General features: G+C 31.4%; 1 protein-coding gene and 3 long non-coding RNA genes across 4 annotated transcripts; 2 read left to right on the forward strand and 2 right to left on the reverse strand.

The window, feature by feature from the left end:
- The first annotated feature begins 9102 nt into the window (after positions 1–9102).
- Positions 9103–9731, forward strand: LOC114179734. Its single transcript, XR_003603523.1, has 2 exons — positions 9103–9328; positions 9446–9731. It is a non-coding gene; the product is annotated as an uncharacterized LOC114179734 (long non-coding RNA).
- Positions 9732–17479: 7748 nt separating this feature from the next.
- LOC114179452 lies at positions 17480–18121 on the reverse strand. The gene is made up of 2 exons (XR_003603470.1): positions 17909–18121; positions 17480–17765 (listed from the first exon to the last, which is right to left on the reverse strand). It is a non-coding gene; the product is annotated as an uncharacterized LOC114179452 (long non-coding RNA).
- A 10825-nt stretch (positions 18122–28946) lies between these two features.
- On the reverse strand, positions 28947–29799 carry LOC114176876. The gene is made up of 2 exons (XM_028062060.1): positions 29414–29799; positions 28947–29291 (listed from the first exon to the last, which is right to left on the reverse strand). The coding sequence occupies exons 1-2, from the start codon at positions 29786–29788 to the stop codon at positions 29181–29183; spliced, it is 486 nt and encodes a 161-aa protein (XP_027917861.1). The 5' UTR covers positions 29789–29799; the 3' UTR covers positions 28947–29180.
- A 5677-nt stretch (positions 29800–35476) lies between these two features.
- LOC114179671 lies at positions 35477–36130 on the forward strand. Its single transcript, XR_003603513.1, has 2 exons — positions 35477–35746; positions 35874–36130. It is a non-coding gene; the product is annotated as an uncharacterized LOC114179671 (long non-coding RNA).
- The last annotated feature ends 35959 nt before the right edge of the window (positions 36131–72089 follow it).

Here is a 72089-nt window from a genome sequence, read left to right on the forward strand (position 1 = left end):
ATTTATATAATATATCCTTGTCTCAAAATGAGACAACTAACCTTAAATTTTTGTCCCATAACTCCTAAATTTGTGTTGTTAGATCGAGCACTTACTACTAGACGAAAAGGTATAACTATTAGTTAGGGCACAACTCTTTCTACATAAAAGTGTAAGAGTCAAAGTGTCATTATTCAATTGTGACTCGTCTCGCTTGACATCTACCACGGGATAATGATGTCACCTGAAAAAATCTCACTCACCAATTGTCCCACTTGGAATCCCACTCTTATATTGGGATCGCAAACACACACGCCCACAAGTAATTATAAGACGAAAGTAAAATAACAAGAACATAAAAGATTTACGTGATTCAATCAAAATGACCTACGTCCACAACGATTGCACTAGATGGTATTTTTGATTGATAAATTAGGTTTACAGTTACATGAGTATTTATAAAAAATAAAGCAAATAAATGAATCAAGCCCAACAAATCAAGGTTGTTGTATATGAGTTGAGGTAACCACTACAAAAAAAATGAAAATTTGTGACGGTTAAAATTACAAGTTTTAACGGTTAAAAATCGCTACAAATGAAATTTTAAACGATTTCAAAAACCGTCAGAATTACATATGTCAAAAACTGTTTGTAACAAAAAAATATTTAACCGTTGGTATTGTTGTCAGAAAAGAAAAAAATTATTAGCGGTTAAAAACCGCTAAAAAAATTACTTTTTCTTTATGATATTTCATCATATTTTGACAATTAAAAACCACCACAAAATATTTTTTTTTACAGCTAAAAATCATCACAAATTATTAATATATTTTGACTATTAAAAACTGCTAGAAATCATTAATGAACACCTTTATATATATATATATATATATATATATATATATATATATATATATATATATATATATATATATATATATATATATATATATATATATAACCTAAAATCAGTAGACATATCTCTACCATGTCATCCCATTTCTCTCCTTGATCGTATAAGCATCCAACCCAGAATTCCTAACATTAGACTTTAGAAGATTAAATATATAATTCATATAGAAACATTTACTGTGTTCTAAAGTTCAATCATAATTCACAAATTTATAATAACAAAATGGATAACATTTCGATCATAGTTCACAAACACTTTATCTCATAACCCGGACCATTTATATAAATTTATAATCATTATTAATATTGGAGATGGAACTTTTTTATTCCTACCATACTGACAACAAATTAATGATTGTCTGTGAGAATAAACTAGTAACTATTGATAATTCCTAAACGGTCTTTACTATACCTAACATAAAAGTTCAGATATTAGAAAGTTGTTTTGAACCCAAACTGAGCCATTCCATTTTCTGTTAGTCTTCTTTATATATATATATATATATATATATATATATATATATATATATATATATATATATATATATATAAATAATGTTTGTAGGCTTTTCATGTACTTTTGGCCACCATTATGAAGAAAACAATTCTAAGGACTTTGTGAGCATAAACCAACACCATATCAGAAAGTGATTCTTAATAACCTCACAAAAATTTCACATATTTTTGTTCTTCCATTCAAAGCTATATAATAAATTACACTACAAAATGCATATCCAACAATAGGCAAACAAGAGGGACCCCTGAAATAAATGCATTGTACCTCTTCAATATCATCATTATTGTAAATTCCATAATGGAAGACTTGACAAAATTTGCTAATGTTGCAACATCATAGTCCCGATCTTGATAATCATCCTTAACATTATCCCTATTTTTGTCATGCAACATTGTTGACTTCCTGTAACAATCAATTAATTATGTTAAGAATCATCAAACGAGCCCAATACACAACCACAAGATGATATACATCGAAGATACATCAAATTACATTCAATCCCGAGAATAATAAGAAAAGTATTCAGTATCAAGAATCAAGCATGTATTTCATTATGTGACATATCAGCAAACATACATTAAGAAAGGCATATTATACGGTAAACACTCAACTTTGTTTGGATAAATAAAATTATTTTAAATATATATAATAATAATAATAATAATAATAATAATAATAATAATAATAATAATAATAAGTGTTTAATAAAAATATATTATTTTAAAAAAATAATAAAATTATTTAATAAAAGTTTCTTTAATTTATGTTTTTAAGAGTCCAGTAAAATAAGGATTTCATGTTTTAAAATTAAAAATAAAAAATTAATATTATTTAGTATTTTTCATTTTTTTAATTAATAAAATTCAAAATTTAAAATTTAAAAATTAAAATGGTTTGCAAGATTGGAGGGAACGATTTTCTTCTTATCACAACTTCTCTCCTTCAACTCTTTCTCATGCCTTCATATTTTCATATTATGATCATCGCGGTCACAAAGCACACACTTCACTCTTTTAATTTCCTTTTTTAGACTAGGATGCGTTTACATTATGCACCATGCATTTCTTTTTATGCACCCCTTTCCTGTGTGAATAGTTTTTCTCATTGCACCTACATACTCACTTATGCACTCTAATTTTTTATTTTCAATTTTACCTTTTTTTGTCTAATTAAATCTCACATTTCAATCACATCATTTTCTAAAATAATAAAAATGTTTTAAATACAAATAAAAATAAAAAATAGTATTCAAAAATGATAAAAAATAAGAATAAAATTAAAATTAAAATTGAACAAATGTGTTCTTTATTTTCTCTTTTAGTGTCTAATCGATCGCTCGTGTCGAACGACACATTTCTTTTTATAAAAATACAAAATTATAAAAATGATTTTGGTGTCTAATCGACCGCTCGCGTCGCCTGATACATCTTTTTATCAAAATACAAAAATTATAAGAATAGTTTTGGTGTCTAATCAACGGCTTGTGTCACACGATACTGCTTTCTAAAAAATACAAAATACAAAAATGTTTTTTGTATCAACCCGGTCGCACGCGTTGCATGACAGTTATTTTCAAAAATGTCAAAAGACAACTTTCGAAAATTAAATATTTTAATCAAATTTTTATAAAGAACTACATAGCCCTTATTTCTCAATTTTAATCAAATCCTTGTCGGATCCTTTTTTACTCAAAAATAATTTTGTTCAATATTTTATTATTTTTGGAAAAAATAAATATTTTAAAATAAACACATCATATTTGCGAATTTAATTAAAGGTACTACCTTTAGGCGGACACTGTAGAATGCTAATAATTTCTCTACGCATAATCGATCCCTAGACCCTAAATTTGGTTTTCGCAAACTTTATTTTATCTTTATGATTTTTCATAGTAAATTATGGTGACGACTTCGAATCTTTATTTTGAATATAATTTATTTATAGTTCGTTGTTTCGCACGATTTAAGTTGCAACATATAATATGATGATTATGATTATAATGGTTGGTGCGACATTGTGTTTATGACGGTTAAGAAAACAATATTAGAATATAAATTTGGACTCCAAAGATTCCAACCACGACTTCTAAAAGCATGATGGCATTCAAGGAAACAAACAAAAGATTATGTGGTTAACCTTTAAAATTCATTTTGCTCAAGTACATGTTAAAAAATCAGACAATTACTTTTCAACATCTTCAAAGATCGTGAACCACAAATATTATGAAGACAATTACATGTGAAAGTACCTTCATGACAACACATGTTCAAAACTAGTATGTGATGTGTTTGGACAAGGTTTTATTTATACCATTTGGAATGGAAAACATGGCCTTTTCCCAAAACAATCTCTGGAACCGCAAAATCTGCCATCCCACAAATTGCTAAGGTATGTATTTATGGTTTCTTATATTTCACTATGAATAGTTTTACATGATAATTATGAAGTGACAACTATATTTTAATGAAAGGTAAATAGAATAAGTGACAACAATAGCTTACATTAGGACCCTTCAAGCCGCGATTGAGTAATGTGTTGTAGACTGAGTATAAACACTATATGGATCAATGTTTCCCTGCATGCATTGCACTCATGGATGCTGAATGGACCTAAAATTACAGGCAATTTTTAGCATCCTGAACGTGGAATTTGAAACCAAACCATGAGTCCACCAATATTCAAAAGTGCCAACATAATCATGATAATTTTTAGTAACAATATTACCATCCTGATAAACAGAGAAAAACAAAATCATTAGTGATTAATAAAAGTTCTAACTGATATTCTACTATTTGAATCACATTGAATTTCAACAAACTTCCATAAACGGTTGCATTCAGGAAAATAAAAATAATGAGGCTTTACCAAGAAAATTTTCAATAAAAGAATATTTGACCTGCTAAACTACTACTTCATTAAAATGTAAAACCCTGTTAAAACATCCATAACAGAGCCCGATTATTCATCATATGCACATAATTAAAAATAAAATATTATCTCACAAAACTGACAAACTTAAGTAGTATTTTTCCACATTACCCACTTAAACCTCGTACTTTAATCTCAAATATCAATATCAATATTCCTATTTTTAGTCCTTCTAAATTTAATTCCCATGAAATACATAAGGGAATAAAATTCTATGATGTAGTAGAGTTCTTTTCTCACTTGTATATTTTTAAATTATATGCAAAAAAAAAAAAAAAACACTACTCAACATGAAAGGAAGGAGTAAATATGACAAAAAAAAAACAAGTAATGGACAAGAACAAATACGTACTAACCTAAAAGAAATATCAGCAACGGCATATACATGTGGACTAAGCTCGCCAAATGGAGTTCCCTTATACTACTCCATCGTATGAATATTGTAACACCCTAGGGATATTACTTGATAACGTAAATATCATATAATTTCTTGAAATTAAAAATAATAAATCAAGTTCCCAAGCGCAGAAAATTTAAAACTTATATCGTTTTAGTTTAATTACATTGCTACATCTTTATTAGAAGTTCATAATAGAGAAAAGCATCATAAAAGTTTATTACAAAATGTCTGAAAATAAAATTAAGAGTAAATCTCTCATAGTCTGTCCCACTTCGTCTCTAGGCAACAACGTTCTCACCTGGATTCACATCTGTTCCCGCGTGACAAGTCACACGATCATCGCCAAACACAAACAAAAAGGGTGAGCTGAGAAAGAAAAATAACACAATAATTAAATGATAACAATTAATCTCTCACCCAATCTATCTTAACCAATTTTAGTTCACTCGACTTCTTTATATCGTTCCGCCCCGAATCTCATAACCTATATGAGAAAGATCCATTCAAAACCTTGGTCCTTAGGAATTTTCATGCTTCCACAAACCTACATGCTCGTGGTCCAACTCTACAGACCTCTCCACCCGTAGTCCATCTCTACGAACCTACCCGCTCGTAGTCCAGCATGCGTGAACACCTACTATGAATCTCACCGCTTATGGCAATCTCAAGTTTGAGCACGAAACATACGAATCTTCCTACTCGTATTCCCACAAGAGTACAATTGATACGGAACTCCTCGCCCGCATCAATCATGCATTTCAATCTCTGTTACGAATCCAGCATATCCCTGACCAAGCTATCAAGCTCATGCATGCAAATCCATCTACAACGGATCCCTGCCCTTGCACTATCGATTGGCGCTGCCCAAGAGCCGGACGAAATTATGCTCCAGACTGCCTGGCGGTCTTCCCCTACCGCTAAGCGCCATGTGCCCAAGGACCCCTCTATTTGTGGCTTATCGCTTGGCGGAACATCCCTGCCGCCAGGTGCCACACCAGTAAATCAAATTTCTAATGTTTAGGCACAACAACATGGTTTCTAGCACATCCAAGCATTTAAATCATACATCTAGAACACCAATTTCATATGATTACAGTTCCCACATCACAAAATTCATCATAACATTTTCCTATTCCTGGATTTATTAAATCCCATAATTCCCATCCCAAGCACAAGTTCCTTCAATTAGTTAAATGGCATTATCAAGATATTCTTCCTACCTGTTAAATACCTCCACGCACAATCTCTAAAATCTCTCAAGCATACAAGTGATAAGGTGATATTAACAGAACCTATTTTTCTACTTCCTTTTCATAGCTTAATTCAGTCAATTTTCATTTAAATTCCCAAACTCATAGAAAGACACACACCCAATTGAACACTTAGCCATCATACAATCATACCAATTTTCGTACTAAAACCATTCCCCAATTACTCAAATGTCAGTTTGCCATTGAGCAAGCCAAACAAACTACTGGTCAACATTCATTGCCTGATAGAAACACTTGTACCTCCAAGCGGTGCATTAGTTTTGTGGGAATTTCAGAATTCCTTGCACCTGATTACAATCCTAAACCTTCTAGTACACAATTCAATCATCTAGTTGCATATACTACTAAGACAAGAAAAGCTAAAGAAGATAAACTTATAATGAGCTAAGGTGGGACCAAAACCTAGTATCACTCTAATTTTTCTTCCAGATAATACACAATGCTCCTAGGGATGACAACAGGTCGGGTCGGGTACGAATAGTGTCTATCCGCAACTCGACCCGCAAAAAAAAAAATCCATCCACTACTCGTCCGTTTACCTATCGGGTACCCGCTTAAAAAATATCTACAGATTTTTTTAAAAGCTGCGGATACCCGTGGATACACGCATACCCACGAATATTTAAAAAATATGTATATTTTATAAATTTTTTAAATAAAATTATAAAAATAAAATAAAATAAAATTTTAATTTAATTTAATTTAAAATAAATTTAACTTAATAAAATATAATTTTAATTTTAATTTTAATTAAATTTAACTTAATAAAATATAATTTCAATTTTTTGCGGGTAAGAGATACCCGCGGATACGAATTGTATGATACCTACACCCGACCCGTTTATAAGTGGATATTAAAATACTCGTTATCCACGGATTATATATCTGCGAGTACTAACTAACCGCTTCAGATTTTGTCTGTGAATATCTGTGGGCACGAGTACTTTTATCATTATCAAATGCTCCTGTCTTGACACTCTCTTTTCCTTGCTTTGTCTAAAAAGAAAACTGAAGGCTAAAACCTTTTTTTTATCACAGTAGTTCAGTCATATTTTTTTTATAACAATTGATCATTAAACCTAAACTCCATAAAATCTTGAAAATAAAAACTTGATTTGGTAAATTTTTTACTAAAGGTGGAGGAGTTTTTTTTATCAACAATAATAAATATATATCAAAAGAATAGTTAAAAAGAATTTGCACTCATGCATGTGTAATGTATCCTAACTAGATATTCCCTATCCTTACATTTTTTGTCCCCAATATTCACCATCCACAAATATTACATAATTTTAACGTTAAAACTATGGTTTAAACTCTTCTATACTTTCTATAGATTGAAGGATTTGACATCATACCCGTTTTTATTGCTCCAAATGACAGTGAATTTGCTATTGACAAAATCATGAGCTTTCTCTACCAACGTTGTTATATATTTGGTGTGTACATATAAATCATGAATAATATATATAAATAATGACATTTGGGGTGTCATAAAATGAATAAAACTTATAACAAAATCCTAAATTTAAAGTGCAAACAACCGAATGATCCGTCTTATTATTGCAATTTTTTTTTCACAACACAACGAATCATAGACTAGTAATGGTACAATGAAACATCACCTGCACCGTCCATTTTGTCATAAAAAAAGAAGCTTAGTCATTGTAATTATGATTTTAAGATATCAAAAAAATTCTCCCTTCTTTTCTTCTTTAAATAATGTTTTACAAATTTTGAGAAATTACAATAACTTGTACAAGTCAAAGTCAGAGTTCACTCAAAGGATGATTCATACAATTATATGAATTATGGTAACAACAAAAGAAGATGCAAATTTAACGTTGCACGTTCCACTTAAATTCAAACAGGTTTGTGAAAAATGTTTGACACAAAGATAAATAACCACACAGAAGCTACACCAATCCTTTCAAGAATATTTATAAATAGAAGACAAGACATGAATAATATATAATAACTAGATTTTTCTTTATTTTTTTTAGCTTATCTTTAGAGTGAGATGTAAGGCATAACAGTAATAGTATATTAAACATATTAATAAAATATCCTAGCTAGTCTCAAAATGAGACTGTTAACTATAAATTTGTGGGTATATAGTCTTATAACGAGGCTGCTAAACCTGCATTATTTGCTTAGTGAAATAGCATACTTATATGGATATAAAAATTACAACGCGCATAATATTAATGTGAAACTTAAGTATATCAATACAAGTTTTACATATTAAATTATGACGTATTTTTATATTGGAAAAGTGATTGAAATGATTACCTATGCTCTTTTCCTCTTCCTCCCACAAAATATTAAACCCTTTTTCCCTTAAATTCAAATGTCATAATTAGTTGTCTCTCTAAAAAAAAGAGACGAAAACATTAAAATAGTTTATTCTTTGTTCTAACTGTCTCAACCTTGATGGACATAAGAATTGAAGAAGATGATCCGACCCACCTCAGAAGGAAAATAAAATGGTAAAGAAGATAAGCTTATAGTGTGAACGTTATGTAGTTGTTGAATAGTCAAAAAGAAGCCTAGCATTTAACTAAATGATGATGTACATTGGCACCCAAACCTAGTATTACTCCATTATTTTTTCAAGACCCATGTCTCCTTTTTCCTTCCTTTCTTACTTGTTAGAAAAATAGGATAAAATTGAAGGCTACAACTTTTTTTATCAGAATAGTTCCGTCATATTTTTATCACAAATATTCTGTCGCAAAATAAATTTTATGTGACAACAGTTCGGTCATATTTTGAATGTATTATATATTCGTGTTGTCTTCATCTTAAAATAAATATGATATTTATAAGATGAGTGATACTTCATTTTTCTCTTACATTTAAATTACAAATTCATAAATTATAATTATTAATATTATTATTATTATTAGAATATTTGATTATGAAAAATAATTGTAAAATAAATAGAGATAAAAAAAATGGGTATGAAAGAATATTTTTGGTTATAAGAGGGGAAGATGTGTGAGCAATCTTCCTCTAATGTTATAAGAAAAATAATTAAATTTGTGTTGAAATGTATATAAATATGAATGGTGCTAATGGCGTAAGTAGAGGGGTGTAAAAGAAGAGCTCGGAAAAGGCCGTTCCAGCACTTGCACGCTATGGGGAACCTTTTCTCTTGCCTTGATATCGGTTCTGTGCGAGGAAATGAAGGCGACAACAACAACTACGGAAAAGGGGACCAAAACATCACTCGTGAATCTTTCAACAACCACGGAAGTGGGTCCCAGAGTTTCAACAATGCCAGGATTAATAATCGTTCAAACAACTAGTATTAGCGAGGTAAGAACCACACACACCTTTAGTGTTTTAACAACAAATTTTTATGTATAAATGAGCCTCCTCATGAATAAGTATCTGTTTTTTAACAAAATCTCGTCATATATATGAATGATGCAGGCGCTGATGTGGTTTTACTGTTTCAAGCAACGTATGAAGGATGATGCTGACTTATCAGTGAAGGGAGTGCAGTGTTGTTATTGTTCCTTCTTTTCTGTCTTAGCGTGTGGTTTCAATATAAACGATCTTTTAACTTTTTTCTTGTGGAAGGGAGTGAAGATAGTGTATGCTTTCCTTCTTTTGTGTTCGTGGTTTCAATTATAAGTGTTGGGTTCTATTTGTACTTAGAATTATGTTCATCAATATGTTGTACTTCAATATAAGTTGTAGACTCCTTTTATGTTCATCAATATCTCCAGCAAAAAGAAAACCCTAAGAATTAAAAACAGGATAACCTATGCAATCAGATTTGTTTATCATTTTCTAAATTAAAAGACAAATATACGTTTATGATTAAAAATACGATAAGTAATGTTAATAATATGGAGAAATGTAAAATTATATTGTGAGATAAATTTTTTTTATTACTCTTTTGTTGAAGAAAGTTTGTAAATTAGAACTTTAAAAATAATTTTAAAATTTAAGAGGAGAAAAAATTTATAGTTGGTTTGTTAATTTGTTTGTTTTAATTGAATGAGATGGAAAAGAATATTTTAAGTTTAATAAATTAATGTAAAAAAATTTAAATAATAAAAATTTTAAAAATTGTATTTAATGTATAGATTATTTTTAAAATAAAGGAATATATAATTGATTAAAAATTTATTGCTGAAGAAAATACAAATTTGGTTGTAAAATTAGATTGTCAAAATAATTGATTTTATTCTTAAAATTGTATGACTTTTACTTAAAAAATTAAATTATTTTTGAAATAATGAATTCTAGTTGACTAATTATAAATAGGATATAAGGTTAAAAATTAATATTTGAAAATTTTCTAAGTTATTATTTTAAGTAGTATATGAAAAAAAAATAGTTTGTATTAATTTGTTCGTTTGTAGTTTATTTTTTTTTCCTATTGTATTTATGATTTACAGAATATGTAGAATTGAAATTTATAAAATATAGTGAACAGAAAATATATTTATTGAAAGAAAGTCATTACAGATACCCTAATCGATATAACTAAAAATAAAAAGAAATTGTCTACAACCAAAATGGATATTTAAATTTTGTACCCCATGGATTTGTATTTAACCAACGATTCATATGTTCCCTTATTTCATAGACATGCGATGAACGTGTATATCTTGTTTGGATGAACAATTCAATATATTGTCAAGTATCGGGACATTTCATAGACGAGTCTACACGTTGAACATTTTCTCAACGCTTGATTATTTGTGCAACATCATCATCTATTTTGATTTCAACTGTGTCATGGATAAGTTTGTTGTTATCTACCCTCACGAGGCAAAGGTAGTCGATATGAGTTACTATGGAATGGTTCTTACAATGTATTCTTAGTACAAAGTTTTTGTTAAATACGACAATTATTTGGAATATAAAATGGCGGTTATGACCACCATATTTTGTGTGTATGGTGGGTACGGGTACTGCCATATATCCTGCCGCCACAATGCATAATATGGTGCTAAATGCTATTATTTTTTGCACAAATAATATAGATCCTTTGCTGCACCCGATCAATCTGACCGGTTGTTGTATCTTGAGAGAGAAGCACATATAATTTTGTTTTACCTTGAGCAGTAAGAGTGTTTTCTTTTTAAGGATAACATTATGCGTGCCTCAATCCATGTTATTCTACTCTTTACCTCATTTATTTTTTTATTTATTATTTATTATTGTTATAAGAATTATTGGGTCTTTGATTAATATTATTTAATTTAGATTTATGTTAGTATTATTATTGTTCTAATAATTACTAATATAATAATTTTATTATTATTAATAATATTATTTATTTAATCGTTTTCTAACATGTATTCAAACTATTCCGCAACAACTGCATCAGTTACTATTTCATTTTGTTTTATTACCATGACATTAGTTTCTTTTATACAAGTTACTTTTTAATTTATTTCTTTAAGTTGTTCGAATTCAATCAATTGATGAAATTTTAAAAAAGTTTAAATTTAACATAATATATATATATATATATATATATATACACACACACACCAGTGCAGTAAGGACTTTTGGTTTCGATTGTTTTTGTTATTCTACCTCGATTTTAGAACTGAGACATATAGGGACGAGGTAAAAAGGAGATATGATTGGTTTCGGGTTGATCAATGTCGTCGGCGGTGACCTTAGCATATAAGGCGAGTTAAAATGTGAAATCTGCACTAGTGATATTTATTTATTTATTAAGTTCCCTACGTAACTTCTTTTCAAGAAAAAACTATCTTCACAACCTCGTTTTTTATTATGAAATAAATTAGGTAGGCAAATAAATACTCATCTCTTAAGTGTTCAAGTTGTTAGTCAATGTGAATTCATATTTATAGTAATGATATTTATATCAATAATTTAGATTAAAAAAATCGTAAATGAATTTAACAGCTACTTTCTCAACAACTTTGATCGGAATTCTCCATGAGACTACTTTTTGTATTTTGAAGCAATAAAAGCAGCATGTGAGCCTCTAGTTTGCATATATTTTGTAAAAAAGGATAGAAAATGGGCCAATAAGTGTTAGGGAAATGAAAGTGGAATGGCTATAATGAAAGAATGTGAAACATTATTTCCAGACAACACAGAGTGGGATTAGACACAATCTCACCTCACTTTAAGTATTCAAGGTTTACAAATGCTTTGCACGGTCAATGACAATACAATTTTAAAAGAGTTTAGAAGTTTTCTAAATAATGTTTTATATTTTATATCAATGATAAAAGGAGTAATAAAATGAAGTGGATGAATGTGAATAGAATCTACACATTCAAGATTTTAGACCTACAAAATGCCCTACTTTAATAGTGCCTTTTATAGATGCATTAAATAAGTTGTAGGCATGTCATCAAAGTCATTTTTCCGCCACTTCTACCATGGCCGAGGATTGCGGACAGAGGAGCATGTATGTTAAAAGATGTTAATTTTGTATGGAGGATATATAAGCTTTTCTATCTTTTGTATGTCACCTCCCATTCCATCAATTATGGCATCATTTTTTATAACATTTCTTTTTTGACCTTTATTGACTACACCAAGTAAGTTCTACGTGTATTTTTTTTCTTTCTTTAGGAGAAACAAATTTTATTAGTATAAGTATGATTAAAATATTGATAGTTAATATTAGAAATTAATTTAAATTTTAATTCATAGGTTAATAACACAAATGCATTTGAAATCGTCTAATAGTTAAGCTTCGATTTTAAGAAAAGCAAAATCTTTCAAAACATGGTGACATTTTTAAAATTATTTGCACAATTATAAGTTTCTGTTATAAAATAACCAAAGTCTATACTAATTTCAAAATTGTCACTTGTGGAATTTTTGAAAATATTTGCACAACTATAGGAACGAAAAACTATTCTTTTGCCTAAGGTTAAATTTTTAGAAAAGTTATTTTCGTGATACAACATTGCACCCGTTATAGAACCTCTTTCATTGCAACTGTGAAAACTCACACTCTCCCTTCTCCATTGCTACTAAATAGGCCATTGTTGGACTCATCTTCGCTTGAAGCCCTTTTCCATTATCATTGTTGGTTGTTGTGAAGCATTTTGTTCTCATTTCCTCTCCTCACGATGCATCTTGTTCTCCTCTCTTGTCCATTTTCATTCTTGGCCACCACCAACCATTGCTTGTTGCTTTTTTTTCCTCTTCTCGTATTTGTTTTGGTTTATTTAATTTTTGTTCACAATTTTAGTCTTACCATTTCAGCCTCAACCTCTTAGCCATTCAGCCTCAACCTCTTGGCCATTCGGCCTCAACATGTTGTCCTCGATTTTTCCATCGACTTTTCAGTCTTGACATTTCGGCTCAACCATTCGGCTTCGACCTCTCAGTCTCTATCAGTCAACTTGGCAATTCAGCTTCACCTATCGACATTAACCATTGGACTCTATTAGTCTACTCAACCATTCAGCCTCAACCTCTCAAACGTTTGGCCTCAACCTCCCAGTTAGTTGACCTCACCTATCATCATCCACCTATAGGCCTCTATTAAACCTCTCGTCCAATCGGCCTCAACCTTTCGACATCGATTCCTCTACCGACTTTTTAGTCTTGACATTTAGGCTCGACTATTCGGCCTTAACCTCTTGGTTGTTGTAACTCAACCTTTAAGCCGTAATTTCTCTATCAACTTTTTAGTCTTGACATTTTAGTTTGGCGTTCAGCCTCAACTTGTCAGCCTTTATCAATCAACAACTATCAATTAGCTCAACCAATCAGCCTCACCTATCGACATCAACCATTCAACCACTATTAGTCGGCTTGGCCAATCAACCTTACCTATCGACATCAACATGTCAACCTCTATCAGTCGAATCGATCAATCAACCTCAATGATTTGACCTCAACCTCCTGGCAGTTTGACCTCAACCTTTAGGCATCTCTATGTCGCCTTTTCAGTTTTGACATTTCGGCCTCAAACATTTGACCTCAACCTCTAGGCCATTCGACTTTAACCTATCGACCTCAACTTGCCGGCCTCTATCAGTTAGCCTTTGTCAATCGGCTCACCCAATTGACCTTATCTATCAGCCTCTATTATAGTTCGATCGGTTACATGACCTCAACCAATGGTCGTAACCTCTCAGCCATTCGACCTCAACCTGTTGGCCTCTATCAGTCGACTTGGCTAATAAGCTCAGCCACTCGTCCTCAACCTCTCGGCTATTTGTCATGAATTTGGCAGCCTTGATTTCTTTGTCGACTTTTCAGTCTTCACATTTCGGCTTGGGTCGTTTGGCCTCAACCTCTCAGCCATTCAGTCTCAACTTGTCAGCCTTGATTTCTCTATATACTTTTCAGCCATACATATTGGCTCGTTCATTCAGCCTTAACGTCTTGACCTTGTTTTCTTTATTGACATTTCAATCTTAACATTTCCATTTGGTTGTTTGTCCTCAAACCCTCAACTTGTGAGCCTTTATTAGTCAACCTTATTTGTTAGCACCAACCTATTGAATTTTATCAATCAGCCTCTATTAGTCGACTCAGTTAGTCGACCTCAACCTTTAATCCTCAATTTCTTTGTCCACTTTTAAGTCTTGACTTTTCGGCTCCGTCATTCAGCCATAACCTATTAGCCTTCATCAATCGATCTCTATCAATCGGCTAGGCTAGTCGACCTCACCTATCGGCATTAACCTATCGACATCAACCTATCAGCCACCATTAGTCAACTCGGCCAATTGGCTTAAACCATTTGGCCTAAACCATTCGAGCTTCAACATCTAGTCCATTCAGATTGAACCTGTCGACCTCAACCTATTAACCTCTATCAATTGGCTATGTAACACTAGTGCAGAATTCCCATTTTACCTCGCCTTATATGCCTCGGTTGGCCAGGAACCGAAGCATATAATGGCGCGGTGGCATTTTTGCAATTAGAGGCAAATTTTAGGCCTCGGTTCTCCAAATACCTGAAGTCAAAGAGGGTATAGGCCCCGGTTCACTCAAAACCGGTGCCAAAGAAGGGTATACGCCTCGATCCAGTAGGACCCGAAGCCAAAAAGTGGCTGGAAGTCAGGGTATAGGCCTCGGTTCAAGGAGACCCGGTGCCAAAAGGAGGTCAATGGCTTCGGTTCCTCTAACAACCGAAGCCATAGGGTTTATTTAGGGTTCAAAATTTTCGAACCCTTCTTCCTCCCCGTGCCAGCGCCTCTGCAATTCCACTCTCTCTCTCTTCGTAGAGCCACCTCAACTTCTTCTTCGAACACATAGACCACTCCCAAGTCCGGATTCGTCGCCCACAAGATCTCGCAGAAAGAAGAAGAAAACTGACCATCGATGACGGTATCCTGAGCCTCGCGCACAACGCGCACGCTGTGTGAGGCGACTTTGGGAGCGGAGGCTGCCATGAATCGCGCGACGGTTGGTCTGAGTCTGAGGCCGATGCACTGTGGGAGCTTGGCGAAGGTGGGGCGAGCGACGATGGAAGAGGAGACGGGGGAAGGGAGGCCAACGAGGACGAGAGAGTCGAAGAGTGTGGCCATGGTGGAAGAGTACAGGGCATGGTTGTACTTCTGCTTTTCCAGCTAAACTCATCTGGGCACCGATCAAAGTGTAAACTTTCTTCGATTTCAACCATGTTTTTGCGCTTTCGGATGCTGGGTGTCTGCAAGTTTGGGTCTTTACGGTACCGTCTGATTGGAACGTTCACCGACGGTGATCTTCGTCGCACTCTCCGAGCCAATGGGAAAGCCATTTTAAAAAAAAAAATATTTATCACCTATGGCCTCGGTCCTAACTGACCCGAGGCATAAAACTGAGTCTATGGCTTCGGGTGATAACCGAGGCCAAAAAGTACACCTTTTGGCCTCGCCCCAATATGCTTCGGTTCCAGACCCGAGGCAAAATGTGAAAAATAATCGGGACAAAAAGCCCTTTCTGCACTGGTGTAAGATGTGAAAGAGGTGTTTAGCCAAGAAAGAAGAGTTGAATGGACTCTTTCTAAAAATTATGTTCAGTCTTATACTTGAAAAAATCTTTAGTCTTGGAAAAATCTTTAGTTCGAATCTAATTGACCAAGTTTTTACTTAAATTACCATTTCACAACACAAACACACAAAAAAAAAAAAAACACTTTGATATTTCAGCACATTCCTTAATGTTGTAAACTTTTTAAAGCTATTTAGCTCTTAAAATTATCAATTTAAATAGCTCTAAATGATTACAAAAGATAGAAATCAATAGTTACATAGTTTCACAAACACATGTTTAAAAACAAAATTAATATATCTAATTGATTAAATGAGTTGTTAATTGTTCAACTGAACTAAATTTTAAAATATAAATACAACGTCCCTTTATTATTATTATCGATAAAAGCACATCATAATTGAGTAAACACAATCATCATTATGTTCTTGAAACATATTTTAATCATAAGAAAACTATCAAATAGTGATCAATTTTATGATAACAAAATATGTTTAGAGGCCAATTTATGAATCAATTTCCTAATCAGAGACTAATTCTTTTGGTAGGAAAAACCTAGGTAATTAACATTAGTGACCAGTTTAGAGAACAATTCATAATAAAAACTATTTTAATTACTAATTTAGATACTAATTATAATTTTTTTGAAACTATTTTAGTTACCAATAATTTTGTTTATAAATCGGTATCTAAATTAGTTACTATAGTAAATAATTATTTTTTGTTACTAAAATTGATCATTAATTAATGATTGGTATTAAAATTTGTCACTAAGGATTTTCTTGTAGTTTATTGATTATAAAATGATTTAATCGATTATAATACTAAATTCTAAAAGTAATTTAAATAGTCTCTAAATAATCAATTATATCAATATAAAACCTCTCAAAAACAATTTAACTGTTACATTTACGTCTGATTGATTCAAAACGTTGAAAAACCTTTTACATTTGATTTAACCTTTATAAAAGCTTTTCTATTTGAAGGATATACATGCAATGAATTATAAAGTTCGTGTGGACAGACATAAAATAACAAAGAACGCTGGACCTAAAATACACTTGCAACGCTACCATGTTCAATTATTATCAAATCAGCTTCATCTTCAGTAGAGTCATTCAAGTTCCTCTTAAAGTTCAACACGTCTAACCTTGGATCATTCATGTAATTTTATTTGTATCGTCAATTTTTTGATGCCTTCTGTTATCGAATGAATTTCTAATCAACGAAAGATATGTCAGAAGATGCATGACGTCGAGTATTTAATAAAGAAATGAATTCATGAAATACCGAGAATAGAGATAATGATGAACTTTGTTGTACAAAATCATTAAGGTAAATTGTTTTACAATTTCATTCACGTATCCCATGTAATATTATTTAAAATTTAAACAATTTATGATACCACTGTAATATCTCTAATTATATTTGGCATTCATATTTTATGTCTCTGATCATGGAAGTCCCACCAACTTAGGGTTTTCTTTTTGCTGGAGATATTGATGAACACAAAAGGAGTCTACAAAGTGATTTTATCCCAAGATACGAACAGTGTGCATACTCAAATATATATAAAATAAGTACAAACAGAACCCAACACTTATAATTGAAACCACGAACACAAAAGAAGGAAAGCATACACTATCTTCACTCCCTTCCACAAGAAAAAAGTTAAAAGATCGTTTATATTGAAACCACACGCTAAGACAGAAAAGAAGGAACAATAACAACACTGCACTCCCTTCACTGATAAGTCAGCATCATCCTTCATACGTTGCTTGAAACAGTAAAACTACATCAGCGCCTGCATGATTCATATATATGACGAGATTTTGTTAAAAAACAGAGTATGTTATACTTATTCATCAGGAGAGGCTCAAAACAAAGTAAAAAGTGATTGTTCATAAAAAAATGTTCTTGAAACACTGAGGGTGTGCTTCTTATTACCTCGCTAATTATAGTTGTTTGAAGCGCTATTATTCCTGGATCTTGTTTGCGATTCAGAAGATGAGGGTATCGTAATCTCTTGCGACCCATGTCCGTAGTTGTTGTTGTCGCCTTTATTATCTCGCACCGAACCGATATCAAGGCATGAGAAAAGGTTCCCCATAACCTGCAAGTGGTGGAAGGGCCCTTCTTACACCTTACGCGATTAGGCGCGCATTGGTATTTATACACCTTTCTTATAACATTTGGAGAAGATTATTCACACCCAATTTTTTATCTGTATTTATTTTACAATTATTTTTCATAATAAAATATTGTCATAGTAATAATAATAAATTTTAATAAAATGTTATAATAAAATAATAATTTACGAAGTTGTAATTTAAATGCTAGAGAAAATGAAGTATCACCCATTTAAACATATTAATTTAATTTTAAGATGAAGAAAACACACTACAAATATTACAATTGTTGCGGTACAAAAATTATTTGCAAGAGAATAATTGTGATGAAAAATATGAAAGAACTATTGTGATAAAAAAAGGTGTAGCCTTCAATTTTATCCTATTTTTCTAACAAGTAGACAAAGGAAGGAAAAAGGAGACATGGTCTTGAAAAAAAAAATGGAGTAATACTAGGTTTGGGTGCCAATGTACATCATTATTTAGTTAAATGATAGGCTTCTTTTTTACTGTTCAACAACGTTTACACTATAAGCTTATCTTCTTTACCATTTTATTTTCCTTCTGAGGTGGGTCGGATCATCTTCTTCAATTCTTATGTCCCTCAAGGTGGAGACAGTTAGAACAAAGAATAAACTATTTTAATCTTTTCGTCTCTTTTTTTTTAGAGAGACAACTAATTATGACATTTGAATTTAAGGGAAAAAGGGTTTATCCCATTATCCTTCTATTTTTGGGGAGGAAGAGGAAAAGAGCATAGGTAATCATTTCAATCATTTTTCCAAAATAAAAATATGTCATAATTTAATATGTAAAAGTCGTATTAATATACTTAAGTTTCACACTATATTATGCGCGTTGTAATTTTTATATCCATATAAGTATGCTATTTCACTAAGCAAATAATGCAGGTTTAACAGTCTCGTTATAAGACTATATACCCACAAATTTATAGTTAGCAGTCTCATTTTGAGACTAGCTAGGATATTTTATTAATATGTTTAATATACTATTACTGCTATACCTTACATCTCACTCTAAAGATAAGCTAAAAAAAAAAATCTAGTTATTATATATTATTCATGTCTTGTCTTCTATTTATAAATATTCTTGAAAGGATTGGTGTAGCTTCTGCGTGGTTATTTATCTTTGTGTCAAACATTTTTCCAAACTTGTTTGAATTTAAGTGGATAATGTTTTTTTACCACTCAACGTGCAACTTTAAATTTGCATCTTCTTTTGTTGTTACCATACTTCATATAATTGTATAAATCATCCTTTGAGTGAACTCTGACTTTGACTTGTATAAGTTATTGTAATTTCTCAAATTTGTAAAACATTCTTTAAAGAAGAAAAGAAGGGAGAATTTTTTTTATATCTTAAAATCATAATTACAATGACTAAGCTTCTTTTTTTATGACAAAATGGACGGTGCATGTGATGTTTCATTGTACCATTACTAGTCTATGATTCGTTGTGTTGTGAAAAAATATTTGCAATAAGACGGATCATTCGGTTGTTCGCACTTTAAATTTAGGATTTTGATATAAGTTTTATTCATTTTATGACACCCCAAATGTCATTATTTATATATATTATTCAAGTGAAAACCAATTTCGCCATATGAATTTGTATTTCTTTTTATTTAATTGTTTTGATAATTTAACATCTCCTACATTGGAGCATAGTAATATCAATCATGCCCAGCTTGGAAATGAATGTAGTGAAAAGGGGTGGAGTGAATACTTTTGTAAAAAATAAGCTAGTTGCTCTCTTACACCACATCTATATATGGTTCTCTACCTGTAGAATTAGCACTATTGATCTTTACAATCTCACTCCTCCATAGTGCATGGCGCCTGGGTTTTTTTTCAAATGGATTTATATGTAGACACCAAATATGTAACAACGTTGGTAGAGAAAGCTAATGATTTTGTCAATAGCAAATTCACTGTCATTTGGAGCAATAAAAACGGGTATGATGTCAAATCCTTCAATCTATAGAAAGTATAGAAGAGTTTAAACCATAGTTTTAACGTTAAAATTATGTAATATTTGTGGATGGTGAATATTGGGGACAAAAAAAATGTAAGCATAGGGAATATCTAGTTATAAGAATACATTACACATGCATGAGTGCAAATTCTTTTTAACTATTCTTTTGATATATATATATTTATTATTGTTGATAAAAAAAAAATCCCCATTTTTTATTTTTCAAGATTTATGGAGTTTAGGTTTAATGATCAATTGTGATAAAAAAAATATGACTGAACTATTGTGATAAAACAAAGGTTTTAGCCTTCAGTTTTCTTTAAAACAGGTAGACAAAGCGAGGAAAATGCCAAGAGAGGACCATTTAGGAATCACAAAAGTAGCCATGTAGTCGGATATCCACGGATAAAATCTGCGATGGTTAGTTAGTACATGCGGGTACTTATAATTCGTAGGTAACAGGTATTTTAATATCTGCTTATAAACAGGTCGGGTGTGGATATCATACAAGCCGCGGGTATTCTTTACCCGCAAAAAATTAAAATTAAAATTTAATTTATATTTTATTAAGTTAAATTTAATTAAAATTAAAATTAAAATTATATTTTTATTAAGTTAAATTTATTTTTATAATTTTATTTAAAAAATTTATAATATATATATATATATATATATATATATATATTTAAATATTCGCAGGTATGCGGGTATTCACGGGTACCCGCAAGTTTTAAAAAAATCCGCGAATATTTTTTAAGCGGGTATCCAACGAGTAAACGAACGGATAGCGGAAGATTTTTTTTTTTTTTTGCAGGTTGGGTTGCAGGTAGACACTATCCATACCCGACTCGACTTATTGTCATCCCTAGGAGCATTGTGTATTATCTGGAAGAAAAGTTAGAGTGATACTAGGTTTTGGTCCCACCTTAGCTCATTATAAATTTATCTTTAGCTTTTCTTGTCTTTGTAGTATGTGCAATTGGTAGATTGAATCGTGTACTGGAAGGTTTAGAATTGTAATCAGGTGCAAGGGAATTCTGGAATTCCCAGAAAATTTTTATGATGTTTTTCTCTACTGTGAACTTGTAATAAAGATGTAGCAATGTAATTGAACAACAACGATATAAGTTTTAAATTTTCCACGTTTAGGAACTTGATTTATTATTTTTAATTTCAAGAAATTATATTATATTTCCATTATCAAGTAATATATGCCTAAGGTGTTACAATATTCATTGAGTAGTATAAGGGAACTCCATTTGGTGAGCTTAGTCCACATGTATATGTCGTTGCAGGCTATAAGATTTGCAACAATGGAGCAGGTAAATATTGATCCATATAATGTTTATACTCAACCTTGTAACAACATATCATTACTCAGACGCAACTTGAAGGGTCGCTATGTAAGCTATTGTTGTCACTTATTCTATTTACCTTTCACCGAAATATAGTTGTCACTTCATAATTATCATGTAAAACTATTCATAGTGAAATAAAAGAAACCATAAATACATACTTTAACAATTTGTGGGATGTCAGATTCTGCGGTTCTAGAGATTGTTTTGGGAAAAGGCCATGGTTTCCCTTCCAAATGGTATAAATAAAACCTTGTCCAAACACATCACATACTAGTTTTGAACATGTGTTGTCATGGAGGTACTTTCACATGTAATTCCCTTTATAATATTTGTGGTTCACGATCTTTGAAGATGTTGAAAAGTAATTGTCTGATTTTTTAACATGTACTTGAGCAAAATGAATTTTAAAGGTTAACCACATAATCTTTTGTTTGTTTCCTTGAATGCCATCATGCTTTTAAAAGTCGTGGTTGGAATCTTTGAAGTCCAAATTTATATTCTAACATTGTTTTCTTAACCGTCATAAACACAATGTCACACCAACCATTATAATCATCATAGTATATGTCCCAGCCTAAACCGCGACAGGATGGCGAAATAAAAATAAATTAGTTTGAAAATAGAGATTTGAAGTCGTCACCGTAGTTTATTATGGAAAACTATAAAGATAAAATAAAGTCTGCGAAAACCAAATTTAGGGTCCAAGAGTCGATTACGCGTAGGGAAGGTATTAGCACTCTACAGCGCTCATCCAAAGGCGGTACCTTTAATTAAATTCGCAAAGATGATGTGTTTATTTTAAAATATTTATTTTTTCCAAAAATAAGAAAATACTGAAGAAAAAAAAATTTGAGTAAAAAAGGACCCGACAAAGATTAACCTTCGTCCTACGTATTCTCATTACAAATGAGAAATAAGGGATACATAATTCTTTATAAAAATTTGATTAAAATATTTAATTTTTGAAAGTTTTCTTTCGACATTTTTGAAAATAAGTGTCATGTGACCCGTGTGGCTGGGTTGACACCAAAAACATTTTATATTTTGTATTTTTTTTAAAAGAGTGTCGTGCGACGCGAGCGGTGGATTAGACACCAAAACCATTTTTATAATTTTTGTATTTTGATAAAAAGATGTGTTGTGCGACGCGAGCGGTGGATTAGACACCAAAACCTTTTTTATAATTTTTGTAATTTTATAAAAAGATGTGTCGTGCGACGCGAGCGGTCAATTACACACTAAAACCATTTTTATAATTTTTGTACTTTTAGAAAAAGAAATGTGTTATGCGACGCGAGTAGTCGATTAGACACTAAAATAGGAAATAAAGAACACATTTGTTCAATTTTAATTTTAATTTTATTCTTATTTTTTATCATTTTTGAATACTATTTTTATTTTTATTTGTATTTAAAACATTTTTATTATTTTAGAAATTGATGTAATTGAAATGTGAGATTTAATTAGAAAAAAAAAGGTAAAATTGAAAATAGAAAATGAGAGTGCATAAGTTAATATATAAGTGCAATGAGAAAAACTATTCACATAGGAAATGGGTGCATAAAAAGAAATGTGAGGTGCATAAAGTAAATGCATCCTAGTCTAAAAGAGGAAATTAAAATAGTGAAGTGTATGCTTTGTGACCACGATGATCATAATTTGAAAATATGAAGGCATGAGAAGGAGTTGAAGTAGAGAAGTTGAGATAAAAAGAAAACTGTTCCCTCCAATCTTGCAAACTGTTTTAATTTTTAATTTTTTAATTTTTTAATTTTGAATTTCATTAATTAAAAAAAATGAAATGATTTTAGGTAGAGATATGTCTACTGATTTCAGGTTATATATGCATCTAGGTGGTCATCAATGATTTCTAGCAGTTTTTAACAGTCAAAGTATATCAATAATTTGTGGCGATTTTTAACTGTCAAAAAATGATATATTTTGTGGTGGTTTTTAACTGTCAAGATATGATGAAATTCGGTAAAGAGGAATGACTCAACATACATCTCACCATCTCTAAAAGAGTGTGATTCCTCCTTTATGCAACTCCATTTTGCTGAGGAGTACCATGCATAGTATACTGAGCTTTAATACCACATTCATTAAGAAATCTAGAGAAAGGTCCAGGATTTCTTCTAGTCTCATCATATTTGCCATAATACTCTCCACCTATGTCAAACCTTACACTTTTTATTTTCTTTCCTGTTTTCAACTCAATAGCAGCTTTGAAAGACTTAAAAGCATCCAAGGACCTTGATTTTTCCTATAGGAGATCTATCCATCCAAATCGAGAATAATCGTCTATAAACGTGATAAAATACCTATATCCCCCCATGGAAGTGGATGTGATAGGTCCACATATATCAGTATGAATAAGCTCTAACACATTGTCACTCCTGTTTGCTCCTGTATTTCTTACTTTTGCGGTAAGCTTGCCCTTAATGCAATCAATACAAGTATAAAAATCAGAAAAATCCAAATCATGCAGAATACCCTCTTTAATCAACCTCTCAATCCGAGGTCTAGAAATATGTCTCATACGTCTATGCCATAACTTAGAGGAATTTCCATCAACTCTACTACGCTTATGTCCAATAACAGAATTAACAAACATGTCATTCATATTCAACATGTAAAGTCCATCATATAAAACTCCTGAGCCAACAATAATTGAATTGAAATAAACATCAAGTTTACCATTGCCAAATTCAAAAGCATAGCCACATTTATCCAAAATTGAAACTGAAATCAAATTCCTTCTCATAGAAGGTACATAAACAACGTCTTTCAATAACAAAACATGTCCAGAAGGTAAATTTAAAGAAACTACTCCTATATCTTCAACTGGTGCTCTAACTCCATCTCCCATGATAATCTTGGACTCGACATCACTTGGTTTTCTCAGACTTGTGAACCCCTGTAAAGAATTCACAATATGAATAGTGACACCCGAGTCTAACCACCAAGAGTTGGTAGGAACATCCACAACATTAGATTCAAAACAAGCTAGAGCATATAGGAGTATACCTTCCTTATCAACATTCTTCTTATTAAGAATATAACAGTCAGCTAGCTTATGCCCAAATTTCTTACGATAGGCACAATTCCCCTTGAAGTACTTCTTCTTAGGCTCCAAAACCACTAATGTTTTCCCTGTGTTCCCCTTTTCAGGATGAGATTTACCTTTGAATCCCTTTTTCACAGGTTTAGTGCTAGAAGTAATAGTTGTGAACTGCACACTATGAGACTTGGTCTTTTTAATCGATACTTCCTCTTGAGAAATAATAGCTATCATTTCATCAATTGTCCATTCCTCCTTCTGAGTGTTGTAAGAAGTCTTCAACACATCAAACTGAGAAGGAAGAGACTCCATAACTTCCCAAATCAATTAACTATCACCAAGCTCTACCTTTAGAGATTTGAGTTTGTTATAATAGTGCACAAGCTTCATCATATGCTCACGAACACCATTGACACCATCATATTTGGTCTTCTCAAGAAGTGACAGATATTGGCCCTTTTGAGCTTTGTCAAAAGTAGAGCCGTCAAAATGGGTTATAACCCGCGAGCTAACCTGGCTCATCACGGGTTCGGGACGGGTTGGGTTGAAAAAAAATTACAAATTTTAGTACAGGTTAAAAATGAACCCAACCCACTAAGAACCCGGCTCATTTGGGTTGAACCCGTGATGAGCCGGATTGACTCACTAACCCGCCAATAAATTTTAAATATTAAATTAATATATATATATATATATATTATAAGTATATATTATATATATATATATATATATATTATATTATATGTATATATATATATATATATTATATTATATTATATATATATATATATATATATATATATATATATATATATATATGTGTGTGTGTGTGTGTGTGTGTATGTATTGTAGATGGGGATAAAGAAAATGTTTCAAGAGATGAAAATATTGTGGATTTATTCATTCAAGATTTTAATACTATAGTTTGATAAGTGACAATAATAATTTGATGTTACATAGTAATTTATATTTTTTTAATTTTGGTTTGTATTTCGAGTTTAACATAATTTAGGATTTTATTTGGATTGTAATGAAGTTTATTTAGATTTTAATCGGAATTATAATTTAGTTTTCTTGAGATTGAAGAAAAAAATTGTGTTTTTTTTTTTAATTAAGTGAGCCAGTGAGCCAACCCGTTTAACCCGCCAATAAATGAGCCGGGTTGGGTTGACCCACTAAGTGGCCAACCCGTCGCAGGCCGAGTCGGGTTGGGTCGGGTGACCCGTTTTGACAACTCTAGTCAAAAGTCTTAAACTTCTCACTAACTAATCTCATAAAATCCTTAACATTGTCATTATCTAGAATGCTCTATCAAATAGACTTCTCCATGGTGTATCTCATCACCATCAGGCACACCCTGTTCGAGTGTTCCCATTTTTCACGAGAAGCTCTCTGGACACTAGTGGACTCAAGCGTAAGAGCTTAAGGTTCTACTTCTCTCAAGGAAAAATCCATGTTGGTAATTGCCAGATACAAATCCAAAGATTATTTCCAGTCCTCAAAATTTGTCCCATTTAAAGTTTTGCCCGAAGTCAATGGCATAGGCAAAGAAGTTGTTATCAAAATAACAAACAAACATTTAATACACACTTATTGTGTAAATAAACATTTAATACACACTTGCATAGTTTCTGGCTTCGAACCTACTTCACCACACTTCATCATTGTTTTAAAGATATTATATATAAATAAATTGATTTAAGAAAAACAAAAAAATGATGTGAATGGGCTGGCTCATGTTTTCCACTTAGACTTTTTGTGTCCTTTGGGCCCAATAGGTTGAGACACATATGGAGCGTGCTTGACTCGTCGTTGTCGCTTGTCTTTTCGACTAACAGAATGTAGACGCACCACACAAGCCGTCGAAAACCACTCAAATCGGAGCAGTAGAACCAGAAGCATTCAACGAGCAAGAAAAAATAGTGCAACGCAAGTCACCACCACGCAAGTCCAGCATCGTGAAAAAACCCATCATTGCGCCGCGTGACCATTAACTAATCGATGTCGCCAACAACAACTGCGACTCCCAACTGTCAGGGGGATCGCATCCCATCACGAGAAAACAAAACTGCAAGCCACCGTGATGTGAACAGGACCACCAACGCAAGCAAACAGCCATCGTTCACACTGTCGCGAGCCTCCGCAACGAAACCATCACTACAATCGTTGTGAACAACTTGCGAAAGGGGTGATGAAACCTTGTGAAACCACCATGACTGGGAACCTCTGCGATATCAACATCGCACTCCACCGCACTAGTGACGGATACCAAACAAACCAGACGCGTCGCATCTCCCCACCGGTGATAGGTCGTTTGATTTCCAAGTAGAATGAAGAAAGGTTCAAAAGGTATTTTAATTAGGGTTAGGGTTTCTTTAATTTGTGGCTTCAATAATTTTAATCCCCTCTAAAAATTCATTAATTTGCAATATCACCATGGAGCAGCACCAGAACAGCTAAAACGAGATAGAAAATGGAGACATATAGCAATTAATGTTCATGGCAATCGAGAACAAAACGTAAACACAAATAATCAATTCAACCCCTTCATCAATTTTCTAATTGAAACAAGAAATTTAATATCTCCATATAATATTTCATGCCTCAGTGAACAAATATGGAAATTAAGATACACTTCTAAAAGAATAATGGTATTTTGTATCTTATAACCTCTGATACCATTTGATAGGGATACAAAATATATAAGATACAATAATACAATATATTCAAAACATATTCAAGTATGAGTTAAAAATTGTGTAACAGAAATTAATGAAGGATCCATGGAAGCACGTAGTATGAGATGCTACTGTTCTCTTCCTGATAGGTCTTCTAAAATGTAAGAGTGTTTTACGTTGTTACTCTTAAAATTGACTAATGGGATATCAGTTTTATAACCTCTCAATAGAGACTAAGAACCTCTCAAATAAGTATTTGATTATTCAAGCCCATCAGAGACTGTTTACTAAACAATCCAACCCATCACGGATCGTTCATCTGAAATACAAAATTATATATATTACCCATACAATAATAAATTATGTGTAATATAATTAACATTAACAGATAACTTAATTTATTGATTAATGCTAATCCGTAATAATAACAAAATAGAAAATAATAATTTTATACGATAAAAATATATAAAATATAACAGTGCCGAGTTTCAACAAAAGTGACTCAATTAACATCACTTAAACTAAATAATGGATGGGTGTTTTTCTGCTAAAACAAGGCCTTTTCCATGACTAATTTTCAGATTGTGAATAGTGAAACAATGGACTAGCGAAGTTGTTGGACTATAAAAGCAATATCTCAATGGTACTAGTTAAATATATTAGATGTTGGACCAAACACCTTTTAATATATGAGACGTTCAAGAGACTATTAAAAAACTCATATTTACTTTCATTTTTGTTTTGAAAATTTTTTTCAGGAAATACTTATAAATTTTATTATGAAAATTTTTTTATAAGAAATTGCTACTAATTTTTTGTTTGTAAAATATTTAGTATAAAACATTTTTCGCAATAAATTTTGTAGAAAATACTTACAAATTTTATAATTTTGTAGGAAATAATTACCCATGAAAAAATTACCTATCAATTAAGATTTTTAGAGAAAATGGCAAAATAAAGTTTTTTCTTGCAAATTTTTTTTAACAAATTTACAAGAAAGATCTCATGTAATATTAGAATTTCTAGTAGTGGGATATGATGAAATATCATAAAAAAAGTAAATTTTTTAGCAATTTTTAACTGCTAGTAATTTTTTTCAAGAGTCGTTACAACCAAGTCGCAATAATATATATACTCTTAATCATATATTTAATTAATTAAATAATTAAATTACTTTAATATTTTGATTAATAATATAATAATTCTAAAACATTTAATTATTTATTATATATATATATATATATATATATATATATATATTATATGAAAAAAAAAAACAAGGAACCGGTTATGCTTTTATGCCACAAATCACACTCTCACAAAATACACTCACGCATTCTCCCCCATCCACACAACGTTCACAGGAGTGATGTTAAAACTATTTCTCATTCATCCAAATATCATAATTCATTAAGAGATGAGATTTTTTGTGTTATCTCCGTCTTTACATTTACTTTTTAATCATGATATTGGAACCCTAACCATAACATTTGTCGTTCCAAATCATAATTAAAATGTATAGTATTGGTTAATGATATTTTGTTAATATTAATAAGCAAAAAAAATTAGTGGTGTTTTTCTAAGATTACGTACTAAATTTAGAAATACAATAAATAAGTTTGAAATATAATCCTGATGCTAATATACTCTATACGAAATGTTTATCCTTACATTATTATGTGTAAAATAGTACATTAACATTATATAATGTAAACGATTTATCAATAGTTTTCTTTAAAAAAAAAAAACATTACACACTGAACAAACGAGAACACTCATGATAATATTTCTTTAAACTGATGGATAAAGAAACATTAACAACAAAGCCACGCCCACAAGATATAAGAAAAAGACAAAGAAACGAGAATGGGGAAAATTTTCACTGAAAAGTGAAGTATGACAAACTATTTATTTATTACTCAATTCATTACATATAAAATACGAATTCAATTCCCAAACTCACTGATAGTTATAAGCTGTTTTGTACTCTTCCTCACATCAGCGCTGTTTGGAAGTAGAATTTTTGTGGTCATCGGACTTGGGTTTGCTTGGAGACTTTTTCTTCACCTCGGGAGGTTTACACTTGTCTTCCGCAGGAATATCTAATTGCTGAAGGTAATAACACGAAAAATTCAGTTGGTTATGGTAATCGAAACATAGATTATGACAGAGAGTGAGTATATGAATTAAAGGTAAAGTTAAAAGCAGAGAAAAATGAATAGACGAGGTACCGTCTGTTCCGGGGGTAAGGCTTGGAGATACTTTGAAAAGCTGAAATTAGGGAAGTTCTGGTCTTGGGTTCCATTGTGGTTGAAATGTGAAGATATCCCAGTGAGAAAGCGTGTGAATGTGTTCCAAATAGATGGACCACATTCAATGGTTAAGCCACTGAAATGTTGTGAGCCTGATCCAGTGTTTACGAAGGAAGAATCAACCGCGGGGCTCGTAATCGTGGTCTTACTGAAATTCTGTGATCCGCTTTTGTGGTTAATGAAGGATCTTTTGGTTGTGATGAGTTTGTCACAGCCGGGGTCTGCTCCTGCCATGGTTTCCAAAGGAGAAGGAAATGCCAGAGATAGAGATAAGGAGAAAGGAGTACTATGCATTCCTCACTTTAAATAATACACGGTTACTACTCTTTCGTAGTTCATAGAAAATGGACCATTATTCTAACTTTGTTTTCCTTACCAACCCCACACGGAGAAAAGGACACTCACAAATACTTAACCAGGAAGCACCTTGGTCAACACATCCATAAGTAAAAAAAGAAAAAACACGATTAAAGGTCATTTTTCAAATGCAGATATACTGTCCAAAAATAAATGCACAAAATAACTTAGATTCTTACGGAATGTTTCTTTATTTTCATATTTGCAATTCCATTACATATTCCGAACATATATAAATTTGTTGATTATGTTACTTTATTTTCCACCAAAGAGATAGGTGAATCAACATGATGATAATACATGGTCTAATTGAAAAATTATGTTGGTAAAGTATTAAAGAACTAAAGTTTGTAGTGGCTATGAATAAACATTATCCCAAGTCCCAGTTTGCACGCACCAGCCAACATTATCTTTAGAGAATTTGTATTCAAATCAGTTTTGGCTTCCTCCAAAATCCAAACTTTTGACCTTTAAGTCTTTCAGTTAATGAAAAAATGTGAAATCAGAATCCACAAATTCAAGTTTTCACACATACGAATGCCCTACATTTCAAGGACGCGTTAAATTAATCTATCATGTGGTTGAGTTTTAACCACCACTCATTAAAAAAAAGAAATTGTATTTATCAAAGATTAATATAGTTCTAGTAATGAATTTAATTAATAAAAGCTTTTTTTAACCTTTATTAAGTTCCAAAAGTTTATTATTAATATAAAGCCCATTTATTTTCTGTCTTTTATTTTAAGGACTGCCCCAATCGATTGGGCCTAAGGACTGCCCCAAAAAGAGGACTCGGACCTAATCTGCCCTAGTCTCACCCATTCCTTTCACTCTACAAAAAACACAGCCGTCACGCTCCCTATTCTCTCCAAGAGCTCTGTTAGGGTTTAACCCCAATCTAGATCCAGTGAGCCCATCTTCGTCTTCTTGATTCGTGTAAGTATTCTACGACTTTCTCATTCCTTTTCTGTTCGTATGCTCATATTCCTAGCTAGGGTTTCGCTGTGAACCATTTTAAATACTCGCTCCGCTTTTCTGTTCCAGCTTGTTCGTCTGTCCCTGGAACTGTTGCGTCCCCGCTATTGGAGTTCAACCCTTCCTCTAGCTATTTCCAAGTAAGGGAAGCTAGGGTCCATGTGTCTAGTTCGTTTTTTGCTTGCACTGATGCTATTGTATGATTTTGTGGATTATATGCTACTGTGATTTGATGAAAAGGTCGTTTAGCTTTTGGGTTTTTGTGTATACGTGATTGTTGTATGAAGGAACAATGGCTGGCACTAGTTTTCTCGCCCAAGCGAGTAGATCTTGCCTAGGCGAGACTAACAGAGGCTCACCCAAGCTTCTCTACGCAAACGGTCGCTCAGGTGACTCGTCTGCATTTTTGAGCAAAGTGTAATCTCGCTTAGGCGAGAGGGGACTCGCTTGAGCGAGAATCCGCAAGAGCCACTATTTCACTGCTCAAGCTCTCGCCTAGGCGAGAAGGGGCTCGCCTGAGTGAGAGGATCTCTCGCCTGAGCGAGGTCTTCTAGCCTGAGCTAGGCTGGGGCAGGTTTTGTGTTATAACTTGAATGGCCAAGGTTGTGGTTGATTGTTTGCCGGACTTGAATGCTTTACTAGAAAAGTTTGAGGGATGGTGCCTTGATTAATATATGAGGTTGAGATGTAAATGATATGTTGCTTCATTGTGTATGAATTGGAAAGCATGAGTTGTATGATTGGCTGTTATACGATATTAGTATTATGGGAACTTTCTGATTGATTGGTGAAACATGTACAAAGTGAGTAGGGCGTAATTCCATGACTCTTGTAGTGAGAGCTCTTGGTGGCACCTCAACTGTTGGACGTAATCCCATGGACCTTCCTAATGGGAGTTTCTAGTGGTGCCTCACCTATTGGACTTAATTCCATGGACCTCGTGGTGAGAGTTCATGGTGGTACCTCAACATAAAGATGTAATTCCACGCGAGTATCGTAGTGGTGCTTCAAGGCTAGGACATAATTCCACAAAGGCCACGTGGTGGTGCCTCTTATAAGGGTGTAATTCCGCGAAGGCCTCGTGGTGACGCCTCATTGCTAGGACGTAATTCCACTGTCTTGTGGTGGTGCCTCATTTTACGTATCCAAATAGTCAAGTCTTGGGGTCTCAAATGAGTTGGTAATCTATGTGTGAATGTCGGTTATTTGTGTCTAACTTTGAAACTGCATGTTGACTATTGTGATATAAGATTTCTTTATACTAGCTTATCCTTTTGCTTGCTTGTATGTTGTGTGTGGTTTCCTCTATTGTGTGATCATCAATTTTATTAATGTGAGCAGATGTGAGAACCCTTAGCAGTGGTAATGACGTTAGAGATGCTACAGCTTGATGGACTGGACGGGTATTGGGTCCACTATGGGGCTCATCGCTGAATGATTTTATTAGTTATGATTCTCTTGTCTGTATAAGACCTAGTACAATTATTTCACCAGTATACTTTGTTTTAGGCCGTGTGGGGCCTCTTTTATGTAATATGGTTATGTTTGGGGTACTGTGTGCTTCATATCCCAAATCTCCGTACTCTATGGATATTTATGTATGTGGCATTTTATTAAATTGGATTTATCTATTTAATTGGGACGTTACAATTAAACCCTAAACATATACTCTAAGGGCTTGTTTCAAACTTCAATGAACAAATAATTTTAATAAATTTTAATTTATTTTTTTCCCTCCCATTCTTTTAATTCTTTCCTTCTTTCACTACAAAAAAATTAAGATGATTATGACAGTTTTAATACGACAGCTTTAAAAAACTGTCATAATTTACTTTATAATACGACACTTTTATAACTGTCATAATTGTCTAGTATATATGTATTTGTATTTACTTTGTTTGGTCTACTGTTTTCTGTAAGATAGTTTTGGATGTGATAAACTGAAATACCCTTGAAAGTTTAAGTTTAAGTTAAAAGTTTGGTGTGATTGTGAAAAAAGTGCAAGGTTTGCTGACGAAAATTGTGGGTTCAGTGCATACTTATAAAACTCATGAGCGGTAGGGAGTGATGAAGTTAAATGAATGTTGTAATGGAGCTGTGATGAGGCTGTAGGATAATGAAAACCATCAAAGGAAGGGGGTGATGCAATTGGAATAACATAAATAGATGCAAAAGAAAAAAGAAAAAAATGCAACATCCAAAAGCGTGTCACTGATACCACACACTTAAAACTATTTAATCTAATTAATATTTTATTTAGTTACTATATTTTACTTTTGTGTAGTGAATCTAAATTTGTTATTTTTAATTTGACATGATGAATGATTCCAGAGATAATTATTTTATTATTTTGAATGGAATAAAGTAATGGCATTAAGGTATATATTCTCTCCCTTCCACCTTTTTTTTTTCCACGTCTTTCATCTCTAATTGCTTCATCCTTATTTCTTATTATTGAAATGCAGTTTGAGTGTTTGAAAAGTTTAATGCAAAGAGAATTTAAATATGTGTTAAACCATTGGATGAATTATACGTTCTAGTGATTAGTTGTTCATTATGAAATATTATCTTTGTTCATTGCTACCGTTGACCTTTCTTTCTTATAATCATGGTTCAACAATCTCTTAGACTATGTGGATTTTGTTCTTTAAGGCAAACCTTAAAATTAATTTCTCAAAGTAGGTTACTAGCCTTGTCATTAAGTACAATTAATAGCATTAACATACCATTTCAAGAATATCTATTAGTTTTTATCATTTTTGGTACTATTAATGGCATTAACATATCATCAAGGTTGGATTGGGCCACCAAATGCACCTCCTCAAATGCCACCTTCAATGTTTAGATGATCCATCTCCCCCAATCACTATTTATCAATATTTTTTTGATATTCACGTGCATATTGAATAATCTTTTATTAGTAAGTGATTTCGTCTATTTTATTTCATCCACTAACCATATTTATCATCAAGAGTATATCACTTTTAAATTTATTATAAAAATGATATGAATTTTGAATAACATAGATATTTTTTTATTACAGGCACAAGATGTTGGAAGTGGTGCTCCATCACCTATTGGCACAAGAAGATCAAGAGAGAGACAAGACTAATTAGGAACATAGTTGTAAAAATTTAGAAAAATGCATTATAATGATGTAAGATCCTTTTTCGATTTTTGTTTTCAACATGCAAACCTTTGGATGATGTTGGATAAATATGAACACCTTTAATATGAATATTGAATGAAAATATTTGTGATTAAAATTGACTGAGTGATTTCTTTTTTTATTTTTTATGATTTTATGACAAACATGTTAAATAAATAATGAAATTGTCGTATTTTATTTGAGTACATTGAAAATAATGGCAATTTTAAATGTCGTTTTTTCATTATAATTCTTGTAAAATAAATAATTTATGACAGTTATAACTATCATTATTTGTGTAGAGAATACAATGGTTTGAACTGTCATTATTTACACAATGCATTAAATTCTCCTTTCTTTTCTTTCTTTAAATAATGTTTTACAAATTTTGAGAAATTACAATAACTTCTACAAGTCAAAGTCAGAGTTCACTCAAAGGATGATTCATACAATTATATGAATTATGGTAACAACAAAAGAAGATGCAAATTTAACGTTGCACGTTGAGTGGTAAGAAAACATTATCCACTTAAATTCAAACAGGTTTGTGAAAAATGTTTGACACAGATAAATAACCACACAGAAGCTACACCAATCCTTTCAAAAATATTTATAAATAGAAGACAAGACAGTGAGATGCAAGGTATAGCAGTAATATAATATTAAACATATTAAAGTTGTATATATTAAATTATGACATAATTTTTATATTGGTAAAATGATTGAAATGATTACCTATGCTCTTTTCCTCTTCCTCCCTAAAAATAGAAGGATAATGGGATAAACCCTTTTTCCCTTAAATTCAAATGTCATAATTAGTTGTCTCTCTAAAAAAAGAGACGAAAAGATTAAAATAGTTTATTCTTTGTTCTAACTGTCTCCACCTTGAGGGACATAAGAATTGAAGAAGATGATCCGACCCACCTCAGAAGGAAAATAAAATGGTAAAGAAGATAAGGTTATAGTGTGAACGTTATGTAGTTGTTGAACAGTCAAAAAGAAGCCTAGCATTTAACTAAATAATGATGTACATTGGCACCCAAACCTAGTATTACTCCATTTTTTTTTTTCAAGACCATGTCTCCTTTTTCCTTCCTTTGTCTACTTGTTAGAAAAATAGGATAAAATTGAAGGCTACAACTTTTTTTATCACAATAGTTCCGTCATATTTTTATCACAAATATTCTGTCGCAAAATAAATTTTATGTGACAACAGTTCTGTTATATTTTGAATGTATTATATATTCGTGTTGTCTTCATCTTAAAATAAATATGATATTTATAAGATGAGGGATACTTCATTTTTCTCTTACATTTAAATTACAAATTCATAAATTATAATTATTAATATTATTATTATTAGAATATTTAATTATGAAAAATAATTGTAAAATAAATAGAGATAAAAAAATTGGGTATGAAAGAATAGTTTTGCTTATAAGAGGGGAAGATGTGAGTAATCTTCCTCTAATGTTATAAGAAAAATAATTAAATTTGTGTTGAAATGTGTATAAATAAGAATGGTACTAATGGCGTAAGTAGAGGGTGTAAAAGAGGAGCTCGGAAAAGGCCGTTCCAGCACTTGCACGCAATGGGGAACCTTTTCTCTTGCCTTGATATCGCTTCTGTGCGAGGAAATAAAGGCTGCAACAACAACTACGGAGGAGGGCAACAAAACATCACTCGTGAATCCTTCAACAACCACGGAAGTGGTTCCCAGAGTTTCAACAATGCCAGGATTAATAATCGTTCAAACAACTAGTATTAGCGAGGTAAGAAGCACACACATCTTTAGTGTTTTAAGAACAAATTTTTATGTATAAATGAGCCCCTCCTGATGAATAACTGTAACATACTCTGTTTTTTAACAAAATCTCATCATATATATGAATCATGCAGGCGCTTATGTGGTTTTACTGTTTCAAGCAACGTATGAAATTATGAGTGAAGGGAGTGCAGTGTTATTGTTCCTTCTTTCCTGTCTTAGCCTGTGGTTTCAATGTAAACAATCTTTTAACTTTTTTTTTTTTGGGAGTGAAGATACCGTATGCTTTCCTTCTTTTGGTGTTCGGTGGCTTCAATAACAAGTGTTGGGTTTTGTTTGTACTTGGATAATGATATTTTAACTACTAAATTTTGACAACTTTATTTTATAACATGCAGTGTCATCTTTTAAGTGATTTTGAAATATTGAGAATAAGAAAATGAAAAACCACTTAGAAGATGCCACCTAAGATTGTAAGAGAAAATTGTCAAAATTTAGTAATTAAAAAAATCATTTTCCTTATTATATATATATATATATATATATATATATATATATATATATATATATATATATATATATATATATATATATATATATATTTGAGTATGCACACTATTCGTATCTTGGGATAAAATCAGTTTGTAGACTCCTTGATAGAGGCGTACCCCACCAAATTAAAACATATTAAATGCAGTATCTGAAAGTTGAACCAAGTCGTCTCCGAACGACCAATGTTTTCATTCAAAGCCTCAATTTCCACATGAACACAACACAATAACAATGGGAGGGGGGTTGGCAGATTCACACAAAATTGCTAAATTCTAATAGAAACAACGAAACTTAATTAAACATAAGATTCAAAATGTATTGGTTCCTTGATTCCATCGAAAATCCACCAATCACAGGTTACTAAATCAATTCTCTTATCCAATTTACTCTCATGAAATCCGAATTAATCAACTATGCAAAAATTAACACAGCTTCATTATGCCATTAAGCATAGCACACATCCTTCTTTCAATTTCACACACAGATTAAGCAACTGTGGCAGAACCCGAACTCATTAAGCATGACAAGGGTTCTGAAATTGTGGAAAACATGGACCCATGATTAAGCATCACAAATTCCATTTCATTCAAAGCTACGAAATTGAATAGGATGAAGAGAAAATAGGAATTAGAGTGCACTGCAAAACATCAACCTCATGGTTTCAATTCAGTTTCTTCAAGGAACCAATACGAAAAACTTAGCTAGACATCAAAATGGAATAATCAAGCACTTTAAATCTGAAACAGAACATAAATATTAAAAACCCTAACTTATGAAATCTGAAAAACGCAAATTAAGAGCAAAAAAGAGAGATTTCAAAGCTTCAATGGAATGCAAAACAGTGTTATCATATATAAATGTGAAAACCCCATTAATAGGTGTTGTTCCAAGTCTATAAAATCACAAAACGAGCTGCCCAATGTACAAAACGAATTCAAAACGCAAAACCCTCAATGGGTGCTGTCAAATGTGCATAAAAACGTTAAAAATGAGTCAATGGAGTTTGGAGCAAGGTAGAAGATGAAGTGGGGGACTCCTTGCATGCATTCAGACCTAATTTCGTGGTCTCATCACTCTGCCACTCATTATTCACAAAACTGCCATTATGAGCTGCATAATTACAAAAATGCCACTCTAGGCCTCAAATGTTGGCCCATTCACTCTGCTGATGTGGAAATGACATGGAAATGATGTGGAAATGATGTGGCGACTCTCTTCAACTGAATATTGATGTCCAAGCTCCAAAATTGCTTCACCCAAATACCTAAAAATAATTAAAAACAAAAATTAGGCCAAATAATATGAAATTAGTCCAAATTCGGAATAGTGGCCCAATAAAGCCCAACAAATGAAAAACACTCTAAAGATGAACAATTAAGCACTCATCAACTGACTAAAGAGTACACAAAGGCTAGTGGAATGGAAAAAAATAATGACTCATCACTCCTTCTATGTTCATCAATATCTCCACCAAAAAGAAAACCCTAAGAATTAAAACGAGGATAAACTATGCAATCAGATTTGTCTATCATTTTCTAAAATAAAAGACAAATGTACGTCTATGATTATCAAACATGTTCTTCATATATGGATAAGTTGGTGCACTTCCATGATCAGAGACATAAAATATGAATGCCAAATATAATTAGAAATATTACAGTGGTATCATAAATTGTTTAAATTTTAAATAATATTACATGTGATATGTTAATGAAATTGTAAAACAATTTACCTTAATGATTTTGTACAACAAAGTTCAAAATTATCTCTATTCTCGGTATTGCATGAATTCATTTCTTTTTTAAATACTCGACATCATGCATCTTCCCACATATCTTTCGTTGATTAGAAATTCATTTGATAACAGAAGGCATAAAAAATTGACGATAAAAATAAAATTACATGAATGATCCAAGGTTAGACGAGTTGAACTTAAAGAGGAACTTGAATATGCTGGCCACGTTCATGATCCATAATGTTCATATTTGTTGACCACGTTCTACAATAGAGACTATGATGATTGATTGGCCTGACTTTAGGATCATGAATTGCAATTTGTTGTTGTATTTCTACTTTTTCAAGAGTTCTGTAATTTTTTAGTGGGTTATTTTTCTGCTTCAACCGATTAATCTTATCAGTTTTTAATTTTCTCTTTATCGTTGCTTATGTCAGTAGTATCTCGTTTAACATGAATCAAATTTTGGCATTGTCCTATTTCTTATATGCTCTATTTCTGTTTGAAGAATCAAAAGGAGAGAAAGCATTTAAAGGGGTGAAAAAAAGTTAAAACCGAATGTAATTCAAACACAAAAATCATGCTATATGATACCGGGAGTAATCATGATATATAAATATTATCTACTCTATGAGTTTTTGTCACTATTTGTCAGATCCTCAAGCTTCATGGAAACGAGTATAGCAAATAAATAATAGATGTTGGCTTCATCAAATCAACGGATGTTGGCTTTATCAAATAGGGGGTGATTGTTACCTTAAATGACTTTGATGGATAAAGATTTGATAAAGATATTGTATAGAGATTTGATGAGCATATGAAGAATTGATAAAGAAATGATGAAGACTCGATAAAATCATAAAGACGTGAAAGATTGGTTGTGTTGATCAAGCTTGAAGTGTGCTTAAATTGGCTGCACGTTAAGAACTTGAAGCTTGACATAAAATATATGTTTCTCTCTAGTTGTAGTCTTTTAGTATGTTGAAATAGTTTTTAAAAGGTTAATTGAATTGTTGTTATAGTTATGCAAATAACATATTTGATCGGTTGAAATATTATTCATCAGCTTATTTCACTTAAGTATGGTGAAATCAACAGATTGAAAAAAAAAATCAATATGTTCAATATGTCAGCTGGCAGACTATAAAGCTTGGATTTTTCAGTGAGAATTGTGAGAGATAATTTTTCTGGCAAGAAATAAGTGTGATTATTCAGTATTGCAACAATTCGTGATTGATTCCTGAAGTCTTAGAGCCTTGTTGGCTTTATGTGGGTGCTTTGAAGAAAGCTCTTAGTTGGCTAGGGAGAGCCACCACTGATGTCAATAGGTGAGACCGACTGACTGAGTCGATTGGTAGAGGTTGATTGATGAAGGCTAACAAGTTGTGGCCAAATGTAACATCCCGGTCGGATATTACTAATTTTAATTAAATTATACAGAATAAATAATAAGATTGCATTAACTTCAACTATCTATCCGCAAAACGCGGGAAAATTAAACATTTATTAAAATCATATAATTAAAATCCATAATTTCCATTAATCATTACAAGTTTATAAACCAATCAAAATACTGTTTAACAAATTACACGATCATCGCTAAAGACAAGCAGGTAGGGTGAACTAACATATAAGCATATATATATATATATATATATATATATATATATATATATATATATATATATATATATATATAATCACAAATCAAAAATATATACACACTCATCAGAGGAACTCTATCCTCTGATTCCGTCCCACATGGCCACCACCATGTCATCCATGTTCTACATCTTTGGAATGATAACCTTAAGATATTCTTTGCTACCACCACCTACAAGCCATAACTTATAGAAAATGTGAGGGAAAAATCATGCTACGGACCACACTCCGCAACGCCAGGTGGAATTCCCAATACGAACCACAATTCGTACTCTCGACACAAGATCAACACATCACTGGCCACAACCTGTGATTGCTCAATTGAATGGAGACCCTCCGTACAAGCCACAACCCACACACTCACACTGGTAACACACATCATTCCAAGTCACAACTCAAGGAATGTCCAGTGTTCATCCTCCATCTCGAGCCACAACTCAAGGGATGTCATTCCGAGTTACAACTCAAGGGATGCAATTCTGAGCCATAATTGAAGTAATGTCATGTGTTTATGCTCCATCCCGAGCCATAACTTAAGGGATGTCATTATGAGCCACAACTCAAGGAATGGTCTAGTAAAGTCCATCCTTAAAGTATCACTCAAAGCCTTTTAGACCACGCACATCCAAAGAAATAAGCCGCAAGTCGTGTAAAACTTTAAACCTCATTATGTACATGAAAAGACTATTCCAAACACACCATACAAATACTTGACCATGGACCTAAGATATACATGCTTCCACGAACCTGCCCGCTTGTGGTCCTGCCTCTACGAAACTCCCTTCTCGTAGTCAAACTCTACGAACCTTCCCGCCCGTAGTCCAACACACATGATCTAACAGCTACGAACCTCCCTGCTTGAAGTAGCCCTCAAGTGTGAGCACAGAACATACGAACCTCCCTATTCGTATCCTTACACGAGAACTTCATAATATGAACCTCCTTGCTCATATTATCATGTGTTCATTATCAATCATGAACCTACCCGCTCATGAAATTTTCAAGCATCTCTTGGTCCAAGTCCTGCATCCCAAACACACAAATCACAACTTAAAAGAACAAATTGATCTTTGCACTATCGCCTGGCACTGCCTAAGTGCTGCCAAGAAAAATCATAACAGATGCCACCTGGCCGATCACCTGTGTTACTTGACGTTGTGTTCTCCCAGAGCTTATCTGCACCTTGTGCCACTAGGCGCCACATAGTAGCATCAATGCTACTAGTTTTTGGCACTCCAAAATAGGTTCTAATGAACCTACTCACCCCACATGCAATCTAGACCACCAAAAATATATTGATACATCTACCAAAACTCAATGCACATTCCACAGGTCATAAGAATGAAACACATATTTTTACACAAGGATTCATGCATTTATACCATTCAAATACTTGGTTTAATACGAACCATTCATGTTATAAGGAACTCAAAATCAGAACCCAATATGCATCCAACTTATGAACTTTATAAAATAACTCAAACAGTAGTTGTAACATTCCCTTGAATCCTGTATATCAGCCCAACTTTAACCTTGTCACACAACAATAATTTCGTACATACGAATCCCACAATAACAATTTGTTCATTTTACAATAATTTCACATGCATTATATCAAGCCCACAATTTATCATCCCTACATGATCATGCACTTTAAAGGATTCCAAACCAGCAATCATGTGTATCATATATCTCCAACTATAGATATCCAAACCAAGATCCCACCTTACATACTAAAAAGCAACATGTTATGAACCCGTTGTCAAAATTTCAGCTAAATTGAACGATTAACGAACCGAGAAACTTAGTTTTATAAAAATTGCACAGACTAGAAAAACATAGTCGCCCAACGACTTAGAAACCTGGCGCCTGGCGGTAGGAAACCTGTTGCCCTCTATCAATCAACTACTATTGGTTGGCTTAGCCAGTTAACCTCACCTATCGGCATCAACCAGTCGGCCACCATCAATCAACTTAAGCAGTCGGCCTTACCTATCGGCATCAACATGTCGGCCTTTATCAGACAACTCGATTAATCGGCCTCAACAATTCGACCTCAACCTCTCGACAATTTAACCTTAACATCTTGGTCTCGATTTCTCTACCAACTTTTCAGTCTTGATAGTTTGGTATTAATCATTCGACCTGCTATGGGAGGTTGCAGAACTTGGAAGGACACACCATTCATTCATTCTTGCACCATCACATTTACACCACTACATTTTGCACCTCCATTTTCATTATTTTTTGCTATTTTGGAGCATCCTTGGAGTTTTAATCACACAGTGGCTTTGGCACCAAGAATTCTCCATTTTATTTGTGATTCCTTCCATTTTCGTTGTGCATAATTGTTGTAAGATTGTTTTTGTTCAATAAATTTGTCTATTCCTTCCATTTCCATTGTTTAATTTCTATGTTTTCATCTTTTCTCTACTGATTTGAGTTCATGAAGCAAGTTCAATTGATTGAATGGTAATGATCTACTAAAACACTGAATTCGGTCTGAAAACATGTCGAAATTTCAAAGAATGCGTAATCATTCAACTTAGTTATCAAATGTCTTTTTATTAAGATCAATTGAACCCAACAATTCAACTTGAGTCATGAAATTCAATTATGCAGACTTTCAGACACTGTTCCATCAATTTTGTAATTTCAAATTCCACATTCTCGCATTTCTTATGCTTGTTTTACATAATGTTTTTGAACCATTTTCGCATCCAATTCGTGATTCATTGCATCCAATTTCATGTTTACATGTTCATTTGTTATTTCTGTTAAACTAGGATTCATGATTTAGGATTTTTCATTTTACTTAACCATTGTGTGTGATTCCAGTTGTTATGATCTATTGAGACCATTTATAAGCATTATGTATCATCACATCATCATTTCATCCATTCTATAGTGATTTACGATCATGTCTTACACATTTCATATATGAATTCATTAGAAATTTTCAGATTTTGATTTCCTACATATAATGTTGTTAATTCAATTTCAATAGCTTCATCTCACATGTTTAGATTGTGTGTAGGATAATCACATTGTATATTGCACATGCACTAGGCTTAGGCATTTCATCAAACACTTTGCATTCATACACATCCATACCATTTTCAGGTTATTTTAGCATTTGTTTTTAATAGATTTTATTAGATTTCCTCCAATTCACAAATCATATTTAATAATCATTCAAAATACCTTGCCTATCTTAGGATTGATCCTTGGTTGATCACTATATTATATTAATTAGTGAGGAAATCAAGTTTGACTAAATCTATACGCAACCAGAGATTTATTAGTTTGTAACTATAAACTTACTTTGTATGAACTTTTATATGATAGTGAAACTAGTTTTTCACAGGAAGAAAACCTGAAAATTGAACATAAGATTGATTGAATTTGGACTACTTTAACATCAACATATAATTTGTTAAATGTTTTTTAGAGAACAGACCACTTTAACATCGACGAGTATTTTCTATCATTTTATAAAATAAAGGTTAAATTACCCTTTTGGTCCCTCTATTTATTATGAAATTTCATTTTGGTCCTCACGTTTTCCGTTGTCTCAATTTGGTCCTCATTTTCTTAAAAATGACTCAATTTGGTCCTTACCGTTAACTTTGACCAGATGGTGTTAAAGTCAATGTCACGTGTTAATTTCTGGTTTTTTTATTTTTTTTTAATATTTTTTAATATTTTTTGAATTTATTTTTATTTTTGACACGTGTCATTTCAATGTTGTGCCACGTGTCAAAGTGACACAATTTGGTCCCTATATTTGTTTTTAGTTTCAATTTAGTCCCAATTTTTGTAAAAAGGGAGCAATATTGTCCCTCCTTAGATTGAGACTCAATTTAATCTTTTTATACAACTTATGATGATATTCTTGACATTTGTATTAAATATTTATAGAAATATTTTTAAATAATTGTTTTTTAGTTTTATTATTAAACAAAGTTAAACCCCAAACTTAATTTCAAAAATTAACAATTTTGTCATCATATATAAGGGCATCAAGTGTATCATATTATACAAACTTGGTAAAGATTAAAAATCAAATAACTTGTAACACATAAATTTAGGAACTAAATTTCAAGTTCAAAACAAAATCAAAGTCTAATGTTTTGTGTAGAATTTAAAGTTAATTTAAAATATTTATAGAAATATTTAATAAAAACGTTAATTTTAGTAAGAATATCACCATAAAATTTATAAAAAGGTAAATTTAGTGTCAATTTGAGGAAGAACAATATTGCTTCATTTTTACAAAAATTGGGACTAAATTGAAACTAAAAACAAATATAGGAACCAAATTGAATCACTTTGACACGTGGCACAACTGTCAAGTGACACGTGTCAAAAAGAAAAAATTTCAAAAAAATAAAAAAAAATATTAAAAATAAAAAAAACCAGAAATTGACATGTGGCATTGACTTTAACAACGTCTGGTCAAAGTTAACGGTGAGGACCAAATTGAGTCAGTTTTAAGAAAATGAGGACCAAATTGAGACAACAAAAAACGTAAGGACCAAAATAAAATTTCATGACAAATAGAGGGACCAAAAGGGTAATTTAACCTAAAATAAAAGATAAATATAGGTTAAAATTATCAAATATCACCATAATAAAAATTATTAAATAACAATCAATTTTAATGACAAAAAATAATTAATCACTATATTAACTAAATAAAATATTATTTTATAAACTAAAAGTTATTGGAATCTAAAACAATTTGTATTATAAAAATATTATAATTACACTTATAGAGAAAAGTTATTTGACATTTCTTATTTTTGGGGTTCTACTTCATCTCTACAACCAAAGCATATCAATGAAAGGGAGGTTTTATGCATAAATTCTTAACCGCATCACATTCTTCAAAGATAGGCTTTGGTTCATGAACTGAAGCCTATATTGACATAAAATAAATTATTTAAATGTAGATATGGGAGTGTGCTTCGAACAATGGAATGCACAATGAGGAATGGCTGAACAATGGAAGGAGAAGGCGCGAGCAACAGACCAAGGTGTCAATAATTAATGGAGCAAGGCACGACCTGGACAAACCTGCTACAAAGACCAAAACGCATCATTGTGTGCTCCTAATTGAGAACAAAAATTAAACAAACTAAAACAAATACGAGAAAGAGAAAAACAAACCACAAAGCAACAAGTGATGGTTCGTGGTGATCAAGAATAGAAATGGCGAGGAGAGGAGAACATGATGCTTCGCGAGGAGAGGAGACGAGAACAAAATGCTTTGCGACGACTAACAATGACAATGGAGAAGGGGTTCACGTGGAAAGGAGGCCAACAATTGCCTATTCAATTTCAATGGAAAAGGGAGATTGTGGATTTTCACAGTTGCAATGGAGAAGGTTCTACAACAGTTCAATGTTGTGTCAAGAAAATAACTTTTCTAAAAATTTAATCCTAAGCAAAAGAATAGGTTTCGATTCCGATAGTTGTGCAAATATTTTCAAAAATTCTTCTAGTGACAGTTTTGAAATTAGTATAGGCTTTTGGTTATTTTAGAACCAAAGCTTATAGTTGTGCCAATAATTTTAAAAATGTCACCACATTTTGAAAGACTTGAATTTTCTGGAAATTGAAACCTATTAGATGATTTCGAATGCATTTTTTGCGTCAATGTTAATTTATGAATTAAAATTTAAACTAATTTCTTGAATTAACTACCATTATTTTAATCATACTTGTACTAATAAAATTTGTTTGTCATAAAAAAGAAAAAATACACGTAGCACAAACTTAATTGGTGTAGTCGATAAAGGTCAAAAGAGAAATGTTATAGAAAGATGCCATAATTGATGGATTGGGAGGTGAGATACAAAAGATAGAAAAGCTTTTATATATATCTCTATACAAAATTAGCATCTTTTAACATACATACTCCTCCCGTCCGCAATCCTCGGCCATGGTAGAAGTGGGGGAAAAATGACTTTGATGACATGCCTACAAGTTATTTAATGCATCTATGAAAGGCACTATTAAGGTAGGGCATTTTGTAGGCCTGAAATATTCAATGTGTATCTTTTTTACAGAATATATGCAAACTAGAGGCTCGCATGCTGCTTTTATTGCTTGAAAATACAAGAAGTAGTCTCCTCGAAGAATCCGACCAAAGTTTTTGGGAAAGTAGCTATTAAATTTATTTATGAATTTTTTTAATCTAAATTATTGATATAAATTTCATTACTATAAATACAAATTAACATTGATTTACACGGCAAAAATTCCAATTTTTTATCTTATCCACTTTTGTTTTAATCCAATCTATTATAAGATTTATTTTATTAAAATTTCAATCTATTAAAAATTCATTTTATTGAATCCAGATTTCAATCTGATCTACATTTTATATATCTTTTGGATTGAATATCATTCTCCAAATCCAAATTTTCAAAGATGATAATCCAAAAATATTCAATACAAATATTCAATTCAAATTTTTAATTGGGTTAGACTAAAGGTCGTGATGGACTATCCAGGCCGTGTTGTAAAAGTAGACAAAACACGAACAAGATTGCACTTCCTAAGACGTGTATAATCATTGTCCTTAAAGAGTTATCTGCGATGTGTTGCGCAAGTCCCCCATGATAATTTTCGAGGATCTCAAAACTAGCAATAAAGTACTCTTGAAAGAGTAATCAACCTATGAAATAGAAAAAAAAAATAGAAGGGAGAAGAGAGCTTGAGAGCTTGAGAAAGAAGAGAAAAGAATGAGAGATGTTGTGTGTTTTGGAGAGCACCCACTTATTTATAGGTGTGAAGGAGTGAATGGAATGGGCTGAAATCCCATATTACTCATCAACGTCCAAAAAACAGATTTGCAACGTACTTGGGTAGCCATGAATCATAATCATTTCAATAATCATGGAATCAAAACGGAAGCATGATATCATTGCACCACAAGCGAATTTGTAGCAGTAATGGCAACATTCAAACTCGTTAAAATCTTTTGTAATACTAACGCTCATTTTATAACAATCCCCCACATATTGCAAAAGATAAGAAAAGAAAGGTTAAAAGAAGAAAATCTTGGGTCTCATAAGATGTAATGCATCGGAGCTAGTATAGCAAGCTCTATGAACCAGTCCTAGACAAATAAACTTAACACACAGTGTAGTTGGTATAGCAAGCTATATGAATCAATCACATTTGATGTGTGTTAGTGGTTGATCAATCACAATACACCCCCACGATTCTTGTTGTTAATGTTGTGTTGCGCTTACTAGGCCATGTGCGTGCCGATATTCATGAGTGCTTTAGAGATCATGCCAAGATCTCATACAAGTGGCCCTACTCGACACTCACATGGGTGATTTTATCAAGTGTATGTTGCAAATCATACACCACCCGTAAGGAATATGACAATCATTAAAACTTTGTTTAAACTAAAATTCTTATACCACATAGAATTTTAATTTACAAAGTTAAACCTATCAATAATGCAGCCTCTAGCACTTTTGCACACACCATAGGAATGGGCATAATTGATTCAAAAATCAATTTAGTGTTATCATAACTCACAAGTGACTTGTTTTTACCCCATATGAAGCTTATTCATGGGTTCTTCAATCACAATGGTTGGGTTACCATCACTTTTTTGTTTGCTAGTGGCTTAAGTCCCATTTCCCTCCATGTTCCGCTCTTTAGCAATTGCTTAACAAAATTATGTTTCAATTGTATATGTTTATTCTTTCCATTATAGTTTTTGTTTTTAGCTATAGCTATTGTCGATTGGCAATCACAATGTATATAAACAGATGGGGTTGGTTTCATTCCTCACTACCAATTTTTCAACCACTCAACCTCACTACCAGCCATTTTGAGAGTAACAAACTTAGATTCCAATGTTGATCTTGCAATAATTCTTTACCTGGCTGGTCTCTATGTAATCGCACCACCCCCAAGTGTGAATACATAACCACTAATAGATTTTGTCTGATCTGAATCAGAGATCTAGTTAGCATCACTTTAACCTTCTAGTACAGTAGGAAATGCACTATATTCAATGGCATAATCCATTGAACCTCTTAAGTATCTCATAATCCTTGCATGTGCATCCCAATGCTCTTGATTAGGATATTGAGTGTACCTACTCAGTCTACCTATTGCATAAGCAATATCAGGTATTGAAAAGCTCATTAAGTGTAGTAAGCTCTCAATTATTTGGGCATACTGAGGTTAAGAAACATATTCTCCTATATTTTTTCATTAATTTAGAGTTAGCATCATAAGGGGTACTCACTAGTTTAAATTCATAATATCCAAACTTCCTAAGAAGTTTCTCAATGTATTATTCTTGGGTAGTAATATACTATCTCTCTTCCTTATGATTCTAACACCTAAAATCACATTGGCTTCACTTATGTCTTTCATTTCAAATTTAGATTCTAGAAACATATAATGACGCATTCACCATTTTCATATTTAGAGTACACGAATTTATCAGCATCATTAGGTGAAAAACCTTTTGCTTATAATCTTGCCTTATATTTATCTATGAATCCATCAGGGTGATACTTTTTCTTAAAGATCCACTTACAACCAATGGGTTTTGCTCTTTTAGGCAAATTTACTAAGGTCCAAGTATTATTTTTCTTAATTGATTCAATTTCAATCCTAATAGCCTTATCCTATTATTTTGCATCAGGAGCACTAGTAGCCTCTAAAAAAATTGTTGGATCATTTTCAACTGGATAGGTATAAAAGTCATCTTCAAAAGAATTTTCCTTCCTCTGTCTTTTACTTCTTCTTAAACCCTCACAAATGGCATCATTATTATTATCTATAGGATATTCAGCTGTATCACTAACCTTTAAAGGAAATATATGTTCAAAAAACTTAACATTTTTTGTCTCCACAATAGTATTATGTTCAATCACATCACTTTTAAGAACAAGAAACCTATAGGTAGCACTATGTTCAACATAGCCTAAGAACATATAGTCAGAGGTTTTAGAGCCTATTGTCCTTTTCTTATGATCAGGTAACATTACCTAGGCACCCCCACACTCTTAGATATTTAAGATTAGGTTGATAACCTCTCCACAACTCATAAGGAGTTTTACCCGTTTTCTTATGAGGTATTCTATTTTGTAAAAAACATGTAGTAAGAAGGGCTTCTCCTCAAAGGTTATCAGGTGCACTAAAACTAATAAGCATGACATTCATCATTTCCTTAAGAATTCTATTTTTCCTCTCAACTACTCCAATAGACTAAGGTGAATATGGTGGGGTTACTTCATGGATAATACCTTCTTCACAAAAGTCATTAAATAAAAGATAGTCACCACCTCTATCTAATCTAATCCTCTTAATTTTCTTATTCAATTGATTTTCTACTTCTGCTTTATAAGTTAAAAACACATCAAAAGCTCCATCCTTACGTTTGATTAAGTACACTTTGGTGTATCTAGAATAATCATCTATAAAGGTTACAAAATAATTTTTATCACCTCTTGACATGGTTTGTTTTAAATAAGCTAGATCAGTATGAATTAACCCTAACAATTTTGTTTGATGTTCTATATGATAACATGTTTTCTTAGTTATTTTGGATTCTACATATACATCACATTTTCCACTTTGTTTATCACGCATATTAATTAATCCTAGTCGTTGCAATTTCATAACATACGAGGAATTCACATGTCCTAATCTAGCATGCCATATATCATATGAGTCAACGATATAAGCAGAAGAACATGATTCATTTATAATTTCTGAAATATTGAGTACAAAGAGACCTTGTTCACAATATCCCTTCCCCACAAAAACATTATATTTTGTCATTACAATCTTGTCAAATTCAAATGACACTTTAACCCCCACTTTTCCCAATAATGCTATAGATATTAAATTAACTCTGATAGAGGACACATGTAGCACATCACTCAAGGCCAGAGTCCTTGATTTTCCATTTTGAATGGAAATATGTAGGAACGAGGTATATCCTTATCGGGCCCAAAAATAAAAATATATAGTTTTGTTTATTTTTTTTAACAGTGTTTTATTATTTTCGAGCAAATTAACTATTTTGAAAACCACATGATTTTTAAACATTTAATTATAGATACCGTCTTATGACATAAGCTATAGGATACTAACATCTTCACTACACGTAACTGACTCCTGGACCGAAAATCTAGTTTTTGCAGTCCTCGTCTTATCTTTTCTATTTTCCCCGTAATTTTCTAGAATAAACTATGGTGGCGACTCCAAACTCTGTTTTTTCAAGTTTTATTTTTGATTCGTCCTCCTGTCGTGATTTCGATTGCGACAATATGCAGCGAAAAAGTTTTAAATTTTTTAAATTATATGTAGTATATTGAAAATTGACGATAATAAAATTAAATATCTTTTTATTTCTTTTATAAAACACAACATTTAATGTTAATAAATAAAATAATACAAAACCAAATAATTAAAAATAAAAAAAAAATAATTAAGATATTTTTTATTTTGTCTCTCATTGTCTTTTGAGTTTTTCACGTATTGTTCTCGTCTCCCACTCTTAGCTGTTTTATTTTGTTTCTGAATAGAAAAATACTTATTATTTCTACTCTCATTTCTCATATGTTCTCTCGTATTCTTGAAGAAAAAAAAAGTAACTCTCTCTTCTCTCACTTGATAATGAAATATTAATTTAATTATTAACATTATTTTTTATCTCATGAGTCTTTTATATTCATGTTTTATGAATATAGAAGAAAAAATAGTGTATTATGTATTTTTTTCATAACCGATTTTTAATTGTGAATTGATTATCATAGATTTTTCTTTTAGTATTTATCTCTCTCAAGTTTTTATTAGATTATGATGAATTATTTTGTAGTCTTGATTTTTTTTTATATAAGTATATTGATGAAGAATAAACAAATAGAATCATTTTTTTAAGTGATAAAAAAATAATTTAGTCGTGAAGATCAAAACGAGACATATTCAACTTATTCATATATTCTGAATCATTATACTAATGATTCAATTGTTCAATTAGAACTACAGGAGCCCTCTCTTAAAGTTCTTGTCGACGATATGATTATTTACGTTGAGAAAGAAATAGTAGAAAATTTGAGTTTTAATTATTTGAGTTTAAGAATCTCAACCAATAAAGGACAATCCTCTAAATATGTATGATTTCTTTTATAATCTTCTTTATTCTAAATTATGTATTCTTTTTTATTGTATTAGTGACACTAATTAAATATATAAATTTTGAGTATATTATTTTGACTCTAAAAAATATTGATTAAGATTTGAAGAAAAAAGAATATATATAAATATATATATATATATATATATATATGTGTGTGTGTGTGTATATATATATATATATATATATATATATATATATATATATATTATTGATAAAAAACTAATAGACATATTTACTAGAATTGTTTTCATGAAGTTGTTTTAATCCAATCTTTCCATATTTGAAACCTCTAGTTTAGGAGTAGGGATGACAAATAAACTCGTCCTCATGGGTATTGCCGGAACCCGTCCTCGTTTTGACAGGAATCCTCACATTGACTAGGTATGGGTATACGAAATCCCGACTTTTTTCAATTGGGTACGGGGATGAGTATGAGGATGTACATATCTACTTTTTTCAATTGGGTATAGGGATGAATATGAGGATGTACATATCTGCCTCATCCCCATCCCGATACCCGTCATAGTACTTGTTCTTGTCATATCCTTGTCCCTGTTTAATTATTAAAATATTCATGGTTAAATAAGTAACCTTATATATATATATATATATATATATATATATATATATATGTGTGTGTGTGTGTGTGTGTGTGTGTATGTGTGTGTATGTGTGTTACTATACAATTTCTATTTTTTATTTCTTCTAATTGTTTAGTTTATCATGAAATTCATTTGCGTCTCTAATATATTTTTCATCTTATCATAACCTTTACGTAATTATGTTCAAATGATGTATGTCAATTAAATATTTTTTATGTCTTACATTTGAATATTTCTATTCTTGTTTAATATTTTTAGTCATTGTATATTTTCCTTTCACATGAGTGTGTAATAGCATAAACCTTTCTTTTACTAGGTAATATAAAAAATTTATCTTCTTTACTCTATTAGTTTTTGTTTCATTTAAAGAACTTTTTTGTTTCGCTATAACAATTCTCTTTATTTTTCAACCACTATGTTGATATTTGAAAATTTTTCTTAAATATGTATTTTTCATCTTCTTATACAATTAATTATACCTTTGTTTTTCTTTGTGCGATTTTATTCAATAATTTCTCAAATTGTTTCTAAGACACACATTTGATAATTTTTTAATATTTTTATTTATTGTTTATTTTTTTCATGTAGAATACTACTTTGATATATTTTATATAATTTTTTTATTTTCTAACTCATTATCAATCATATTATAATTTTGTCACTATAATTGCATAAGTAAATTTGACTTACTATAATATAAAAATTTAATATAATTGCAATGATTTTTTTTATCATCATCCAACCTATATTGAAATTTAAAAGATACAAAATCTATGTTTAAAATTTATTATTATTAGTTTAATATTTATTCTTTGCGTGATTTTGATAAAGTGATGTATTATAACTTTTATTAGTGTATAAAAAAGATATTAATTGGAATTAAAAAATAGAAGTAAATAGACATTTAAAACATATTTTAATTTGAATATTTATTTTCCCTTAATACTTTTAAAAAATGTATTTTTAAATTTTATCAACTAGATTTTATTAATGTTTGCGAATTTAATAAATATTTTGGTTTTCATGAAATTTTATTTGGTATTCTAATTTGAAATGTATATAATTATAATTTCTTTCTAAATTTTTTATATCGAATAAAGAATCATCTCTTAATAGTGAATATTTGATAATATTATATTTTTTTTATCATAATTTTTTATTATTTTATAAAATTTAATTAATTAATATTAAAATAGTAAAAAAATAGATAGAGATATGGATACTTAAATACATTTGTTATCCAATAAAAATAAGAATGAAAGAAAAATTTAATATTCGTTAAATTTTGTTGTGAAAATAAAATAAACTTTTTCTGTAAAAATAAATACAGAATAGCGAAATGCATCCGTCCCTCCTTTTATTGTCCCTGTTTAGGAGGCTAAATGACGAAGAAGAGGATCATTCATCCTCGTTTTAATCTTACATCCCACACTCAATCGTACAACCATATATACACATGTCAAAAATGCACAATGACACAATTTGTTTTTCTTTTCAGTTTTTGGCAGTTTACTCAGTTTTTTTTCCTCTGTTATTATGTTTGAAAAATAATATTTTAATCTATTTTTTTTAATTCATTTTGGCCCATTTCTTATCCTTTTTTAATAGGGTCAGCCTTTCTTTTCTCTCTGGTAGTGGTCCAACCATTTTCATCACTATTAAATTATTTATTTTAATTTTTTATAATGATGTGATACGATAATCTAAAGATAATAAGAAAGATGAATTAAAAATGAATAAAAAAGAGTGAGTTAAAATATCATTATCCATTTTATTCATTATATTTTATACTTTCTCTTATCTTATTATATGAGGTAGAGCACTAACTTTATATTTATAAAATACTCTGATCTCAAAATGAGAGAGCGAACTCTAGTCTCAAAATGAGACAGCGAACGTTAACTTTGTCTGCGTATTCTCATAATGAGACTGCTAACCTTAAATTTGTGTGTGTCTACATACTCTCATAACGAGACTGTCTAAATTTTTCTTGAGTATTGGAAATGACATACTTATATTAAAATAAAAAATATTTACAGCACGTGTGAAACTGTATATTAATCTGAGTTTTATAAATAAAAGTATGACGTATTTTTATATTACTAAAATGATTGGAATTACATGAGTATTATCTATCCTATATTTTCGTCTTCCCGCCAAAAACAAAAATATCATGGGATAAATTTTCTACCCCTTAATTTCAAATGTAATAATTAGATACGCTAAAACATTTGATTGTTTAGTTGTCTCTCTTATAATGGTGCAAGACCGCGCACCCAAAACACTCTGAAGATTAAAATACTTTATTTTTTCTTCAACCTCTCTCTCCTCCTTTAGCAAGTAGACTCAATAAATTAAAGAAGGTCCATCTCAGAAGAAAAATTAAAAGCTAAAGAAGATAAATTTATAGTTAAATTATCCTCTGTTTGTTGAAAAGTCAGAAAAGAAAAGGCTACCATTTAAAGTCTCTTCTCTCCTTTGAATAATGAGGTATGGTTTATTTTAAAGGCTAGTAGTGTTGGGTTTTGTTTATATGCTTATTTAATATATATTTGAGTAAGCGCATTATTCCTAAAAAATATTTATGAAACTATTTCCTAATATCACATAGGATAGAACACAAGCTTGTTTCACTGCACTGGTTTCACAGTTAATGTTAAAGATAATTTAAATGCATCTTCTCCTTTTATCCTTTAAGATATCTTTTAAGACAAAAATAGAAAATATCTCAACATGTGATTTCCCCTAACAATGTTATTTCAAAGATTTAAAATTGAAATATTAGTAACATTTGTGGAAAAGAAAATAAGATTTTAATAACGAACCTTCATTCCTAAATAATGAAAAACACTCTCTACTGCTAATATTTTACATGACCTATACATCACTTATTCTAGTGGACTTATCCTTATGATAATTAAAGTGCTCTACACATTGTTACCAAGAACAAAGTATTTAGAGATTGATTGTCATTTTTGTTCCAGCTTCAAAAGGGAGTTTTTCATTTACTATCAATTTTATCCAAAGAACAACTTAATTGATTACAAAAGTGATAGGTCCACCGGTTTTCACTCCATTCATTTTCAAGCTAAGCATGATTGATATTTACCTTGTTCCAACTTGTGGAAAATGTTAAATTATCAATGAAACAACAAATACAATTTCACATAGTAAAATTGAATTTTCACATGATCACTGAACATTCCAATTCAACATGTGCAAACAACCATATCATCCCTTGTACCCTTTATTTCTTTTATAACTAAAGGAATTTTCTTTCTTTTTTTAATGTTTTACACATTTTTAGAAATTACAATAACTTGTACAAGTTATGAGAGTTGACTCATTGCATCCCAAGGATGATTTATACAATATGTATGCTCAATATGTATGCTCAATATGGTGGTGACAACATTAAAAAACATATTTGAATATGTATGCTCAATATGGTGGTGACAACAAAAGAAGTTGCAAATATAATGTTGTTCTTCACGTAACACGTTTAGTGGTAAAAAAACATTATCCACTTAAACTCAAACATGTTTTTGAAAAATGTTTGACAAAAAGATAAATAACAACACATAATCTACACCAATCCTTTCGAGAATATTTATAAATAGAAGTCATGATATGCATAATCATTAATGATTAAATTGAAGTTATATGTGTGACTACCATGCGATGGTACATTTAAAGATCATAGCTTGTAAGTGTTAGTTTGTTGATCGTCTCCTCCTAGACAATTTAAGAGAGAGACTGTTCTTCATATATACTTTGCTTGAAGTTAGTTTTTAAAGCAAGAAGAAAATATATTTCATATTTTCTTTGATAATATCGTAATTATCTCTTCAAACTAGATTTTTCTTTATTTTTTTTAACTTATCTTTAGAGTGAGATATAAGAGCAATAATAGTATACTAAACATATTAATAAAATATCCTAGCCTCATGAGACTGCTAACTCTAAATTTGTGGGTATATAGTCTTATAATGAGGCTGCTAACCTGAATATATATATATATATATATATATATATATATATATATATATATATATATATATATATATATATATATATATATATATTTTTGTTTAATGGGATGGTATATACTTATATTGATATAAAACAATATTTACAACGTGCATAATATTAATGTGAAACTAAAGTATATACTAATACGACTTTTATATATTAAATTATGACATATTTTTATATTGGTAAAATGATTACCTATCCTCTCTTCCTCTTCCTCTCCAAAAATAGAAGGATAATGGGATAAACCATCTTTCCCTCTAAAACAATACAAGCAAACATTAAAATAGTTTATTTTTTTCTTCTACCTGTCTCCACCTTCGGGGACATAAGAATTGAAGATGATCCATCTCAGAAGGGAAAAAAAAAAATCTAAAGACGATAAAGTTATAGTGTAAACTGTCCTTTAGTTGTTGAAAAGTCAAAAATGAAGGCTAACATTAAATTAATATTTATAAAATGGGTGAGACTTCATTATTTACATTTAAATTAAAATTCATAAATTATTATTTTATTATAACATTGTATGTATCTTTATTATTAATATTATTTTTATATAATATTTTATTATGAAAAATAATTTTCAAAAATAAATGCAGATAAAGAAAGTGGGTGTGAAAGAATATTTTTTTCCTTACAAGAGAGGAACATATGAATCCTCTTCTTCTAATATTATTATAAGAATATGTACCGTATGATCCAATGTCGGACAATCGGTCAGGCGGGTCAAGGATAAGCGGTCGCAGGCGGCCCTTTACAGGCAGACCTTTTATTGGGATGTTGATGTGATAATCTCTTCTGAGTGATTTAAGGGAGCCTACGACCAAACACCCACTGCATTCATTTTCATTTGAACTTTGTCTCCACCTCTATGGAGATCCTCATTTATGAGGACAACCGACAGGTTGCACGGCTAGCCGGTCGGCGGCTACAGCAATTTTGGATGAGTAAGTTAAAAGTGAATTAAAGTAAAACAAGTCAGTAATCAAGTTTAAAAAACAATTGGGTTGTGATTAAGAAATCCTAATCACAATGCATACCAAAAACTATAAATAGAGGCCGCCCAAGATAAGTTGGTAAAGATCTTTAACTCACATTTATTGTTACATCCCAATCGGACTTAAAACTGATTTAAGTATCGAAGTCTTTTAGACAGGTATCCCGATCGCCCGACCCACCGAATTGGAGAAGAGAAAGAATTTGAATAGGAGAAAAAATCAAACAAGTTAGCTGGGGAGAACATCAATTAAAAAGACTTAAGGATAACTTGAGTGTTGGAGATAGGTGCTTGGCCCCTGTATCCGAAACAAAATATTAATTAATTTTGTGTTAAAGTGTGTGGGAGTGAAATTATAAAGATGAATATCGCTAATAGCATAAGTAGAGGGGTGTAAAAGAGCCCTTCCACCACTTGCACGCTATGGGGAACTGTTTCTTTAGCAATGATAGCGGTAATGTGCAAGGAAATGAAGGCTACGCCAACAACTACGGAGATGGGCAGCAAAATATTATGTTCAATCCCAAACTCTCACCCTCTTCTCGATCAAAGCGGAAAACTAATAGGAACAATCCCATAATCTCACCTTCTTCTCGATCAAAGCCGCAAACTAATAGGAACAATCCCATAATCTCACCCTCTTCTCGACCAAAGCGTTGTAGGAACAACCCCATTACCGCACCCTCTTCTCTATTAGAGGGGCAAACTAGTGGGAATAATCCCATTAACTCACTCTCTTCTCTACCAAATCGGAAAACTATTAAGAACAATCCCATTATAGCTCATATCTTTTTCGATCGCAAACCGGGACCCACTAGGACTCGTGAATCCTAGACTTCCAACGATGCCTACCATTATTAGCGAGGTAAGAAGCACACACTTACTGTCTTAAGAACAACTTTTTAATTATGAATGGCTTAATAATACTTATTCCCTATGTTAGAATTAGCTTATATCAACAATGACTTTCTGGTTTGTGTGGTGTCCATTGGAGTGAAATGAGCCTCTCCTGATGAATAAGTATAACATACTTTATGTTTTTAACAAAATCTCTATCATGCAGGTGTTCACGTAGTTTTACAGTTTCAACCAATATACCAAAGATGACCATGCTACATTTGTATTCTCCGAGGGAGTGCACCGTTATTGTTCCTTGTTAACTGTCTTGGTGTGTGGTTTGAATATAAACGATCATTTAATTTCTTTTTTCTGGGAGTGAAGATGGTTTTAGTGTGGATTGTTGTGATGTTTCCTTCTTTTGGTGTTGGGTGGCTTCAATTTTAGTGATAGTACGTGTTTGGTTCTGTTTGTAGTAATTTCACATATATTTGAGTATGCACATTATCGTAAAAACTCTTACTCATGAGAAAAATCAGTACCAATATCTCCAGAAAATAGCCCTAAGAATTGAAACAAGGATAAAAACGCAATCAGATTTTGTCAAGTTCTTGCCGATTAAAGGACACTTATACATCAACGGATATTAGTCTAGCTTTTTTCTAGAATAAAAGACAAATATATGTTTGTGGTTATCATATATATGTTCTTCATATTCATAATAAGTTGGTGCACTTCCATATTAGAGACTTAAAATATAAATCCTAAATATAATTAGAAATGGTTTTTCTACAAATGCGGGTTAATTTAGTTTCAAAATTAGCAATGTACTGTGGTTTTAAAATAATTACCGAAAAGGTTAAGTCTTGTCTCGTTGAGATCGTTTTAAAGAAGTTGAGAAACAAATTTTAAAGATAAAGTCGCGTAAGAGGAGCACGACTTCTTCAACAATGTTGATGTCATGATAGTCAAAGGCGATTTTTGTTTAAGATGTCAATGTGAGTCGGAATCTGTGAGCTAACCCAACTCACTATGAGTTTGAGCCAAATCGGGTTGGTAAAATAATTGTTTTTTTATTATGGGTCAAAACGGGTTGAACTTACTTAACCAACGGGCTATGCGAGTTCGAATCGGATTAGAGTGAGCTGATCCACCAACCTACCTATATTAAAAAAAACCCTAATTTAATAAAATTAATTATTTTAAAGTTAAGTTAATAACTTAATATTCATATAAAAAAACACAATCCCTAATCCTCTTCTCATTTTTGTTTTCGACGTGCATCTACCCACTCACGCTTCCATTCTCTGTCATTCTTGTTCGTCATGGAGGTGCCCATAGGTGGTGGTCGATCATTCTGCGACGAAGGTGGTCTATGTTGGTGTTGCCCATTCGGTGGATGTTGGTGCCGCCCATTCGGTGGTGGTCGACATTGTACAAATTGTCGAACTTATTAACCATATTATTGATGCGGAAATTATTTTTTTTTTAAATAGCATAGCTTTTTTATTTTGTTTGTTTGTTTCTGTTGCATAACATCCATCTCATAAATCACCAATTTTTTTATAGGCATTATTCTGCAATAGATAAAAAAAGAGAAGAAAAAAAATTACAAATATGATTTTTTATAGGCATTGTTCTTATTTTTATACGGGTTAGTGAGCCAACCCACTTAACCTACATACGATTCGACTAAACAGTCAATCCACATACAAGGTCAAAAATGACCACATACAATACAACCAAATGACCTACCCACCTACAACATTGTAAAACTCTGCCACAACTCTGCCAAGAGGTCAATCAGCGTCGCAACAAGCACACCTTACATGAGAATCAAACTCCCGAGACTAGGGGGCTTTTGCACATACCCAACCCAACAAATATGCTAAGTGATGTGGCCCAATAAGGCCCATTTAGCTATATTGACCTAAAGTGGTTGAAAGAGATTCTGAGATATATTTGTTGATGCAAATATTCCTATATTAACATTATATGTGACTAATCTCGATAGTTTGATTACGTTGTTATATTCCTTAATACCATATATCTACATAATATTCGGTATATCAAGTAAGGTGCACATTATTATTATTGTTGTTATTTATTTAAGGTAACTTGTTATTTTAATGATATTGGTTAATATTACATTGTCTGTTTTATCACATGGATTCAAGGTCCAAAAAGCCCTACACATACACCAAGAAATACACACTTTCATATACTCTCTCTTTTTTACTCTAAAAGATCTAAACTCTCTTACTGACTTCAATGTTAGTGAACTTTTTGCAAGTGAATCTTCTCCTTTTCGAACAATAAGGGATTCTATTTTAATCATCAAGAAAATTCAAATTACCACTTGGATCTTGTCACTTTTATTTTTATAATTCTCTTTATTACATTATATATTTGAGTTAATAGTTATTTAACATTATTAAATTTGTAGTATTTGTAAGTAGGTTAGAATATTGTTCACTAGTAGTTAAAAATATTGTATATAATTAGTTGTCACCAAAATATATTGATTGCCAAATGTTTCTTTTTTTGCCACAAAAATATATTGGTTACTAAATATTTTTACTTTTGCCACCGATTTAGCCACCGAAAGATATTTTAATCAACATAAAAATTATTTAATTAGCGACAGAAACATAAAGGTTGCTATATGCGACCAAATTAGTGATTGAAAACTTTATAAAGTTAATAATTTTTGTCACTTTAGCGACCGAATTAGACACTAAAATTTTAGTGGCTAAATTGGTCTCTATAATAGAAAGTGACCAATCATTTCAACGACAGATTAGCGACCAAAATTTCGGTGACTGTTTAGCGACCAACACTTAATTCGGTCGCTAATGAGTTTGCCACCAGAATATTCGCAACTACATAATTTCGGTTGCTATTTTGGTCGTTAAATGATTTGCGATCAATTTTAAGTCTTTTAGCGATCGAAATAGGTGGTCGTTAAAATTTAGAAATATTTAGAAATAAACTTATTGTTTTCCTATAATTTGATCCTAAACACATTCACAAATATTAAAATAATTTATTTTTCTTCTACAAATCACCACCAATAAAATATGTTCATCTACTCTTTTAATGAATAGAGTTAAGTCTATCTTACGTCTCTCAAAATCATTTTCTAACAAAAATGTGCTTAAGCATTCATACCAAAATCTAGGTGCTTGTTTTAAACCACAAAATGGCATTTTTGAAATTTCGGGCAACCTTTTTGGCTTCGGGCCTCCTTAACCGAGGCCTATAATTGCATTTGGCACCGGTTTTTTTTGAACCGAGGCCTATAACTACTTTTGGCACCAGTTTTTGTGTGAACCGAGGCCTATAAGTTGCCTTTAATTTTAAAATTGCCACCGCACCTTTATATGCTTCGGTTCCTCGTCAACTGAGACCTATAAGACGAGGTAAAAATGCAATTCTGCACTAATGCTGCTAACTCTAAATTTAACTCTAAATTTGTGGGTATATAGTCTTATAATGAGGCTGCTAACCTGAATTATATATATATATATATATATATATATATATATATATATATATATTTGTTTAATGGGATGGTATATATATAAAACAATATTTACAACGTGCATAATATTAATGTGAAACTAAAGTATATACTAATACGACTTTTATATATTAAATTATGACATATTTTTATATTGGTAAAATGATTACCTATCCTCTCTTCCTCTTCTCTCCCTAGAAGGATAATGGGATAAACCCTCTTTTCCTCTAAAACAATACAAGCAAACATTAAAATAGTTTATTTTTTTCTTCTACCTGTCTCCACCTTCGGGGACATAAGAATTGAAGATGACCCATCTCAGAAGGAAAAACTGTCTTTAGTTGTTGAAAAGTCAAAAATGAAGGCTAACATTAAATTAATATTTATAAGATGGGTGAGACTTCATTCTTTACATTTAAATTAAAATTCATAAATTAATATTTTATTATAACATTGTATGTATATTTATTATTAATATTATTTTAATATAATATTTTATTATGAAAAATAATTTTCAAAAATAAGTACAGATAAAGAAAGTGGGTGTTAAAGAATATTTTTTCTTACAAGAGAGGAACATACGAATCCTCTTCTTCTAATATTATTATAAGAATATGTACCGTATGATCCAATATCGAACCATCGGTCAGGCGGGTCAAGGATAAGTGGTCGCAGGCCGCCCGTTACAGACAGACCTTTCCTTGGAACGTTGATGTGACAATCTCTCCTGAATGATTTAAGGGTGCCTACGACCAAACACCCACTGCATTCATTTCCATTTGAACTTTGTCTCCACCTCTGTGGAGATCCTCATTAATGAGAACAACCGACAGGCCGCACAACCAGCCAGTCGGGCGGCCACAACAAAACTGGATCAGTAAGTTAAAAGTGAATTAAAGGAATTAAAGTAAAACAAGTCAGTAATCAAGTTAAAAAAATAATTGGATCGTGATTAAGAAATCCTAATCACAGACGCATACCAAAAACTATAAATAGAGGCCGCCCAAGGTAAGTTGGTAAAGATCTTTAACTAAATTGTTACATCCCGATCAGACTTAAAACTGATTTAAACATCGGAGTCTTTTAGACAGGTATCCCGATCGCCCGATCCACCGAATTGGAGAAGAGAAAGACTTTGAATAGGAGAAAGAATCAAACAAGCTAGCTGAGGAGAACATCGGATAAAAGGACTTAAGAGTAACTTGAGTGTTGGAGATAGGTGCTTGGCCCTATATCCGAAAGAAAATATTAATTAATTTTGTGTTAAAGTGTGTGGGAGTGAAATTATAAAGATGAATACCGCTAATAGCATAAGTAGAGGGGTGTAAAAGAGCCCTTCCACCACTTGCACGCTATGGGGAACTATTTCTCTAGCAATGATAACAGTAATGTGCAAGGAAATGAAGGCTACGCCAACAACTACGGAAATGGGCAGCAAAATATTATGGTCAATCCCAAAATCTCACCCTCTTCTCGATCAAAGCGGAAAACTAATAGGAACAATCCCATAATCTCACCCTCTTCTCGATCAAAGCGGCAAACTAATAGGAACAATCCCATAATCTCACCCTCTTCTCGACCAAAGCGTTGTAGGAACAATCCCATTACCGCACCCTCTTCTCTATTAGAGGGGCAAACTGGTGGGAACAATCCCATTACTGCTCTCTCTTCTCTATCAGATCGAAAAACTAGTAGGAACAATCCCATTATCTCAGCTCTTCTCGGTCGCAAACAGGGATCCACTAGCACTCGTGAATTCTAGACTTCCAACGGTAACGCGCTACATTTGTATTCTCCGAGGGAGTGCACCGTTATGGTTCCTTGTTTCCTATCTTGGTGTGTGGTTTGAATATAAACGATCATTTAATTTCTTTTTTCTGGGAGTGAAGATGGTTTTAGTGTGGATTGTTGTGATGTTTCCTTCTTTTGGTGTTGGGTGGCTTCAATTTTAGTGATAGTACGTGTTTGGTTCTGTTTGTAGTAATTTCACATATATTTAAGTATGCACATTATCGTAAAAACTCTTACTCATGGGAAAAATCAGTACCAATATCTCCAGAAAACAGCCCTAAGAATTGAAACAAGGATAAACAACGCAATCAGATTTTGTCAAGTTCTTGCCAGTTAAAGGACACTTAAACATCAATGGATATTAGTCTAGCTTTTTTCTAGAATAAAAGACAAATATATGTTTGTGGTTATCATATATATGTTCTTCATATTCATAAGTTGTTGGTGCACTTCCATATTAGAGACTTCAAATATAAATCCTAAATATAATTAGAAATGGTTTTTCTACAAATGCAGGTTAATTTAGTTTCGAAATTACTAATCTAGTTTGGTTTTAAAATAATTACCGAAAAGGTTAAGTCGTGTCTCATTGACATCGTTTTAAAGAAGTTGAGAAACAAATTTTAAAGATAAAGTCGCACAAGAAGAGCACGGCTTCTTCAACAATGTTGATGTCATGCTAGTCAAAGGCGATTTTTGTTTGAGATGTCGATGTGTCGAAATCAATGAGTTAACCTGGTTCACTACGGGTTCGAATCGAGTCAGATTGAAAAAATAATTTTCTTTTTTTGTTATGAGTCAAAACGGGTTGAGCTCACTTAACCCACAGACTATGCAAGTTTGAGCCGAATTAGAATGAGCTGACCCACCAACCTACCTGTATTAAAAAAAATCCTAATTTAATAAAATTAATTATTTTAAAGTTAAGTTAATAACTTAATATTCATATCAGAAAACATAATCCCTAATCCTCTTCTCATTTTTGTTTTCGACGTGCATATACCCACTCACGCTTCCCTTCTTTGTCATTCGTGTTCATCGTGGTGGTGCCAATAGGTGGTGGTCGGTCGTTCTGCGACAACGGTGGTCTACGTTGGTGCTGCCCATTCGATGGACGTTGCTGCCGCCCATTCGGTGGTGGTCGACATTGTACAAATTGTAGAACTTATTAACCATATCATTGATGCGAAAATTAATTTATTTTAAATAGCATAGCTTTTTTTATTTTGTTTGTTTGTTTCTGTAGCATAACATCCATCTCATAAATCACCAATTTTTTTATAGCCATTATTCTGCAATAGATAAAAAAAGAGAAGAAAAAAGTTACAAATACGATTTAAAAAAAAATCTTATTTTTATACGGGTTAGTGAGCCAACTCACTTAATCCACATACGATTCGACTAAACAGCCAATCTACCTACAAGGTCAAAGATGACCACGTACAATATGACCAAATGTCCTACCCACCTACAACATTGTAAAAGAATGCCACAACTCTGCCAAGAGGCCAATCAGCGTTGCAACAAACACACCTTAAACGAGAATCAAACTCCCAAGACTAGGGGGCTTATGCACATACCCGACCCAACAAATATGCTAAGTGATGCAGTCCAATAAGGCCCATTTAGCTTTATTGACCTAAAGTGGTTGAAAGATATTCTGAGATATATTTCTTTATGCAAATATTCCTATATTAACATTATATGTGACTAATCTTGATAGTTTGATTACGTTGTTATATTTCTTAATACCATATATCTACATAATATTCGGTATATCAAGTAGGGTGCAAATTATTATTATTGTTGTTATTTATTTAAGGTAACTTATTATTTTATTGATATTGGTTAATATTACATTGTCTGTTTTATTACATGGATTCAAGGTCCAAAAAGCCCTACACATAGTATTTCACCAAGAAATACACACTTTCATATACTCACTATTTTTTACTCTAAAAGATCTAATCTCTCTGTGACTTCAATATTAGTGAACTTTTAGTAGGTGAATCTTCTCCTTTTGGAACAATAAGGAATTCTATTTTAGTCATCAAGAACATTCAAATTATCACTTGGATCTTGCCACTTATACACAAATCCACGATAAAAACATCTAACAATATTGAAAATTTTGAAATATTTAGAAATAAACTTATTTCCAATAATTTGATCCTAAACACATTCACAAACATTAATATAGTTTATTTTTCTTCTACAAATCACCACCTCCAATTGTACATACAAATTGAAGAAGATGATACGCTTGAGAAGAAAAAAAATGCTTATAGTTATAGTGTAAACCGTCCTGTAGTTGTTGAACAGTCAAAAAAAGTAGGCTATCATTTATGTATGATGGGACCAAAACCTAGTATTGCTCTTAAAGCTCTTTTTTTTTTCTTTTACAAGACCTTTAATTTCTCTTTTTCCTTGCTTTGTCTACTAGTCAGAAAAATAGGATGAAATTGATTCATCATAATGGAAAAATAGTTATTTTGACATCGTTTTTAGTTTTGACTTCCATTTGACATTAGTGTCAAAGTACCATTATAATATAGTACTGTCATATTTTGTTGACGAATAGTTTTAATATGGCAATAGTTCCGTCATATTTTTAGTGTATTATATATATATATATATATATATATATATATATATATATATATATATATATATATATATATATATATATATATATATATTATTCATTGTTATAATTAAATTAATACTAATAAAAGGGTTACGATATTTGACATTTTCATTTTTTTTCTTATATTTAAATTATAACTCATATATTATGTTTTTATTGTAATATTTTAGTTATTTTAATATAATGTTATTGTGAAAAGTAGTGGGAAATGAATGAAGGTAAAAAGGTGGATGTGAATGAATAATTTTTCTTATAAAATAGGAACATGTGAATGATCTTGTTATATTATAAGAATATTAATTAAATTTGTGTTCCAGAGGAGTGAAAGTATAAAGAATCATGTTCTTGTGCATAATAAGAAGAGGGGATGTAAGCTTGGAGCTTTATGGGGAACATTGTGGGGAACTTTATGGGGTTCTTTGGTTACACTAATGTTCAAGGAAACACAAACTGCTTCAACAACAACAGCAACAATGTTAGAACCGTTGGATCTTTCAACAACAGCGGAAGTGGGAACCAGAATTTCCAAAATTCAACTATAGCGAGCGGTTCGCCCTCAGTAGCTCCTTCAGTAAAGAGATCTCGTAGGAAAAAGGTTTACAGAGACTCTTCCTCTGGATCTCATGGATCCTCCACCAACCAAGTAGTTCAAACTAAGCGAACATCACGTAAGTAGCGTTTAAGAACAAATTTTATGTATAAATGACTTAATACTTACAGGGCCATATTCGAATTAGTTTATATCTTCAAGCGTTGAGAGAGAGATAGATGGTGCAGTGTTTTTGTTCCTTCTTTCCTGTCTTGCCGTGTGCTTTGAATATAAACCATCTTTTAATTTTTTATTTTTTTTTCTGGGAGTGAAGATTGTTTTAGTGTGGGTTGGTGTGGCTGGCTTAAATCTTAGCATAATGAGTTTTGGGTTCTATTTTAATATATATATTTGACTGTATCTCCTATTCGTATTAATTAACTCTTACTCGTGGGACAAAACATTTGGTGCAATCATGACTCTTAAAATATAAAGGTAAATATAATAACTATTACAATGCTATATACCATTAATTGTTTAAATCTAAATATATTATTACATTTATAAAACAATTTTCCTTTATGCTTGCGTAAAATAATTTATTAATCTCTCAATTATTGTATTTTTGTGATCATTTCGGTTTTGTCAACTCTAGTCCAACTCGACAATTTATCCTAACAAAAGAACTTCGACAAAGTGATTTTTACTTATGCCATTTTTGTTTCTAATAATGCCGGAAGAGTTGTCCGGAATAATTAGACAGGCCAATAAAAAGCTAATGTTAGAAAGAATAAGAATATGGATAATAGAGATTAGGGTTAATATGTTGCAACTTGTGGATGTTACATTGTTTACATGTAAGGTAGAGCCTACAAAAAATCAATGTATTTTGAGGTGTTTTGAACTTACCTTAGGTCTTAGGGTGAATTTCCATAAAAGTAAATTAGGAGGTGTAGGAGTAAGGGAGGAAGAGTTAAAAAGAAATTCCATTTTTAGTTTTGGACCAATGAATGTCCATTCAAGTATCTAAGCATAAGTATAGGGGGGAAATTCAAGACCTAAAAAATTTTGGGAACCATGAACAAAATCAAGAAAAAATATAACTTTGTTGAAAGGAAGGTTCTCATTTTTTGTTGGGAGAGTATACTTACTTAAAGTTGTCATCACTTTTGTATCGCTATATTATATGTCTTTCTTTAACAAGCCAACCTGCATTAGTGAAGAAATCATGATAACAGAAAGAAAATTTTTTTAGGGAGGAGGTAAATAGGAGGAAAATAGCACAAGTAAAATGGGCAACTTTATGTAAATATGAGGAAGACCTTGGGATTAGAGACATGAAATTGTTAATATAACACTTTTGGATAAATGAAAAATGTACATCAGGTACATATAAGTGCAAGAATTATGGAAGGATATTTTAGATCGTAAACACCGCAAAAAGTTATGTAAGTTACAGTGATTTTTGTGTGTTAAAAACGGCATTTTGAACCACCATTTTGCCACCATAAAGTAATTTATAATGAATCGTAATACCAATTGCCATTTTTTTTTGCAGTATATAAAGTGGCTTTTGTACACGTAAATAGTGACAGTTAAAATTATGGTAATTTGCTTACCAAAAGCATAATTATAATGTAAATTGTGGCACTTTGAAATGTTATTATTTCATTATATTATAATATTTTCAACTATCATAATTTTAAAACTATATATTATTTATAATTTTCAAGTACATTACGATTTCATAATATAATAAATCTATATAATAATAAATACAAAAATACAAACTTATTAAAGTACACAAAAAAGTAATCAAAACTAATTTTATAAACGATTTAAGGTAAGAAAGTTTCCATCATTTGCTCACAGTTACATATCTTCATTTGCTCACAGTTATATATCTGTGTCAATATAAAAAAAAATGCATGTCAATATCCAAAAAGAAAAGAAAATACACATATCAAGACATTTTCTTCATCAGAATATCAATCTCTCTTGCTTGCTCCACTTGATCTTATTTTGTCATTTGCAGATTGGACACCACTTCTGATATCTAGTACTTTAAAGATTGGACACCACTTCCTGACACTTGCAGTAAATAAAACATATAAGTAATATTTTATTGAAATAAATTAAAATAGAAATATAATAACTTTATGTCATTTATCTAAGTAAATTATACCTCATTAACAGAGGGACGTAGCAAACCTGCAGCAATAGAAGCCAGGTATTCTTGAACATCTTCTTTAGAAGCAATGTAGGCAAACAATGCTTCCATTTGGCTTTTTACAGTTGCAAGCTCATTTTCTATCATCACAAACTTGTTCTTCGTATTTGGAGAAGTTCCACTAGATAAAGTAAAATTCATACCTCTTAATCTTGTATTAGACTGATTAAAAGCAAGGGTAGGACAATTTCAATGTGAGAGTCCTCTAACTCGACTTAGATGCTCTTTTTCAAATATAACAACAACCGGATCACATAAAGATATATCTGATACAATTTCTGAATTTTGCAGCATCAAATCAGCATTTTTTTTCCTGCATAGAAATCTAATCATAGTTCAGGCCAGATTTAATATTTTTATATTAAAAACAGAATGAGAGAGATCATAGTTCAGACCCAACCAACTAAGCAATTCCAAAAGCGTTTTTATACAAGGATGTATTAACAAATTGCAGTCATTAAAATAAGGGTCAAGTATGTTTTTAGTCCTTGAATTTTGATCCAAAATTGGAATTTGTCTCTAGTCGAAAATTTGATAAATTTTGGTCCCTAAACTTTAAAAATGAATGAATATAGTCCTTTTAACCCAATTTTGTTAACTATTTTTGTAGGTTTCGAACGCATTTCTCAGTAAATATATTAAGCCGAGAATGTGTCAAACAGCGTAAACAACTCCAATATTAACATGAAACACATTCCACATGTTGAAAAAAAATCAACGTAATTGGGTTAAAAAGGACTATGTTCATTCATTTTTAAAGTTTAGAGACCAAAATTTATCAAAGTTTCAATCAGGGACGAATTCCAATTTTTAACCAAAATTCAGGGACTAAAAACATAGTTAACCCTTCAAATAAAAATGAAAGTCTTGTCAAAGATTTTTACTCCCTCCTCAATCAGTGGAGTGACTTGTGACTTCAATCAAATCCAGATTTAGGAAATAGGAAGATAATGGATAGAAAGTGACTATTGATTAATAACTATATCGAAGATGATAATGTGTTAATGTATATATATATTCATTGTTGTTTAATTTGAGTTTGTGGATGAATGTGACCAAAACAGTGAGATGAGGAACCGAGAACTAAGCTTTGTTGTCCATTTCAGACACACTTTTGGTTCAAATAATGAAGACTTCAAGGTAGACATTTTAGCACTTATTTTAAAGGTGAATTCCCACTGTTAAGAATCGTGGGACCCTACTCTGAAAGATAATGTCGTGGTGGTCATACGGTGACATTCAATCAGTTTGACTTCATTTTGTATTTGGTTGCATTGAAAATGAAAGAAATGAAACTAATAATAATCTCAGTGACACCTTTGGCTTAACGCAAGGTCAGTTTCTCCACAATGTTGAAAATAAACCGTAATCTTTTAACTCTATATTAAATAAGATACACAAAACCCTTTATATATAACAGTAGAAGATCCATTCTATATATGTAACAGTGCACATTAAAAATATAGGGTTATGTAACAGTTTTATGATGCATATATAAGCTTTAAATAAATAATAAAATAAAAACACATGATGTTGAGAAACAGGAAGAAATAAAGTTACCAGAATCTCCACGGCCTCATCATTCATATAAATGTCACCCTCTCTTATGTGTTATTTTTCACATTTCAGCTTGTCCAATATTCTTACCATGTTCAAAGAAAAATATTGTAAGTAAAAAAAAATTAGAATATATCATAATTGAGAATAAAATATCAATAAAAAGATACCAAATTATCCCTTCTTTTTGACAACAACATAGCACTACTATGAGGAATAATTTGTCTTTTCCTTACATCTCTATTTCTATTACACATATTCTACAAAATAAAAAGGAAATTAGTTTTTGCAAACTTAAACTCAAACTTATTGAAAATGTGATAATTAAATAGTTTGTACCATTGTGTAAGGCTTGAGACGATAATCAACAAAACAAGTCCATTGATCCATGCTATGACCTTGTGGCACATTCTTGATGAGGTCATTTCTACTAAGAGGTGGACATAAAATTCATTCCAAAGCTTGCATCTATACTCTCTCCAAAGTTTTCCAATTCTACACATGGCATCTCTTTTTGCCAATTCTTCATTTACCTTGAAACAAAATTGAGTATTGAAATAATACAAAACTAGTTCACAACTTTTTTATAAATGAATTAATATTAGAGATTTCAACATGCAGGTCAAATTACCTTTAGTGTACTCTTCCATACTTTATCCTTGTAAGTAGCTGGCATAATTGTCTATCTTTCAAAACTTATAGGAAAGAAAATGTGATTTTGAGCTAGTTAGCCACAAACTCCAGCAAGTAAGGCGGATGCTTCTCCAATTAGTTGATATTTATCATCGTAGTTCACCAACACACATAATCCATTAAGTAAGTTATGAATATCCTTAACCTTGAGCTTGAGCTTGAGCTTTTGTGTACCTCCATCCTCGTCTAAAAAAATTAAGGATAAAAATAGTTTAACCCATTTTTTTGACCTACTTTTAACCCACTTCTTCAATGATCATTAGATCATTTATTTTGATTCTTTTAAGTGATGTGATGTGATGATCTAATGACGATTAAAGTGATGGGTTAAAAGTGAGTCAAAAAAAGTGATTTAAAATATCATTGTCCAAAAATTAAATCCATTAATTAGAAATAAAAGGAAACTGCAATATTAAAATGACTTATTGTTTACCTATAGTATCATCAGCCCAATAGATTTGACTGTCTTCCTTTTTTTTTTTTTTGGTTCCACTCTTTCAAGTTTAGATTCATTAGTGGGTTGAACAGATTGACAATTTGACTCTACATGTTACCCTTAATTATTACTTTAAAAATTAATTATTTTATAAATATTTTATCTTTAACTGTTATTCTAAAAAAAATTTATCTTTAACTATTATTTAAAAATTTATTTTGTATACATATTTTATTTTTCTAATTATACATTTAACAACTTTTTTTAAAATTAATTATATATTCTATATTAATCTTAACTCAAATTTCTATAAAAATAAAAAAATGTGAACACACGTGATAACAACTATGTTTTGCTAATATATATATATATATATATATATATATATATATATATGAATAAAATATGATTAAAGTTAAATATATTTTATTATATTAAATTAAAGAACAATTTTCGGGAATTGGTCTATCTTAAGTTTTATTTTCGCTTCTATTGTTTTGTATTTAACATAAAACAGTGCACCTTTTTAGTTCCTCATTAAGGTTTATAGACGTAAATGTAGTAACCTTTACATTTGTTAACAACTAAAAGTAAAGAAATTTTAAATAAAATAATTCTAAAGCTGACATATTTTTAAGTGTTTACAAATATTAAATTTATTTTAACATATAAGATTTGAAATAGAACATTTTAGACCGCAACCAGCACGCTTTCTCTGAATAATCTTAAAAGCATTCTCTCAACAGCGAAAACAGGTCAGAAAAATATCAAATGGACGTTAGAATATTCTTTTATGGAATACTTTACAACAAGCATAATATTAATGTGAAACCTTAGTGTATATATTAATCTGAGTTCTATATATTAGAATATAACATTTTATATTGGTAAAATGATTGAAATTACATGAATATTTACCTATCCTCTTCCTCCAAATAATAGAGATAGAACGGGGATAAACCTTTTTTCCCTTAATTTCAAATGGTCTTAATTAGTTACTAAAAAAAATTGATTGTTAATTATTTGTCTCTTAACGGTGGAAGACCGCCGACCCTAAAAGCACTCACAAACATTAAAATAGTTTACTTCATCTCTACCTGCCTCCACCTTCTCCAATCATGACAAAGTTAAAGAAGATGATCCATCTCATAAGGGAAAAAGAAGAATAATTTTCTACATGGAACATGTGAATCATCTTCTTCTAATATTATAAAAATAAAATTAAGTTTCTGTTCCGCCGTGTGAAACTATAATGGTCAATAAAGCTAATAGCATCGGTAGAGAAGCACAAAATATAGAGGGGTGTAAACGAGCCCTCCCACCTCTTCCCACG

This window comes from Vigna unguiculata, chromosome 3 (genome assembly GCF_004118075.2).
Source record: "Vigna unguiculata cultivar IT97K-499-35 chromosome 3, ASM411807v1, whole genome shotgun sequence".
NCBI classification, from domain to species: Eukaryota; Viridiplantae; Streptophyta; class Magnoliopsida; order Fabales; family Fabaceae; genus Vigna; species Vigna unguiculata.

Coding starts and splice junctions, on each gene's coding strand:
- LOC114176876 (XM_028062060.1), bottom strand. CDS start 29,788: ATGCATAGTACTCCTTTCTCCTTATCTCTATCTCTGGCATTTCCTTCT. Junction 29,292..29,413: donor CCTTACCCCCGGAACAGACG/GTACCTCGTCTA, acceptor TATTACCTTCAG/CAATTAGATATTCCTGCGGA.